Genomic DNA, 71,344 nt, shown 5'->3' with positions numbered 1-71,344 from the left:
ATCAAATTATTAAACCCTACAATTAGGATCTATAACATGTCATATTATATTTAAAAATCAAAAAATAAAAGCTTTGGTATTGATCAAATCAATACCCTAGATCTAAAACAGTTTTAGATCTAAAATCTAGATCACATCTAGATAAGAGAAGAGATCAGATCTCTTACCTTTATACGGGTCGAGAACTCCGCAGTTGATTTTTTTTATTATCTTTAAAGCCGCACATGCGTCCGACCTCTACAGATGATCCATACGAAGCTGCAACAAAATCGAAGGTTCGTCGAACGAAGATCCGCTCGAAGTGCTAGTTTCTGCAGATCCCTTCGGATGGTTAATCTAAAAAATATTCTTCGAATCTCTTGGACATTTCAAGAGATGAAGAATATGAGAAGAAATGAGGGAGAAGTCAAACCCTTTGACCTCCCTAAAATCAAAAATAAAGTATAATAGAAAAGATTCTAAGAGAAGACAGTTCTACTCTTTCACGTCATCAACGATTGATGTCCTGAGAACATCTCTATGCTAGGACATAAGGAGACCTTCTTTTCTAGATATTTTTCAAACTTTTAGATCTTATGATATCTGATTTTTTGCATAAAAAAATCTCATGATTGATGGAGAAGAAGGGTTCTATTGGGTATAAAATACCCACAGCCGGAACCCTCAACGGAATCGACATCAACTGCAGCTCCGCCCGGACTCCTACGGGAGCCGGGCTCCACCGCCGACAGCAAGTGCAGCTCCGCCCGGACTCCTACGGGAGCCGGGCTCCACCGCCGACAGCAAGGACAGCTCCGCCTGGACTCCTACGGGAGCCGGGCTCCACCACCGACAGCAAGTGCAGCTCCGCCCGGACTCCTACGGGAGTCGGACTCCACCGCCGACAGCAAGTGCAGCTCCGCCCGGACTCCTACGGGAGCCGGGCTCCACCACCGACAGCAAGTGCAGCTCCGCCCAGACTCCTACGGGAGCCGGGCTCCACCGCCGACAGCAACTGCAGCTCCGCCCGGACTCCAACGGGAGCCAGGCTCCACCGCCGACAGCAAGTGCAGCTCCGCCCGGACTCCTACGGGAGCCGGGCTCCACCACCGACAGCAAGTGCAGCTCCGCCCGGACTCCTACGGAAGCCGGACTCCACCGCCGACAGCAAGTGCAGCTCCGTCCGGACTCCTACGGTAGCCGGGCTCCACCGCCGACAGCAAGTGCAGCTCCGCCCGGACTCCTACGGGAGCTGGGCTCCACCTCCGACATCAATTGCTGGTAAGCTCCGACCGGACTCCTACGGGAGCCGGACTTCACCTCTAACTTTGGTTGCAGCACAGCTCCGCCCGGACTCCTACGGGAGCCGGGCTCCGTCCTCGACATCAACTGCAACGCAGCTCCGCCCGGACTCCTACGGGAGACGGGCTCTGCCTCCGACATCAATTGCGGGTAAGCTCCGACCGGACTCCTACAGGAGCCGGACTTCACCTCTAACTTTGGTTGCAGCACAGCTCCGCCCGGACTCCTACGGGAGCCGGGCTCCGTCCTCGACATCAACTGCAACGCAGCTCCGTCCGGACTCCTACGGGAGCCGGGCTCCGCCTCCGACATCAATTGCGGGTAAGATCCGACCGGACTCCTACGGGAGCCGGACTTCACCTTTGACTTTGGTTGCAGCACAGCTCCGTCCGGACTCCTACGGGAGCCGGACTCCGCCTCCGACATCAGCACAGCTCCGCCCGGACTCCTACGGGAGCCGGGCTCCGCCTCCAGCACCGACATCAGCACAGCTCCGCCCGGACTCCTATGGGAGCCGGGCTCCGCCTCCAGCACCGACATCAGCACAGCTCCGATCGGGCTCTTAAGGGAGTCGGGCTACGTCCTCGACGCCAACGACTGCAGCCGCAAGCAGACTTCGCCCGAACTCCTACGAGAGCCGAGCTCCGCCCCCAACGTCAGCTCCGAGGGGGTTCCGCCCGGACTCCCCCAGAAGTCGGGCTCCACCCACGACCCTGCTCCACTTCCTGTGGCGGACTCCGCGCAGTTCCATCATTCCCAGACAGGCCGCAGTAGCCATCGCCGCCCTGCTCCACTTCTTGTGGCAGATTCCGCACAGCTCCACTATCCTCTGGCAGGCCACAGTGGCGGCCACGAACCTGCTCCACCTCCTGCGATGGATACCATGCGATTCTCCTATCCGCTGACAACGAACGCTGCTCCACCCCTCATAACAGATTCCACGTGGCGGGCCGAGGTGATGGCCACGTGTCCACTCCACTATCTTCCGCAATCAATTCCCCTGACCATGGGCGGCCCACTACCAGGCGGTTACAAACATCGCCATCAATCCGTTGCCTCCCCCGTCTATAAAAGGGGATCCAGATACGTTATTCTTTAAGCTCATTTTCTCTACCTCAAAACTCTGCTAAATTCTCCGTTCGAGCACTCCATTCTTGTTGAGGCAGAGAACTGACTTGAGCGTCGGAGGGTCTTGCCGGAGCAACCCCACCTCCGGTTTAGACTTCCCTTGCAGGTCCCGGCGGCGACCGCGGCTTCTCCGACTCCAGCTTCTCCGGCGCAAGCGGATTTTTGCACCAACAGGATTGACGCTAGAAAAAGGGCACGTGTCTTCGCAGCACCCTTGTTCTTAATGGAGTGTTCAACGGAGCCACCTCCGACCATCTCTCCGTCATCCATTCCTAATCCTCCCCCGCGAGATCGACACACGATGCCTCCGCGCAGGGCGTCCACCCGACGGTCCACAGCCTCCGCGGCCAGATCTCAGGCTCCGGCCTCCCCTCCCGTTTCTCAGCCTCCTCCCCCTCCGGCGACGGCGGTCGGTGCGGAGCAATTTGACTTGCTGGCGTAGCAGGTCAAAGGCCTCGTCGAAGCCGTACAGGCAATGCAGCAGCAGCCGCCGCAGGCGTCGGCGCATCCGGAGGAGGCATCTCCGGAATGCCAGAACCCGGCGGTGGGGCGGGCCACCTGGGCCAGCCGCCCCATCCTTCCTGGGAAGGCGAATCCGAGGGTAGAGAGCCCTCAATCGGACCACGACTCCACTCCTGGGAGATCCCTGCCTCCGTTCTGCCAAAGGACCCTCGAGACTCGGAGTCGAGAGGACTTCCTGGACCGGAGGCTCCAGGAGATGAACCGGCGGATCGAAGAACTCTGCCACATGCCTCCCGCTTATGGTGAGGATATCTGCACTGACCCTCCCTTCTCCCAAATGATTATGCAGGAACCGATCCCGTCGAATTTCAAGCTCTCCCAGTTTGAAAGCTACGACGGGACGTCGGACCCGGTGGATCATCTGGAGGCCTTCCGAACGATGATGCTGCTTCACAGTGCTCCCGACGCCATCTTGTGCCGGGCTTTTCCGTCTACATTGAAGGGAGCGGCAAGGAACTGGTACTCGACTTTGAAGCCGGATACTATATTCTCCTTCGATCAAATGAGCCACCAATTCGTGGCCCATTTTGTCAGCAGCCGGCGTCCCCGGAAAGGTTCGGAGTCCCTCATCAACATCAAGCCGAGGGAAGGGGAGTCCATACGGGCCTACGTCAACCGCTTCAACATCGCGGCGTTGGAGGTCCGGAACCTGGACCAGTCAGTTGCCATGGCCGCCCTGAAGGGTGGCCTTCAGAAGAATGACCTCTTGTACTCCCTAGAGAAGAAGTACCCCAGGGATTTTGCTGATCTACTGGCTCGGGTTGAAGGATACCCCCGAGCGAAAGAGGCCTTCAAAATGAAGGATGAAGAGACTGCGAGGGAGCATCAGGCGGGAGATCCTAGTAAGCCCGCAGTCGAGAAGAGGCCAAAGGAAGCCCGGCCTCGCTCCCGATCCCCTCCTGGACATAAGCGCGCCCATACTCCCCCCAGGGTGCACAGGCAGAGAAGCCCGGACAACAGGTTTCGACGGGGTTCCCCGCCAGGAAAGTTCCGCAACTACGCCCCCCTCAACGCCTCGAAGGCCCAGGTACTGATGGAGGTCAGGGAGCTGCTCCCTAGGTCGGAGAGGATGCGCACGCACCCCGGGAAGCGCAACCCCAACAAGTTCTGCCTCTACCACCGCGACCACGGCCACGACACCGAAGAATGCATCCAGCTCCAGGACGAGATCGAGGAGCTCATCCGGCGAGGTCGACTCGACAGATTCATCCGCCGCAGGCCTGAGGGTAGAGGAGACCGGCCAAGAGCCCTCTCGCCGCCCGAACTGCAGAAAAGGGAGGAGCAGCCCGGGGACCGGCCTCCTATCGGGACCATTGACTCCATCGTCGGAGGGCCTCAAGAAGGAGCGGGAATACTGTAAATGTATCGCTTACTATTTCACTTTGAATCTACCTTTCTTTTTAGCTAACATGCTCCTCCCACCTAGCGTGGATGTATTGTGACCGGATATGATTCCTCCAAAAACACGGCCATGTCAGGAACAGGAGGAGAACCTCATCCTGACATGAGCAAGGTCAAAGGTCCGGTTCTTTTAGACCGGATGGGGGGAGAGGCCTCACAACGCCCTAATGTGCCCCCACAGCCTTGTTAGGGACAGGAGGAAAACCTCACCCTAACATGAGCAAAGTCAAAGGCCCGGTTCTTTTAGACCGGATGGGGGGAGAGGCCTTACAACGCCCTAATGTGCCCCCACAGTCCTGTTAGGGACAGGAGGAGAACCTCGCCCTAACTTGAGCAAAGTCAAAGGCCCGGTTCTTTTAGACCGGATGGGGGGAGAGGCCTTGCAACACCCTAATGTGCCCCCACAGCCATGTCAGGAACAGGAGGAGAACCTCGTCCTGACATGAGCAAAGTTGAAGGCCCGGTTCTTTTAGACCGGAGGGGGGAGCGGCCTTACAGCGCCCTAACGCGCCCCCACAGGCCAGGCTGATAACGAGAACCTCGCGCCGGCTCAAGCAAAATGGAAGATCCGGACTCCTACGGGAGCCGGGTTCCGCCGCCAAGGAAAGCTTCGCCCGGACTCCTACGGGAGCCGGTTCCGCCGCCAAGGAAAGCTTCCCCCGGACTCCTACGGGAGCCGGGTTCCGCCGCCAAGGTAAACTTCACCCGGACTCCTACGGGAGCCGGGTTCTGCCGCCCAGGAAAGCTTCACCCGGACTCCTACGGGAGCCGGGTTCCGCCGCCAAGGAAAGCTTCGCCCGGACTCCTACGGGAGCCGGGTTCCGCCGCCAAGGAAAGCTTCGCCCGGACTCCTACGGGAGCCGGGTTCCACCGCCAAGGAAAGCTTCACCCGGACTCCTACGGGAGCCGGGTTCCGCCGCCAAGGAAAGCTTCGCCCGGACTCCTACGGGAGCCGGGTTCCACCGCCAGGGAAGCTTCGCCCGGACTCCTACGGGAGCCGGGTTCCGCCGCCAGGGAAGCTTCGCCCGGACTCCTACGGGAGCCGGGTTCCGCCGCCAAGGAAAGCTTCACCCGGACTCCTACGGGAGCCGGGTTCCGCCGCCAAGGAAAGCTTCGCCCGGACTCCTACGGGAGCCGGGTTCCGCCGCCAGGGAAGCTTCGCCCGGGCTCCTACGGGAGCCGGGCTCCGCCGCCAGGAAAGACTTCGCCCGGGCTCCTAAGAAAGCCGGGCTCCATCCGCTACTTCGCCAGCAAGGGTTAAAGATGGTGGCGAGGCTTGGCCACAAGACGAGATCAGATGGAAGGGAAGAGCCCCTTCCCACGACGACCTCTAAGCCAAACAGGCCAAACGACGAGAAAGGGTCAACGAACGACAATATCGGTGCTACGCACGGACAAGGTAACACAAAGTGCTTTTTTTCATTTCCGATATATGTACTGCAGGGCCAGGACGGCCAGAGAAAGAAAGACAAAACGACAAGAAGAAAAAAGGGGCAGCTATAAAAAGGGGGTGACTACAAAAGAACTCTAAGGAGGTTCTGCTCCCTCTAACCTAGGGTGATCACCTCTATCCCTCAACCAGGACTGCCTCAGGCTCTCCACCGTTTCCTCTAGTCCTTCCTTCTTTTGCAGCATATCCTGGAGCACCTGACGAAGTCGTCGGCTCTTAGCCTCCGCTTCCCGATGCCACTTCTGCAAAACTTCGGACTCCGCCTCTGCGTCCGCGACGGCCTTCCGCTCAAGCCCCAGTTGGATTTTTACTTGTTGAAGCTCGGTTGTCTTCTCCCCAAGGGAGACAGAAATTCCTTCGACAGTGCCTCTTAGGGCTTGGAGCTCTTCAGTATCTTGGGCGTTAGCAAGCTGCGCCCTAGTAACCAACTGCCTCTGGAGACGAACAACCTCGTCCGCCGCCCGACGGAATCTCCCTTTGTACTCTTCTACCTGCCGGCGCCAGCTGGCCCGCTGCACATCGTGGCTCATCTCAGCATCTTGAAGCTGCTTCTGGAGGTCGGAGACCTTTTGTGACCATATCTGCTCACCCTGCGCTGTGAGCCGGGATGAGTTCCCTTCCAGCTGGCCGATCCTCCTCTTCGCAGCTGACAGCTCCACCTTAAGGGCGCTGATCCTGGCTTCTTGAGCCCAAGTTCGGTCGCTGGCGCTCTTCTTACATTCCTCGAGCTCCTTTGCGAAGTTCGCCTTCCTCCGGCTGTAGTCCATGATTGCCTTCACTTGCAGACTCCTGAAGTGGGCGGCCTCAGCGGCGGCCTCCGAATAGCATTTCTTCGCCTGATGGAGCTCGCCCTCCGACTTCTTCAACTTCTTCGTCAGGTGGAGGACCTCCTTTTTCAGTCGTTGGATAGTTGACTTCAGCGGGACCCCCAGGGGCAAGGGGAGTGCTTCGGCGGGGCGCTGCCATCGGAAGATGCAAACATCAAAGATCGACTCATTACAAGAAGAAAGGCAGAAAAGGAAAAGCAGGGGGAAGAAAAGACCATCCACGATAAGAAATTCAACTTTATTGATTAATTTTGAAGACAAGCGGAAAGGAAATATGGCGACAAAAGAAAGATACAAGATCGGAGGTCTCAGACCTCGGGGGCAGGGGGTGGAGAGCTCGGTGCGGGGGGTGCGACTGCGATAGCGACGGACGAAGGGGCGGCCTCATCGTCAGACTCCTCCAAAAAGCCGAGATCAAGGTCGGGGTATCTGCTGGCCACCCTCTCTCGGCAGAGCTCGAATCCCTTGGTGAACGCCTCCAGGCCGAACTGGACGTTCAGCTCCCTCATCTCCGCGGAGGCCTTGAACTCCTCCACCGCAAGGGTCCTGGCCTCCGAGACCAGAACCGGAGTTTGCTCGGCCAGATGGGCGACCTCGGCCTCCGCCTTCCTCGCCGACTCCTCCAAGCCTCGTCTCTCCTCCTCCCGGGCTTGTCTCTCCTCTTCCCGGTCTTGCCTCTCTCTCTCCAGGGCCTCCCGGAGGGCGGCCACCTCGGCCGTCTTCGCTTGAAGACGGGCAACCTCGTCCTAACAGCGCTCCTCCGCCCGAAGAAGGTCCCTTCTCATGCGGCCCGACGCCTCGACATAGGCGAAGAGCTGGTGCTCGATCTGCAAGGACGGATAGAGAATTACAACAAAGACCGAGCAACCATGCAAATAAACATCCACTTACCTCAAGAAAGGACCCCAAAGTGTCCCAGGCCCGCTGCTCGGGATCGGCGCGGTCGATCCTCTCCACGACATCGGACAGAATGCAGCCGTCGAGTAGCCGCCTGATCAAAACCTTGTCGTTGAAGGGGTTCTCCGATCCCCCCTCAGAGCAGACGGACTCGTCTGCAACGGCTCGGTGGCTGCTCATCCTGCGGGCCACCGATTTTCTCCTCTTCCCCGCGGCAGGCGCCTCCGTGGGGCGAACCTCCGGAATAGGGATCCTGGTCGGCGGGCTCCTTGAGGGAGCCCGGGGGGCCGCTGGCTCGGCATCCGAAGGAATGTCGATGGCCGGGGTCGCCTGGACGGGCGCAGCCAAGCTCGTCTCCTCCACCCTGGCCCTCTTCGTTAAATCGGAGGTCATCGCGCCCTTCCTCTTCTGAGCTCTCATAGCCTTGGCGAGCATCCGCGTGGCTTCGGCGTCCATTGCTAAAAAAAAAAAAAAATACACAAAACGGGAAAAGAAAAGATGAAAAAAGAAGAAAAGGAGAAAAGAAGAAGAAGAAGCAACACCGATCAGTCCAGAGTCAAAAAAAAAAGAAAAAAAAAAAAAGAAAAAAAGAAGGAGAGAAAGAAAGAGGAAGAAAAGAGAGGGAAGGAAAAAAATAAAGAGAAGAAGAAGAAGGCAAGAAAAGAAAGATAAATACTTGCTGGATCCTGAGGGCTCAGGCCGATGTTGAAGAGAAGCTGCTCCCTCAGAAGGTTAGGAAGGGAAGGAGCGGGATAACTCAGAAGCTTCTGGGCAACCTGGAGGTCGTCCTCTCCCAGGCTGGGAGCCCGGCGGATGGAATCCCTCAGAGACCCCCAAGGGGGCAGACCTAGTTCCAGGGTCGGGCAGTAGACAAAGAGAAATTTTTCCTTCCAGTTGTGAATCGAAGAAAGGGCGCCCTTCAGCAACCCCTTCTTACCGAACTGTGGGGAGAAGTACCACCAGTCCTTCGCTGAAGGATGGCGTTTAAAGGTGTAGAAATGTCTGAACAAGGAGAGGGATGGCTGAACCTCGGCTATATGGCAGAGAGAGAGAAACCCTATCAAAAATCTAAAGGAATTCGGGGCGACAGAGGCGAGAGAAATGTCTAAGAAGCGAAAGAAGGCGGCAACAAAGACTGGAAGCGGAAGCCGGAGTCCGGTGCGAAATGCCTCCTGGTACAAACAAAAGCGACCAGGAGGGGAGCGCTGGCCCGGTCGGAGGGGCCAGGAAGCTCCAGGTCGTACTCCGAAGGAATCCCGTACCGAGCCCTTATCAGAAGGAGTTCGTCCGGAGTCGACGAACATGGAATGGCGCCCGACGTGAAAACCGGACGAGGTCCTGCCCCGAACGCGGGTTCGTCCACAGAAACAGGGGCCTGGGGGTTCGAAGCAGAAGAACTCCCAGAACTTACAGGGGCAGAAGAATCGGAAGACATTTTGGGGGGAGAACCTAAAGGACCCTAGAAAGGCAAACTGAGGAGGGAACGAGACGCCGAAGGTCAACTCAGAAGAAGACACGAAAGAAATGAAAAGAAGAGAGGCCCCTAGGCGGTGAGAAGAAGGTTGGCACTAACCTATCTTGCTCTGGGGACCCGGAGAGCGAGAAACGGAAGGCGCCTACGGCTCGAGAGGGCGTTCGCTAGAGCAGACTCTCGGGGAGATGACAGACGCCAGCAAAAAATCAGAAATGGAGTGGGACGCCTGAAAGGGGGAGGATGGGTTTAAATAGACCCTGGAATCCGGCGCCATAATGATCTCGAATCCCCCCAGGCCAGTCCGCGTCCGACGCGTGTCCCACTCCCCGTGGCAGACGGCTAAAGGCGGCTGGCGGTTGGCAGGGTCATAATTGCGCTGTACCTAGGCCAGCGTACCCGTGGGGTCTTCGAAGTATCCCCTCGTACCGCCCCAATTCGAAAAGACTCCGGCACGCGCTCATTTAATGCCAAAATATCTGGGAGCGGCAGGGCGCGGGATTCGAAGGGACGGTTCCGGCTGTACCTCTGTGTACCTCCTTCGTTTGAAATTCAAAACTCGAATGTAGGGGGACTGGTGTTGGGTATAAAATACCCACAGTCGGAACCCTCAATGGAATCGACATCAACTGCAGCTCCGCCCGGACTCCTACGGGAGCCGGGCTCCACGCCGACAGCAAGTGCAGCTCCGTCCGGACTCCTACGGGAGCCGGGCTCCACCGCCGACAGCAAGGGCAGCTCCGCCCGGACTCCTACGGGAGCCGGGCTCCACCGCCGACAGCAAGTGCAGCTCCGCCCGGACTCCTACGGGAGCCGGGCTCCACCGCCGACAGCAAGTGCAGCTCCGCCCGGACTCCTACGGGAGCCGGGCTCCACCGCCGACAGCAAGTGCAGCTCCGTCCGGACTTCTATGGGAGCCGGGCTCCACCGCCGACAGCAACTGCAGCTCCGCCCGGACTCCTACGGGAGCCGGGCTCCACCGCCGACAGCAAGTGCAGCTCCGCCCGGACTCCTACGGGAGCCGGGCTCCACCGCCGACAGCAAGTGCAGCTCCGCCCGGACTCCTACGGGAGCCGGGCTCCACCGCCGACAGCAAGTGTAGCTCCGTCCGGACTCCTACGGGAGCTGGGCTCCACCGCCGACAGCAAGTACAGCTCCGCCCGGACTCCTACGGGAGCCGGGCTCCGCCTCCGACATCAATTGCTGGTAAGCTCCGACCGGACTCCTACGGGAGCCGGACTTCACCTATAACTTTGGTTGCAGCACAGCTCTGTCCGGACTCCTACGGGAGCCGGGCTCCGTCCTCGACATCAACTGCAACGCAGCTCCGCCCGGACTCCTACGGGAGTCGGGCTCCGCCTCCGACATCAATTGCGGGTAAGCTTCGGCCGGACTCCTACGGGAGCCGGACTTCACCTCTAACTTTGGTTGCAGCACAGCTCCGCCCGGACTCCTACGGGAGCCTGGCTCCGTCCTCGACATCAACTGCAACGCAGCTCCGCCCAAACTCCTACGGGAGCCGGGCTCCACCTCCGACATCAATTGCGGGTAAGCTCCGACCGGACTCTTACGGGAGCCGGACTTCACCTCTGACTTTGGTTGCAGCACAGCTCCGCCCGGACTCCTACGGGAGCCGGACTCCACCTCCGACATCAGCACAGCTCCGCCCGGACTCCTACGGGAGCCGGGCTCCGCCTCCAGCACCGACATCAGCACAGCTCCGCCCGGACTCCTATGGGAGCCGGGCTCCGCCTCCAGCACCGACATCAGCACAGCTCCGATCGGGCTCTTAAGGGAGTCGGGCTACGTCCTCGACGCCAACGACTGCAGCCGCAAGCAGACTTCGCCCGAACTCCTACGAGAGCCGAGCTCCGCCCCCAACGTCAGCTCCGAGGGGGTTCCGCCCGGACTCCCCCAGAAGTTGGGCTCCACCCACGACCCTGCTCCACTTCCTGTGGCGGACTCCGCGCAGTTCCATCATTCCCAGACAGGCCGCAGTAGCCATCGCCGCCCTGCTCCACTTCTTGTGGCAGATTCCGCACAGCTCCACTATCCTCTGGCAGGCCACAGTGGCGGCCAAGAACCTGCTTCACCTCCTGCGATGGATACCATGCGATTCTCCTATCCGCTGACAACGAACGCTGCTCCACCCCTCATAACAGATTCCACGTGGCGGGCCGAGGTGATGGCCACGTGTCCACTCCACTATCTTCCACAATCAATTCCCCTGACCATGGGCGGCCCACTACCAGGCGGTTACAAACGTCGCCATCAATCCGTTGCCTCCCCCGCCTATAAAAGGGGGATCCAGATACGTTATTCTTTAAGCTCATTTTCTCTATCTCAAAACTCTGCTAAATTCTCCGTTCGAGCACTCCATTCTTGTTGAGGCAGAGAACTGACTTGAGCGTCGGAGGGTCTTGCCGGAGCAACCCCACCTCCGGTTTAGACTTCCCTTGCAGGTCCCGGCGGCGACCGCGGCTTCCCCGACTCCAGCTTCTCCGACGCAAGCGGATTTTTGCACCAACAGGTTCTAAAATAAATCTAAAGAGAAGACCTTCTTTTCTTCTTCTTCTCTCATCAGAACATGATTAGATCATGTCCAAAAATTAGATCATCATGCCCTAACTAATTGGAGCATAAATTCACCATGCCATCCCTCTTTCTCTCTTAGATTTTTATCACATAAAAATATAAAAATAAAGAGAGAATAATCTGAAAAGAAAATAATAAGAGAAAATAATCTTCTCTCTTACCTTTTGTTTCTACAAGACATCAACTTTTGATCTCTTGATAGAAGACTCTTCTCCAAGGATATTGACGCCTCAAACCACCCAGCTATCCTCTTTCTCCTCTGCTATTTCTATCAGAAAACCACTAATTTTAGACTCCCTAATAATATCATATGGGCGGCACCAATATAAGAGGTAGACTAGGTTAAGAGACCTAGTCCAACAAGGAGTCCATGGGGCGTCCAACTCTTAGACGCCCCTTGCCTTATCCTTTTTGTGGAAAGCATGATCAGATGCACAAAAGGGGCGATAAAAAGATAGGATAAGGATGGAGGAAGTTGGCGCATGAGAGGAGAGAGGAGTTCTTGTGAAGAGGGACTCTTTCAAAAAAGAAATGAACCTAAACCACTTTCCATAATGAACCAAATCACTTTTCATAATGAACCAAATCAAATTTGATTCAAATTTTTAGAATAAGTGGTGTGAGATATCATTCCTTAGATGTAGATATCATAGAAAAAATATCTGAAAATAAATATGTGGCGTGGGCTTTCTTAGTTGGCGCAAGGGAGAAGATGGAATCTTAGTCTAACTAGGATTCTTATGTAGACTAGGTTAAACTCTTTGAACCCAATCCAAATTAATTGCAACCTAATTAATGGTGATCCTAGTCCAACTAAGAGTCTAATTAAATCAAATTAAATTATATTTAATTCTGATTTAAATTTTAACTTAATTAAGAATTAGGTACATACAAGTCCTAGTCGAACAGGGACTTGTTCTCTCTTGCAATTGGCTTATCCAATAAACCAATTAGACTTAATCTAATTAAATCTAAATTAATTCTAATTGAATCAAACTCAATTAAACTTGATCTCAGCCTAATTGCTCAATCAAATTGAGCCAATTAGCAATCCAAATGCTAATCGATCCTCCTGCAATACTTGCATTAGGTCAAACATCAATCACATTGATCGTTTAACCTTAAAACGATTCTCGATCATCGATTAACCATCTGATTAGGTTACAACATCTTATGTGTGTGATCTTATAGGTTCGAACTTAAGTCAGTAGCACAGAAACCAATTTCTGTACCAGTCGAAGTAACTATTTAGCAATGGTTTCCGACGTCCAGATAGGTCGAATGTATACAAAGCAACATTCTAAGAATCCTGACCCATGGTTACCATATAATTCATCCTTTTGATCAATAATGCTTAAGATGACTTTGAGTATGCTGTCAATACTCATATAAGTCATCTCTATTGTGTCTCAAAATTTTGCAAATCTCATGACTCCTTACGAGGATTACTCAAGCCTAGGTTTTGCTAAATTGAAACACAGCGAGATATTCTCTTCCTGAAATTAATCAGGAGTGGTCAATCCCATCTTAACTCACACACCAACTTCACAAGTACTTGACTGTACCCAAAAATCTTTCGAACCTATATTAAAAATACAGACAATCCGGCACCAAAGCACAGTGAGTTGCTTGCAAGTCACCGTGATGATCTCAGATCGAAGGGACATTTATACCCATTGGCCTTAGCTAACTACTCTTGACAGTAGAGTGTTACATTGGTCACGTTCAATGCAGATATACTCTTACATCTCATCTGGCTGCCATATCAGTATTTTCACACCACTTGGTTACGAGGACAACCAACACATATGGTATATAGTGACCTACACTTGATAAGTTATTGTCCTTGTTAATAACTTATCATTTGGTCATGAACAATTTAAGAACTATCTGATAAATTTTCCTTTATCGATTGATTGTGGTTCTAAGGACTTCATCATAATTTAGGAGTTCATTTATGGAAGATAGAACTTTTATAATAAATTTATCAAATAACTATTATTATTAGATAATTCATATACTAATTCCAATTATCTACCACTTAGATGATTGGCTTTATGGCATATTTTTCAATAATTGATATTATTGAACTAAAATATTTGTGTGGAAAGAAAAATTCAATATATGCAATATAAATATTGCTTGTATGCTAGAAGACACCAGGGGAGCCAAAGCATTAACAAATTAATCATGTCCAGGGTTTCTCATGAATATTATTTAAAAAAATCTTTGTATGGTGAAAAAATTCATATTATAAAAAAGAAACACCAAGATGCGTTGCATATATCACTTGTGTGGGAACAATATTGTGGTGTTTGGTATTTTATCAATATCAGGATGTGCCAAAAACATTTGCATACTAATCATAATTTATTTTAAAGAGTTTAGATCCTCTATGGTGCATATTTTGCATATGGAAAATCATACATGTTTGGATAGCCATCACATTACTCATCTTATAAATAAAGAGCATCATATCAGGGATCAAACATGCGAAGTAAAGATGGTGCAAAAACCGCCTATTTTGGATATGAGTGGCATAGTAGCTATTCAGGCATGCGTAATTCTTTGTGATGCTAAACATACGTTATAAAGGTTCTGAACTCTAATTTCATTATCAAGTATAGAGGAATTATTATGTACAAATGCTCATTGTCATTATATTCCAAGTGAATCAATGTAATGAATGGTCTATGTTGTTAATAATCTAATATAACTAAGTGTGTTACTAGACATCACAATTTACCTTGCATGCCATAGTAATGCATGCTACCAAACTATGCATAGCAAACCAAACGTCCAGTTTAGTCTGACATCTCCTTTTTTTCATATATATATATGTGTGTGTGTGTATACTAATTCCCATATTGTTTTTATCCTATTTTCATCCTATTTTAGGAGGGTTGACTCCAATTGGAATTTGATATTGCCTAAATTTGTCTTGCCTATCATGGGCAAACAGGCGGCATAGTGAGATGCAAATTTTAATGGAGCTCTTATTCTATGGTTGATCCAGGTAAAGAAAGCTAAATAGTAGTCTCCTACTTGAACTTTGAAGAGTCCAAATTCGATGGAATATGAAATTTTCAACGAAGTGACTAGTCGGAGCCAATCCAATGAACTTCTTTGCTTCTTCCTCTCCTTGTCTGCAAGTTTATCAGATTTGAGTGCCCTCGACAATGATATCATCATTGCAGTGGCACCTCCATGCCCAGCTCCTCCACCCCTCAGTGGAGCCTTCTCTTTGCATGGGAGACACATCACGAGAGACCATGATGCGAATCTATGGAGACTGCCCCTTTTAAGTTCATGCGACCCAAATACCATGCGCAAGGGACATCCAATTGTGCACCGTGCCTATTGAACCCATCACTGTCACACGACGCCTTCACCTTCACCAGCATGTCATCATCGTCAGGCCCCGCTTTCCTCATCTTTATGAGCATTGCCCACTCCATCACCACCATCCCGACCATCTGTGGCCCTCGATTTCTCTTCTTTGTTTGTGGTAGATTGCAACTTGCATTGCCATCCTTTGTCAGGCCATTCCATTATCGTCGATTCTTCATTGTCCTATCTCGATCCGATCAAAGCCAAGCGTCTGTCAACATTTGCCACCAAGGTTCATTATTCTGATCTCAGTCAGTCGCTTCCCACTATCTCTATTATAAGGAATAACAGCCTCTAGACCTCCTCTCACTATGGTGCTGTGAGCAGTCATTCCCTCCGTTATCGAGAAACCTCCATTATCATCTTTTCACTCTTTGGTTCCACCACCCCTTAGCTAGAATCTTGCCACCACATGCTAGGGCTTGGATCCAAGCCCTTGCAAGAAAGAAGAAGGATAGCATATCGAATTGGCCTATCCTAAATGGATCCGAAAGAAGAAATTGATGTGAATCTAATTAATGTAAAAACCCTAGTCAGTGCCACATCATCCACTGCTTTGTCAATGGAAAGACATGTCAGCACCATGTCCGTCGGTCACTACCGCAGCCATGTCAACTACCCCATCTATATCACACAAAGCCACATTATCAGAGACCGCAACCCCCAAGTCATCAAGGTTGCCAATTCAACATGGTTCCGCAGGGTTGACCAGATCAGTTTAAATCAGTCTAATGTCTTTGAGTGCTCAAGTCATCCATTTTCGAACCAATTCTAGACGAATTCAAACCGATTTCCTATATCCTCACGTGTGCTCTTTCTGATTTTGATCTCTATTTGCTCTAATTCTATGCCTATAATTTGTTTTTATGCATCTTATTCTATAGTTCATCATTGCATATTTGTGATTATGAATCAATTTGATACCTCTCTATTTTTTTACCACTTTGGATGGAATTAGCACATCAACTAGCTCAACATACAAAACTACAAAATTTGCCGAGCTGCATGATTTGAGATTCGAAACTCGAGTAGGGACAACAAGGTAATGATAGCCGGATCAAACTGTAGAGTATCTCACAAGCTTCTAATTGATATGCGCACACAAACCATAGATGAATTAATTATTTATGATGCGACCACTTTGAATGGTTTTAAGTGTCTGAGATCTGACTGTTATAGCTCATAGCCTCTCTAGAATTTAAGCCTTCAACCATCGAGTAAACCACATATGGAGTTCTTTTTCTAAATAAGTTAAAATTTAAATTATTTATATAAATAATTTAAATTTTAACTTATTTATCAATTTGATGCAAATACGAATGATGTTTTATCATGATCACGTCATCCCTCATTTTCCATGTAGACGCCGTCCAAAAAAAAAAGAAGAAAATGCCATTTAAAATGGTATTTTCTAATTTTTTTGCAAAAAAAATAAAAAAAATGGGAAAAAAATAAAATTTAAAATTTATAAATAAGAATTTATAAATAAATAAAAATTTATAAATAAATAAAAATTTTAATTTTGAATGAATTTTAAAATATAAAAATTTAAATTTTTAATTCAAATAAAAAAGATGATTTTAAATTATTTTTTTCTTTTCAAATTAATTTTTTTAATTTTAATTCAAATAAAAAACATCATTTCAAATTCTTCTCCATTTCAAATTAATTTAAAAAAAAAAGATGTTCAAAAACATAAAAAAATAAAAAAGTACCATAAAAAAGTCAAAAATTTAAAAAAAAAGAAAAAATAAAAATTATAATTTGAAATTTAAAAGAAATAAAATTTTTAATTTTAATTAAAATAAAAAATATCATTTTAAATTACTTTCCAAATTTTAAATTAATTTATTTAAAAAATATTCCAAACAAATAAAAAAATACACTAAAAAAATTTCATAAAAATAAAAAAATAAAAAATAAAAAATTTATAATTATAATTTTAAATTAAAAAAAATTAAATTTTTTATTTGAATTCAATTTTGATAAAAAAATGCCATAAAAAAGTAAAAAAAGAGAAAAAATGTAAAAAAAATTATAAATTAATTTTTTTTTAAAAAAAATAAGAATTTTAACTTTAATTCAAATAAAAAATATCATTTCAAATTACTTTCTCTATTTCAAATTATTTTTTTAAAAAAATATTTGAACAAAAGAAAAAAATTGGTATAAAAAAATAAAAAATATCATAAAAAAAGAGAAAAGAATATAATTAAAAAAAATAAGAATTATAATTTTAATTCAAAAATAAAATTTATAATTTTGAATTTTAAGAAATAAAAATTTTAATTATAATTTAAATAAAAAACATCATTTCAAATAACTAAATTAATTTAAATTTAATTTTTTAAAAAATATTCTACATAAAGAAAAAAATACCAAAAAATGGGAGAAAATTAAAATTATAATTTAAAATTATAAAAATTTTAATTTGAATTCCAAAAAAATACCATAAAAGAAGTGAATAAAAGGAAAAAAAATAAAAATTGTAATTATAAATTTAAAAAAAAAATAACTTTAATTCAAATAAAAAATTATCATTCAAATTACTATCCTCATTTTTAATTAATTTTATTTATTAAAAAATCACATAAAAATAATTAAAGAAATTAAAAGAAATTTAAAAAACCATTAAAAAAAAGGAAAAGAGAAAAAAAAAGGAGATAACGCCAAAGGAAATGATGTTTTCTCCCTCTTCTCCCGCTTTTTCCTTCTTCCTCTTCTCCCTCTTCTCCGACAATCTCCCGCATTTTCTTTTCTCCAGCGACACGGTGGCGAGCTCCCGACGGTGGTGAACTACCTTCTCTCTCTTTCCTCTTCCTCTCTCTCTCCTTCTTCTCTCCCTCTTCCTCTCTCTCTCTCCCTCTTTTTCGTTGGCCGCCGGCATCAGAGGGCCGGCGGTGGGCCGCGCGCCCCAACGACGGGCCCCGACCCTCCCCTTCTCTTGGCCGGCCCCCTCCTCTCCTTCTTCCTCTCTCTCTCTCTTCCTCTTTCTCTCCCTTTTTTTCCTCGATTGTATGCAGATGGACGTTGGTCTTATTACTGTTTTGCTTGAGAGATGGCGTCCAGAGACACATTTCATCTTCCATTTGGTGAGGCGACCATCACTTTACAGGATGTTAGCATCTTTACTGGACTATCAGTTGATGGCGATCCAGTTACCGAAGTTGATCCCATGCTTACCATTCCAGAGTGACAGGCTTTATACTTGCGATTGCTAGGGTTTGAGCCCGACGTACATTTTTTCGATCATTCACGACTCAAGATTGAGTGTTTAGATGATCGTTATCGATATTTTCATATTACAGATGATGCACCAGAGGAGATGGTGTAGTAGTATGTTAGGGGTCAGGTACTACGGTTGTTAGGTGGTGTCCTGTTATCCGATACTTCATTGAATAAGATGAAGTTGATGTTTTTGTCATTATTAGAGGATTTAGACTTCGCTCGTAGACTCAGTTGGGGCAGTACAGTACTAGCTTGCCTATACAGAGCTATGTGTCGGGATTCTTATGCTGATCAGAGCGTGATTGGTGGTTATCTTGTATTATTACAAGTATATGAATTATAAATTTTTATTTTTAATATTCATATTTCACATTGGGTATATCATGTATGATTTTTTTAAAATTTACAGATTTGGGTATGGGAGCGTATGCCGACTATCAGTCCATTACGATACCAGTTGCTCGAGATGCCATCAAAGCAGCATGATTTTGATGTTCCATTCAGACTAGATGGACCATTGAGATATAGATATAAAAATATTATTTTTATTATTTGAAACTTATTATTTTAAATTCGATAAAATTTATTTAACATGAGTAGATTGTGAAACAGATGGAGCGTTGCATTCAATGTTCATCACGTATCGACGAGAGTGGCACAGGTTTATAGGTGCCAGTTGGATACATTAGTTAATATATATAGACGGATAAATTTTAAATTTTTTACAAATATCATTTTACAGTTGTCATAATCTATTAAAATTTTAGCTTACTAATTTTTTTTTATTTTAACTCTATCAGTTTTGTTGGGAGCCATATACAGATGAGATATTGGCTATATTGCCGCAGATATATACAGTTGGACATGACATAAGGACTGCTAGGATGCCACTTATTTATTTTGATGTGGTAGAGTGGCATCTTTTCGATCGTGTCCTGCGGCAGTTTGGTCAGATTCAGGGCATCTCAGAGCAGTTTGATACTAGCCAGGGACTTCATCGTATTGATCGACGAGGTAGAGCTCATATTGACTGGCGTATTAGATATGCAACGTATATCGATATTTTGGATGCACGTCGAGATTACATTGTTCATGATGATCCCATTTTGAGAGGTCATTCATATACCGATGACTACATGGCTTGATGTTTTAGTATTACAGTGCGAATCATTGGACAGTCTCGGTATGCAGTTCCCAGATACGAGGACGAGAGTTCTACTGTGCGTCTTTTAGTAAGACTACAAAAATTAGTTTATGTTGTTTGTGTTATTTTTTGTTTTATATTTTACAGTATATTGACTGTTTTATTTTTATTTTGTAGACTGATTCTATGTCGGATCTTGTGTTGGATGCTCATCGTGCTTTATTTACAACTGATGAGGACGAACGGATTCGGATACTGCATGAGATAGAGAGAACAAGTTCTGGAATATTGGTGGTGATTGGTGTTGATACATATAACTGTGCGCCTTGGTATGGAGCAGCCGATGCGCCAGATATGAGATATACGCCATCACCATATATTCCACATATGCCATCACCGCATATTTCGCAGATGTCATCATTAGATGCTGCACAGATACCACCGCCTTTTGATCCACAGATGGCAGCATCTTCTTCTTTCTACATCCCCCAGATGATATCATCGGGTACCAGTTGGCCACATGAGTATGATACTTTCTTTTCAGGCCCATCCGTATATTTAGATGAGAGGATTGAGCGGGTCATTCAGTCCGTAGATGATCCGACAGCATCAGTTATTTCTGAGCAGTATGACCAGTAGACCTCCTCCACTGATATAAGGGAGGAGCCATCACAGCAGGAGCAGGAGCAGGAGCAGCCGACGAGGATCTTCCTGAGAAGGTCCAAACGACCACGGACACCACGACGTCCTTGTGGGACTTAGTCTTTTTTAGATTTATACATAGTATTTTTGTAATATTTATTGTACTAATTTTTGCACGCTTGACATTTTTATTCTATTTAATATTATTAAATATTAATTTTATTTTATATTATTTAATTTCAAGTGATCGGATATTATGCTTTGTGGATATGGATACATATACTCGAATGTGTCTCAGAACATTAGGAGGGAAAAAGTTATGCTAAAAGGGCTATAGAAATTATAGCGTAAAGTTATGCTAAAGTTATTTCAAGTGAGAGATATTTTCTCATTTTTTTCTCATTTTTTACTTCTTTGTTTGAAATATTTTTTAAAAAAAATAATTTAAAATAAAAAAAATAATTGAAAATGATATTTTTTATTTCAAATAAAATTAAAAATTTTATTTTTTTAAATTAAAATTTTTAATTTTAATTTTTTAATTTTTTAAAATATTTTACTATTTTATGCTATTTTTTAAATTTTTTATTTTTTTTACATATTTTTTTAAAAAAATTAATTTGAAATGTGGAAAGTAATTTGAAATGATAGTTTTTATTTAAATTAAAATTAAAATTAAAATTTTTAATTCTTTATATTCAAAATTAATTTTTTTTTTCATTTTTTCTATGGTATTCTTTATTTTTTAAATTTTTTAAGATTTTTTTAGATATTTTATTAAAAAAATTAATTTTGAATGAAGAAAATAATTTAAAATTATTTTTTATTTTAATTAAAATTTGAAATTTTATTTTATGAAAAGGAGATTGTAATTTGAAATGATGATTTTTATTTGAATTAAAATTAAAATTTTTATTTTCTTAAAATTTTGAATTAAAATTTTTATTTTTTTATTTTTTTATGATATTTTTATTTTTTTACAATAATTTTTTTTCATATATTTTTTTAAAAAGATAATTTGAAATAAAAAATTAATTTTTATTTTTATCAAAATCATAATTTTTATTTTTTAAAAAATTTAAATTTAAAATTTTAATTTTTTGATTATTTTTTATTTTTTTAAATTTAAAAATATCAAATAATATGGTGTTTTTAAAAATACCAATTAAAATGATGTTTTTAAAAATGCCATATCGAATGGTGTTTTTAATTTTTTTTTTTTTATATGATCTACATGAAAAATGGGGGTGGATGATGTGAACGATAAAATACCATTCAAAATGATGTTTTATTATTTTTACATCAAATTAATAAATAAATTAAAATTTATATTATTTATATAAATAATTTTTTTTATTATTATTTTGGAAAAGCACTCCGGGTATCTGGACCTTTGAGTACTCCTGGCCGACGAAGATGTAAGTTATGGATCTCTATTGTCTTGGGAGCTAACCCTTCGGGTACTTTCAGCTAGTGAAGCTGTGATCGATGATTTCCTGACGTCATAGGAGATAAACCTCCATTTACTTCTAGCCAGCAAAGCTATGATCTATAGATCCTGGCATCATGGGAGTTAAACCTAGATGTACTTTAGTCCTTTGGCCAGTGAGTCTGTGACCTACATGCCTACACTCATAGAGAATTGAAGTCCTCCACCTTAATCTAATAGCATCGAGCATGAGGCTAAGACCCCAACGATCTGCAGAAAGAAGTCCCTTACCTCAGTCTCAGGAAAAGCTAACCACATATCAAGCCGATTGGAAGTTAGCACGCCGACCTCAATATTAACAGGACAATCTTGGATACTCGAGTGAAAAAGGCAAACACAAATGTAATAAGGTGCGGGCAAAATCAACAAGCTTGACCTCAATGGTCATGAGCAAAACCTTCTGACGAATGGGAGACAAGCACCTAGTGGCCAATCTCATGTAATTCTAGCTCCCAACCCAATTTGAGAGGACTACAATCTGAGCAAGCTGACCTCTAGCATCTCTTTGCATGATTGTAAGTGCTTAATTTTCTACATACCGAGGGATCTGGATTCGTCTAGGCAAGACGAGCCGATCTTTTATAGGTGAAAGAGGTAATTTCCAGGAGGCCAACCTAAAGTAGGGAGAAGAGCTGGCCTCATATAGGTCAAAGAGATGACTTTGTATAGGTTGCAGGGTTGATCTTAATATATCTCAGCACAAGAAGCCGACTGTCAAAACAAAAAGGGATCAATGATGTAGACTAGCCAAGGTTTGCACGTCCACCCGCGCTCTTCTCATCTCCCGATGATTAGATTAGATTTTGGGCATCGCCAAGTAACTTGTCCCTCTTTCTGCATGGTAAACTGAAGTGAGCTCCAACATCTAAACCAAGATGCCACCATGATAGGATTAACAACCATTGCTAGATTCCCTCCATACGTGATGTTATGCATCTTTTAAATTAATCATGACCACTATTTTGATGACATCTCGCATCTTACTCTCATGGCATTTATGTACGCATTTGACTCAGAATTATTTAATACATTATGGAACACATGGTTCCATGGTGCTTTAGCCGTCTGGATACTATAGTAAGACTTGATGCCTCACTAATTATATTTAATCACGGCCTTATCCTCAAGGTGCGTTTGGTTAGCTATTAAAAAATATTTTTTTTTTATTTTTATTTTAAAAAATAAAAAATAAAAAATAATATTTAATAATATTATGAAAAATAAAAAATTAAAATTAAAATAATTAAAATAATTATTTTATATGTAAAGTAAAAAAAATTATTTTTTTATTTTTTTACTTCTCACGTCTAAAATGCCAAATCAAAAAATAAAGAGCCTGAACCTTTCTCTCTCGTCGAGCTCTTCACCTCTCCATCCCCTTTTTCTTCCCTTTTCGAATCTTTCTCTCTTGTCGAATTCTTCATCTGTCGTCCTTAAACGTTACTTTTTGCTTTATAACAACATAATTATCAAACATATTTTTTATTTTTTTATTTTTATTTAATAATAAATATAAAAATATAAAAATATTTTTAAAAATAAAAAATAAAAAAATATAACCAAATACATTCTTAATTTTTGGGTATTATAAATGAAGCATTGTCTAAATGAAAAAACAATAACCGACGTCTCAACAGAAGGTACCCTCCGGATGGTCGGGAAAGTTTGACTAAACACAATAAGAAAAATCAGGAATTTCTTATTCCGCCCCTTAAACAATGGGTAATGGCTGCTGGCTTTCGCCTTGCACGGAGATGCAAGTTTAATTGGTGCCCAGAAACTAAACGCGTGTGGAGTGAAATGCTAAGATATTTTCATAAATTTTTTTAAATAATTTTTGTAATAAAATATTATTATTAAATATAATTATTCGTAAATTATTTTCGAAACTACTGTTTCACCACTATTAATTTCTGTTAAAATCATGAGTTGGACTCATGATTTCAAGTCCACGTAACCATCTGACGTGGACTAAAAAAATTTGAAATCATGAGATCAACTCACGACTTCAGTCGATTTCACTGAAGTCAAAGACTGAACCTACGATTTTTTTTTCATCGTTTCTCCTTCCCCCTCTTTTTTTTTTTTTTGCTTTTCTCACGCACGCTGCCCTTCATTTTTTCTGCTTTGCTCTCCTGAGGAGCACGGACAGAGCAGCGTGGGTGATCGCCGGTGCTCCATAGAGCCGCGGGGACTTAGGTTCGTCAGGGCCGGAGGAGGAAAGAAGAGGAGATGACAGTAGGAAGGGGTCGTGGAGGGTGCGGGGTGCGGTCGTTTGGGGTGAGAGAGGCATCCGGCATCGGGGAGGGGAGATAAGGGGGGTTAGTGGCGTCGGAGCCGAAGGAGGAGAGGGGAGGAGGTTTGGTGGTCACGCGGAGCAGGATGCGGCACGGACGGCGATGGGATGGGGTTGCGGCAGGGGTGGCACAGACTGTCGCAGCCTGGACCTCACATGATGGAGGAGTTGGGAGGAGGCGGCAGGAGGAAGGAAGGGAAGAAAAAAAAGAAAAAAAAATTAGGAAGGGAGAAAAAAAATATTATTATTTTATTATTAATAATAATAATTTAAAATATAATTTTTAAATAATAATAAAGTAGTATTTTAAAAATTAGAAAAAAGTAATATCTTAAAAATAAAAGTAGGAGAGGGATAAGCGATGAAAATAATATTTTTTTAAAAATATTATTTAAAAAAAATAATAATTTTTTAAAAAATATTAATTTATTATTATTTAAAAATAAATATATATATTATTTTTTAATTTTAAAAATATACTAATGATGAAGTATGTCATATTTCGTTCTCCTCGCCCCTCCCTTCAAATTTCTATCTCCCTCGGTTGGGTGGGGAGGGGGAGGGGGAGGAGGACGGAACCAAGTCCTTCCATCCTCTATCTATGCTCGTCCCAATTGTTAGTACTTCTTCACTCACTCGATTCTGCCATTCACTCCTTGCTCGTCTACAGTGACCCCGCCACCATCCTCCAGCTGAGGAAGATAGAAAAACCCGTGGATCCTCCACTTATACATTATCTTTTTTATATAATATTTTATTATTAATAAAATAATAATATTTTATCATTATTACTAGAATAATAATTTATTATTAATCAAATAATAATATTTTTATTATTAATTTAAAAAATAATTATTTTTAAATAATAATATTTTAAATTTTTAAAATTAATAATAAAAATATTATTTTTGAAATAATATTTAAAAAATGATATTATTATTATTATTATTATAAAATTAATATTTTTTTCTTCTGCTTCAAATTATTATTAATAATAAAATAATAATATTTTTCCTTTTTTCTTTTCCTTTTCAATTTTTTTTCAAATTATTATTTTTTGATTAATAATAAAATATTATTATTTGATTAATATCTTTCAATAAAAGTACCCTAATCTACGAGTGATTCCCTTTCTACCATTCTTACCAAGCGAAGATAAAGAAGACAAGGTCTTGGGACTATTCTAATCAATTACTACTGTTTGAATGCTCTCCCAACCAGAAAGCTTTTTTTTTTTTAAATTTCCCAAGTGAAGAAAGGATTCTTTTCCTGCTATGGAACCCCACCATCTTTTATCTTATCCCAACGAATTTTATTATTTTAATAATAATAATAATATATTATATAAAAAGTGTAATGTATAAGCGAATGATTCATTGACTTTTCTATCTCTCTTAGTCGGAGGAGAGGCGGTAGAGGGGGTACCATAAACGAGCGAGGGGCAGACGATGGAATTATGTGAGTGAGGGATATTAATAATTGGCACGAGCACGGATAGAAAGCAGAGGGGGCGGAGGATAGAAGAGCTTGGTTCTATCCCCCACCCCCATCCCCACAAACCAAGAGAGATAGAAATTCGAAGGGAGGGACGGAGAGAACGAAATATGACATACTTCATCATTAGTATATTTTTAAAATTAAAAAAATAAAATATTATTATTTTTAATATAATAATAAATTAATATTTTTTAAATATTATTATTATTTTTATAATATTATTATTTTTTTAAAAAAATTTTTTTAAAAAATATTGTTTGCGTCTCTTGTCCCTCCTCTATTTTTATTTTTTAAGATTTTTTTTTTAATTTTTAAAATACTACTTTATTATTATTTAAAAATAATATTTTAAATTAATAATAATAATAATATAATAATATTTTTTTCTTTTTTTTCTCCCTCTCCAAGTTTTTTTTTTCCTCCTTTCCTTCCTCCCGTCGCCTCCCCCCAACCCCCTCGTCGCATGAGGCCCAGGCCGCGGCCGTTCGCGCTGCCCCCACTATGGCTTCGTCCCACTGCCATCTGTGCCATACTCACCGTTCGCGCCGCACTCAGCTTCATACGATCACCAAACCTCCTTCTCTTTTCTCCCTCCGGCTCCGACGTCATGAACCCCCCTTCCCTCTCCTCCTTCGGCTCTGGCGCCACCAACCTCCTCACCTCCCCTCCCCGACCCCGAGAGCCTCCAGTACCTCCCATACTCTGTGCGATCAGCCCTCGCATCCTTTACGATCCCATCTCGCTGCCGTCCCCTCTCTTTCTCTCCTCTGGCCCCTACGAATCCGAGCTTTCGCAGCTCTACGCGAGCATCGACGATCACCCGCACTTCTCTGTCCTTGTTCTTTGGCAGAGCAGAGCGAAAAAAAAAAAAATGAAGGGCGGCCACGCACGAAAAAAAAAAAAAGAAAAAAGGGAGAAAAAAAAATGATGTAAAAAAAAAAAAAAAATCATGGGCTCAGCTCATGATTTCATATCTTTTTTTGCTCTATGTTAGGTGGTCATGTGGACTTGAAATTATGGGTTTGATCCAGATTTTCAGCTGAGGTGATGGTGAGGCGGTAGTTTCGAAAATAGTTTCCGCATCACTGTTTTTTCGAAATATTTTATTAAAAAAATATATATTTTTAAAAAAAATTATTTTCACGGATATGATTCATGCGGTCCATCGGAAACGAATTCATCACGTTAGATCTGAGATAATGCTCATGAATTTCCCAATTCTCAAGTTAAGTAATTTTATAGAACGATGTCACTTTTCCAATAGCTCACCTAAGAATTGGCTTAGATAATCCCCGCCAAATTTTTCGTGTGTTTTATCCCAAGAATCTGAGACTCTGCCGCCCTTGGAATTCGAAACATGATACCTTTATACGAGCACATCTTTCAAAGATTCGAAGTACGCTTTGGTCATTTCGGTCTCAGACACCCGCTAGTACGATACTCGTCGAGGCAAGGTTATTTTTTGGAACGGGATTCTCTGCGACAAGATTATTTGACCACCATAATCTTCCTCGTTGCTTTCTATCAGCATCGTCGATACATGCCTTCCGGCTCCCAAACTTGTGAGAGCACAGTAACCGTATGATCGGACATGGACGACCGGATGGTTTTCTCTCGGCAATAGGAACTGCCGATCCGAGCTCGTTCTCGTTCCCCCGAGTATTTAAGAGTTAAGGCGCCGAGCCATGGGGAACATCCGCTCCGCCCGATCCGTGGTCCCCATCACTGGGATCGTCGGACACCTACTCACGTAATAAAATGACGAAATTACCCTCTATTCCAAGGTGCCATCTTACCTGTCAGGGTGGACTCTCATGTCATTTCTGTAAAGGACGTGGGCAATCAAGAAAACCTCGTTCCTCGGAACCGACTGACGGTGACTGACCTGGTTAAAGCTGACAGCTTTGTCACCCTAAATTACCAAAATGCCCTCGATTGCATTACGCACCGCTTTGCGAGCCGGATAGGTAGGTCAAGCTTCGTCACCGTACGAGTTAGATCAGACGGCTGATAATGCGTACGGTGACCGTCTGATCAAGATCAGAGGGCGACGATCGAGCTAGGCGGATGAAGGATAGATTGGTCATTCAGCTAAGAGAGAAGATGATTGCGGTTCCTCTCAGACAGATTAAAATGATCACAATGTCCTCGCGTATGACAGCCCCGGGACGAGAGTTGGAGCTCACTCCGAGGGGTGCCCACGGAAGCAATGGCAAAATATATCGGGGAAAAAAAAAAAAAAAGGAAAAAAAAATCAAGGTGATTTCGAAATTTTGGGAGAAAACGAGGGGCTTTTCCTGCGGATGTCCCGGTGCATTACGTAGTTGGCAGCCGAATCGATGCCAATAAAAGTTTCTTTCTGACAGAATTTAATTTATTAAAAACGAAAGCACAGAAAAAAGCTCCGTGCAAGTCTTACATACAGCCATCACTGTGTATATACATTTTCTTTGATGAAGCCCGCCCAATCTGCTGCAATGTTATCCGTGGCTCTGGACCACCGATTTAAACTGTGGTGTTTAATTTCTCGCAGCCGCCCGCTAGACCAGCGGCGGATGCTAGCTTCTAGTCCCCTACCTATATTTCCGTATTTTGTGTCTACCGTGTCTGTGGAACCCTGTCGCACAGAAATCTCCGTGCGGACGCAAGATCTACCATTGAAATTGTCATCTCGATCAAATCCAATTAAACACGCGGAGCAGTCCGTTTCTCACGGCGGCAGCCGTCGAGGGACGATGCGGCTCTTTCGACGGAAAATTATTGTATTCATCATGTGGAAGCGAATCAGGGTAAATCCCAAAATATGTGTACGGTGGAGGGCGCGTAATCGGAAATCGATGAAATACAAGGGGTCGCGTGGCGTGTTATCCACCATGGGATTTACACGGTTCAATTGCACGTAGTGCATACAGTACGGAGGCTCTATCGACCGGATGGGCTATACACGCGCATAGAAATTTTATGGCAGCCCGCGGAAGATTAAAAAGGTTGGGTCGATAACGTTACTCCTATTTTTGTGGTGGTAGTCCCACGCACAAGCCAGGGAAATTCCAGGCACTCGTCGTTATCGTAACAGTATCTTGTACATGCTGGCAACAGGTACGTTTCCGAGTGCAGTTCAAAGTGTGAAGAAATAATTTTATATTTTATTTATCTTATTTCAAGATTTTTACCCTAGTATAAATAGGGAAAGGCTTCAGCTGCTGTCTGTCAAGTTTTATGACTTGTTGCGCGTCTCCGTTCCGTTTCCTTCTTTTTATCTTCTTTTCGACGGGTCGGGGAGGGTTTTTGGGAACGGAAATTTCGGAATAAGAGGAGAAGGAATCAAGCTGCGGTCGGAGTGGTGAGAAGAAGGAAAAGGAGGAAGAAAGGTGAGGTTCGTGCTTTTTTGATGGAATACGATTCGAGGAGGCCGAAGAAAAATTGATTGGGGATTCTCTGACGTCTCTTGTTCGGCGATTAGGGGTTTCGAAAGAGGGGGGCGGGGGAAGAGGATTTAGTCGGTTGGATTGGTCGGAATCATGTCGCAGAATAACTGGGAAGCGGATAAAATGTGAGCTTTTTACGCGTTGCTTTTTTGAAATCTCTGTTTCGCTGTGGATTTTTGTGGCGTTTTGTATATCTAGTGTTCAAGATTGTTCGTTATCTAGTTTTCGTGTCTCCTTCGCCGTTCTCTGACTGAGCTTTTCTTGCGTATTTGGTAGCGGTTATGGTAGGGTTGCCTGCTAGGGTTTCGATGGGTTTGAGCTGCGCGGGCTGATTTTGTTGCAGGATTTCGCCATTCTTTTCCGATTTTTTAATATTTTTACTTTTTCTGTTTCAAGAACTGATTTTTTGAGAGTTTCAGTGTCTTTTCTTGCTCGGGGTTAGCCGTTAGGGTTTAGGGCATTTGATTCTGTTTTATCCAAATACTTTATTGTTTTATACACATCTTTTTGTTGTTCCTTGTAATTTTTTTTTTGTCCTTTTTTTTTCTTGGTTTAGAATCAATTTTGCGGATTGTCCTTATTGGATTCTTGCATTCCTTCCATCTTGGACTGCAAGTTCCGAAGTTTTTCTTTGGTGGACTTGTTGCAGCTTTCGCATCAAGCAACTGGGAATTTAAAATATTGTTTCTTTATTTCTGCTACATCATTCTGTTGATGTTCTTGTTAGGTTTTTTTGCCATCTTCCTCTGTACTTTTTGTTTGTTGTTTACTCTGTTCCTGGAGGTTTTTGCTCAAGAAATAAGTTCTTTCTTTCTGTTTTTCTGCGCACTTGGCATGTTTCTCTCCTTGTATTAGATATTCTTTACTCTTTAGCTGATACTATAATCTTCCATGGAATGTTCAAAACAGGCTGGATGTTTATATTTATGATTATTTAGTGAAGAGAAATCTGCAAGCAACAGCAAAGGCCTTCCAAGCTGAAGGGAAGGTATCTTCTGATCCCGTTGGTAAGTTGCAGTGGAATTTTGGGAAGCCATGGGGGTTATTAGTACTTTCTTTGTACTTGGAGTTTCTTTTATTAAATTGATGTTATTTTGAATGCCGTGACTACCTAATTTTTCAGCAATTGATGCTCCTGGTGGTTTTCTCTTCGAGTGGTGGTCTGTTTTTTGGGATATATTCATTGCAAGGACAAATGAAAAGCATTCTGATGTCGCTGCATCTTACATAGAGGCAAGGTTTTGTGGCCTTTTATTATTATTATTTTTGGTTAAAAAAGCTACTTTACTCTTCATTCTCGTTTATTATTATTATTATTATTTTTTTGTTGGGCTTTGTGTTTGTGGTGGGGGGGGGGGCGCGGCGGCGCGCAAGGTCGTGCAGATGTATGCTGTAAGTTGTTTGTTGCTTATCTAGGGAAGAAGTTACATGAAGTGTTTTTTCATAACATGTTGCCTGTCTTCTTCACCTGATTATTGCTAAAATCGAACTAACTTTTGTCACGTACACTTTCTAATTTATGACAGTAATGCCTTTCAGGCAGTCTCTTTATTCATCTAACTGATCAGATATTCATGCTGTATTTAACCTTGTAGAATCACTGAATTGGTTTCATTACACCAGAATGGAGTTTCAAAATATTTATAAGTGCATCATCTTTCATTGATTTCATTCTAGGCATGTAGGCAGCAATACCTCATCATCTCTCTGTTTGGGTTTCCTTTTGCAATTTCTACTGAATGCTGTCTTCTGTAATAGTTTACCTAGTAGCATGTACTGCTATGAGTTTTTTCACGTTGCAGTAAGTCATGTTTTTTATTCCAAGTCAGATGTATAATAGATGATAATTCTCTGGTTCATATGCTTGTGATCGCATGGCTGCTTCATGTCTTCTTTTCTGTATTTTTATTCACATCGAAAGGAAAATTGGGTATTGCAATGTAATGCGTTTTATAAATGATACTGTTAAAAAATGTTCTCTGCCTTGCGAAGATCGATATTTCTCAGGCGTGCTGACTATGCATGTCGTAGGCCTTCTTTTATAGCTAATGTTTGATCTGGTAGTTTTGGCCTACTATATTTTGGACATTAACATCCATAATCCTTTGCAATGGCAGACTCAACATGCTAAAGCAAGAGAGCAGCAGCAGCCCCTGCCTCAACAGCAGCAGCAGCAGCAGCAGCAGCAGCAGCAACAACATCAACATATTCAAATGCAACAACTTCTGTTACAGAGGCAGCAGCAGCAGCAGCAGCAGCAGCAACAGCAGCAGCAGCAGCAACAGCAGCAGCAGCAACAGCAGCAGCAGCAGCAGCAGCAGCGTAGAGAGGGAGCTCATCTTCTAAATGGCACTGCAAATGGGCTTGTTGGCAGTGATTCGTTAATTCGGCAGAGTCCTGGAACTGCTAATGCATTGGCAACAAAAATGTATGAGGAACGATTGAAGTTGCCACTCCAAAGGGATCCTATGGATGAAGCATCCATGAAGGTGTTCCTCTGGGCTGACATGTATCGTTTAGTCTTTCTTTTTTTTTTTTTCTTAAATAGTATTTACTTTCTTATCAATCTTTTGTCATCTGGGCAATTAAACTGCAGCAAAGATTTGGTGAAAATGTGGGTCAGCTAGTGGATCCAAGCCATGCGTCCATGTTAAAATCAGCTGCAACATCTGGACAACCTTCAGGGTATGGGTCCTAAAACCTGAATGACATTCAATGATTTAATTAGTTTAAACTTATTGCATTCAATGTTATCTTCTCCACCGGTGGTGGTAGTAAAATATATATATGCATTTATATTAGTGCATTTGCACAGATTTGAGAGATGGGTGAAATGTCTCAAACAACTATTCTAGATCTGCCATCTGATCATGTTTTCATCTCAGGCAAGTTTTGCATGGTTCATCTGGAGGCTTATCGGGGACTCTGCAGCAGGTTCAGGCTAGAAACCAACAACTTCCTGGATCAACACAGGTTAGTTCCTAGTTTGATGTGATTACTGTTTTTTTGTTTGTGTTGCGGCTGGTGTGACTGAATATGAGACAGGATATCAAGACTGAGATGAATCCAATTTTGAACCCGAGAGCTGCAGGTCCTGATGGATCACTAATTGGAATTCCAGGTAGTAGCCGTTCAAATTCTGAACTCTTTAGTTCATTTTAATTTGTTTATGGAACTGAAATTTGTATAACAATGTTTCTGTACTATACCTGTGTCTTATCCTAAAATATTTTCATGAATTGTGTAATCTTTTCGGTACTTCATTTCAATTAATTTTTAGCAGGTTGTTTGCTTGCTGGTTTTATCCTGTAATTGTGCTTTTGTGTGTTCTCTGTCATATTTCATTTGTTCCTTGAAGCTACAGTTCTGTTGTCATTTAACTGTTCCAGTTCAGGGCGATGATGTATAAGTCAGTGTCAGTTGTGTTATTTATGACTTGGGTGTGATATATCATTCAGTTGCGGTTGTAAACGATGGTTTAACCTTTATTCACTATAATTTATTTCAAGTGTTTTAAAGGCTGATTCACATTATTGTTCTTAGGCTATGTAAATTAATAGTAATTGCACTCATCGCAGGATCTAATCAAGCTGGGAACAATTTGACTTTGAAAGGATGGCCTCTCACAGTAAGTTTCATCTTCATGATATGTAAATTGTAAATTTCGGAATTTCATTTGTTTTTTTTTCTTATGTCCTGTATATCCTCTCCTCTTTGTGAACTCTATAATCCATGCGTAGCTACATTAGAGTCTCCTAGATAGTGTCGTACTACATCCCATTGTCATCTTTCCACATCGTCATTTATCTTATTCTAATGTCACTATAAACTTGTTAATTTATGCCCCTTTATTTTTCCCCTTAAATATTAGTTGAAGGTGATGAAAGTAATGTCTTTTTGGTAGCTCTTGACTTCTTGACCATCAATCGATGAATGTGTTTTGTTTCTTATTTAACATCAATCAATGCTGCATTCCATATGCCCACTAACTTCTATTGCCTTGTTCTCTAGAGTTTGCTGTGGTAAAACAAATTTGGCCCTTTCTCTAGCTGAATATGTGAACATATATTCCCAAGCAGTCTATGGCGCAGGGTTCTCTATTGCATTTTTTTCAATCATGACAAGTTGAATCCTTTATGTGGCCTGCTTTTATGGGAATCTGCATTCACAATACCATTTATGTAAAATTTTTAGTTGTTTGTACTGCATGGTAATCATTATGGATAATCATTGCCTTTTCATTCTGTTTTCCTTGTTGGCTTACAGTTTGCTGCTTTTCCTTGATCTTCAAATTCTTTGATATTACGTACCAAAATTTCAACCCTTGCGCATGAAAGATTCACATATCCTTAAAGCACAATTTTCTTACCACCATGTTTATTATTTTTTTATTTTTGTATATGGGCACTTGTAGCACCTCATTGATTGCTTCTATAGTATATTCACACATTATTTTGAAAAATGCAAGTAGTGTTGCTTCTGGGTTTCAGTCAACCCCCCGCGCCCAAAAAAAAAAAGTGAGCTCTGAAGTCTTAAAAAAAAAAAAGTGAGCTCTGAAGTCTTTATGTAGGTATCTTTGATTATATATCATTTTACTCCCTCGAGCTTAGTGTGAGCTCTGAGGTGCCTCTGTATGCACCTTTGGTTATATATCATTACTACCTGAAGGTTAGGTGCCTTTGGTTTCTCCTATAGACGCATCTCTTTCACAGTGCATCTAGAACCACTAACTTCTATTTGGTGGAAAGACTTGTCCATTACATCCCTTTTTTTCTTATAAGTTGGTACCCATTTATTAAAGTGATTTAGATATCTATTGCCTTGCTAAAGATGAAGATGCTATTGTTGAGTTTTATGCCATCTCAAATTCAACTTTCACTTCTGATTTTTGCACGAACATGTTATTATGAGTTTATGCCATCTCAAATTCGACTACCACTTCTGATTAATGCATCCCAAACCCTCCGCATGCATGCAGACTTTCATGTTGTTCTTAACATTGTCCTCTGTTTTTTTTTTCCCTTTCTTACTCTTTCCAGGGACTTGACCAGCTCCGTTCAGGAATTCTGCAACAACAAAAATCATTTATGCAGTCCCCGCAACCATTTCATCAACTTCAGTTTCTAAGTCCCCACCAACAACAGTTACTTCTTCAGGCACAGCAAAATTTGACATCCCCATCAGCTGGAGATGTTGACACCAGAAGGCTACGAATGCTTCTGAACAATAGAAGCATGCTTCTTGGGAAGGATGGTCAGTCAAACAATGTTGGTGATGTTATTCCGAATGTTGGATCTCCAATGCAAACTTCATGCTCTGTTATGCCTCGTGCAGATACAGATATGCTAATCAAGGTGCACCTCTAATCCTTGCTAATGTTGGTGCTTTTACTTGTTGAAAGCTTTATATTATTGCGTATTTTGTGGAGAGGAGACGTATAATTATGAAACAGTCAATTATCTGCAGATATGATGAGTAAGATGTTTTAACCAGAATCTGAACTTTATTGTTGAAGCAAGATTTATTTTTATTTTTATTTATTTATTTATTTATTTTGCTGCAACTTGTTGCTACAACAACACAAACTTTTCAATCGTCCCATGAATATATTTGTCAACCGTGATTATGTTGATGTTCCATTCCCCTGTTAGGCAATCCAGACTGGTTTTGTCCTGGAAAAGTTGGTTTCTGTCACTCTTCTGTGTCATTGGCCACAAGTTTAATTGTGGACCAGGATCTGGTTAAATCTGCAGTATGCCGTTGTGGTACTTTTTGTTGTTTTGTGATTTTTGTGACTGACAGAGCATGGTGATAATGGCTCTGAATGAAGCTGTTCCCTTTAAGGGTCCATTTGGTTTGTGTGTGTGTCAAATTACGGGGTAATCAGGTGATTCATGGGAATCATTTATTGGGGAAAATGATTGCAAAGAAAAATAATTTTTTTCTACATTTGATTGGTAGAAAAATTACTTCGGAAAGTGACACTGGAAAAAGATTATCATGTTTGGTTGGAGGTAATCCTCTATAGAAATATGATGAAATTTATGAATATACCCTTCAATATAAAATAATTTTTTAATACGAAGATAATGTTATCATCTCCAATTAGTTTTTATATAACGACTATAGTCACATAGGCCTTTGCACAATATCATCTCCATCTTAATTTTTTTGAAAAAAACTCTTTATTGAATGAATTTGAAAAGATATCAGAACAAATTTAATGATTACATACATAGGTTTATTGGGGATATTTTTGTCAAGTATCGATTATCATCACTCTGAAATTTATCAAATACCAATCCACCCATGGTATTTGTTTTATCTTCTTTCCGGAAGATATGGGGCCTACCAATTTTTTTACCATCTCTCTTTCATTTTTCATACCAAACATGGTAATTTGACATGGGATTCATTTTCCCATGTTAGATTACCCCCAACCAAAGTAGACCCTAACTAGGACCCACCCACCAACTAAAAGGGCATCCCGGTGCTTGAAGCTCCTGCCACCGCAGGGAGAGGAGAGGGTAGTATGGACACAGCCATATCCCATGTGCAGTTTTGTTTGTGTGTTTCGAACCTATGATACCTAGGTTCCAATGGAGCAACTTTACTAGTGTGCCAAGGCCTGCCCTCTTACCCACCTGCCAACCCACCCACCAACTGGTAAAACTTCTAAACCATGAACTAAGACTCACTGGAATTTAATTTGCTGGAGATTTGATTCTCCTTTGTTCTCATTTCTTTCTATATATTTTGTTGGTTTCTGTTGTTATAAAAATGAAAATAAAAGCTGCCATTCCTAATGGTTGTATCACTGCATATTGTTTGTTCTGAAGAAAATGCCACAAATCTATGTTTTGTGTTATGATGTCTGTCTTCATAGTCTTCTGCCATCTTATCTTCTTATTTTTGTTTAGTAGAAAATAGCTCAGCTACAGCAGCAGCAGCAGCAGCAGCAACAACAAAGTAATAGCCAACAGCAGCAGCTTCAACAGCATGCTATTTCAAGTCAGCAGTCACAAAATTCAAATCACCTTCTTCCTCAACAAGAAAAGCTCAGTACAGGCAATGTAACAGTGGATGGAAGCATGTCAAGCTCCTTTAGAGGAACTGATCAGGTCCATCTTTTATCTTTTGTGTTGACTCAGTAATGATATATCAAATATGGCCTGCAGATGTTGCCAATGTTTTCTTACCATTACCAATGGTGTCATCATAGTCTAAGAAGTGTAAAAATTCGAGGCATTTCCTATTTTTTGCTAGTCTTTCAGATAAAACATTATATTGTATGTTTGGGATGCTTGTCTCAGTCGTCGCCTGAGTTAGCATTTAGGGGTGCATTTACTGTAATTACGGTCATAGTCTACCATCCTTCTCCTTTGGTTTATGTAAGAGACTAGTGGCCTCAGCTGTGGGTTAATGACATTCTGCATGTTGTTGATTTCTTTTGGTGATAATGAACCTGATTGAGTGTTAAATAAATGCACATGCACCATTTAGGCTATCTCACATTACAGATGCTTCTTTTAATCATCTCCTATAGCTTTTCTTACCATGGTTATATATAATTGTGATCAAGGACTAAGTCCTGGTGGGATGTCCTGTGGGACATAGGGATGGGGTAGGTGTTGGGACCGGATTGTCCCACTATTGTCCCAGCATCCTGATCGGTATGTTTGGGGACATCTCATCCCAAGTGTCAGGACGTGGTGGGGCAGCGACATGGTGGGGTGGCAGCATGTCTTATTTCATGGGAAAGCCGACCCTCCCTTGGTGGGATTTAAAACCTTGATTGTAATAATTTATTTGTTGCCTATATTGGAAGACAATTTTTTATTTGGAGAATATATAAGTTATTTGAACCTTTCCTCAATCTTAAATTATCCATAAACCCAATCTTATGCAATTACTCCGACCCAGCATAGCCAAAACCTAGCAATGACCCAAATTTGAGACCCCAACCTGAGGTCAGGTTGTATTGGGTTTGAATTGGATATGGCCCTTTTTGGATACTCGTTAGGGGTTGGGTAATTGGTGATTATCTAGTTAGCTGGACGAAAACAAGGAAAGAAATTGGCATGTTAAATTTATCTGGCCAGTACCTTAAAAGTCACGTAACTGGTCATCTTTTGGATGTACTGGGTCAGTGTGCGCAGATGCTTATTTTACATGTATGCATGCACGCACGCACGCATGCACAGACATAAATAGTCAACTTTTTTAGGAAATTTCGATAAGAAATACTTAAAAAATGGATGTTATTTTAAGAATCGCAGGCTAAAATGCTACTGAATAGCTCTTGTTTTTCTGTGTCTTTTCTTTCCAGAATCAATGAAAAAAGCATCAACGTCCACACGCGCGCACGTGCGCCTGCACACACATATTGGCAGCAATAAAATCATTTGAGCTGGTCAACTTTTTTAGGAAATTTGGGTAAAAAATACTTAGAAAATGGATGTTATTTTAAGAATCACAGGCTAATATGCTACTGAATAACTCTTGTTTTTCTCTGTCTTTTCTTTCCAGAATCAATGGGCAAAACATCTATAAAATCATCTGAGCTGATCAACTTTTTTAGGAAATTTGGATAAGAAATACTTAAAAAATGGATGTTATTTTAAGAATCGCAGGCTAATGTGCTACTGAATGACTCTTGTTTTTCTCTGTCTTTTCTTTCCAGAATCAATGGAAAAAACAACTATTTCTAAGTTGTACCTCTTGTTTATAGATTAATTTGGATTTGTTTGGATTACATGCTTATTGAGGTTTCAAGTACATGATCTTTTTATGAATGTCAGGCTTCAAAGACTCAAGGTGGGCGCAAGCGAAAGCAGCCTGTCTCATCCTCAGGTCCTGCCAACAGTTCAGGGACTGCAAACACTGCTGGACCTTCTCCAAGCTCAGCACCCTCAACACCATCTACTCACACACCAGGAGATGTAATGTCAATGCCACAATTGCAACATAATGGTGGGTCATCTAAGCCATTGATTGTGTTTGGCTCTGAGGGAACTGGAACTCTAACATCACCATCAAACCAGCTAGTAAGCACCTTGGAACTTGTTTGTAAATTAGTGAAAGTTAACATCTTTACCAGCAGAGACCCTCATTAGCACTTCATTTTGGCAGTGGGATGATAAAGATATTGAATTGCAGGCTGACATGGACCGCTTTGTGGAGGATGGATCTTTGGATGATAATGTTGAGTCTTTTTTATCTCATGATGATGCAGATCCGAGAGATACAGTTGGTCGCTGTATGGACATCAGCAAAGGTTCTGCCTGTTTTTTTTTATTGTTAAAAGATTCACACTCTGCTCTGCTACTATAAAAAGAAAAAATGGGTGGTATAAATGTAGCTGTTTTGTGTGTTTATCTTCTCTGGTTCACATTGTATTTAATGTCATTAAAGCTGCACTGTCAGGGTTTACATTTGCTGAGATTAGATCAGCCCGAGCAAGTACAAATAAAGTTGTCTGTTGCCACTTCTCCTCTGATGGAAAACTGCTTGCAACTGGAGGCCATGATAAGAAGGTCAGAGCGAAACAGAGGATACTTCGTTTCAGTAAAAAGTTTGACATTTTGGTGGGAATTTCATCTGGTATTAATATAAAATTGATGGATTGGCAATATCTTTGAATGCTTTTTTAATGCAGGCTGTTTTGTGGTACACTGAAACTCTAAAGCCAAAATCTACATTGGAAGAACACTCCTTGCTGATTACTGATGTTCGATTTAGCCCAAGCATGCCTCGTCTGGCTACATCATCTTTTGATAAAACCGTTAGGGTCTGGGATGCTGATAACGTAAGTAGCATGTGCCCTTGTTTTTTCATGCTTATTTGTAAAATTACTTGAAACTCTCTTTGTTTAGCAATATATTTGTTCGACTTAAGAAATTACTCAAACATTTTCTTAATTATTTATGCTTAGTTTTATTACTTGTTGTTTGTTACATATTTCGTTGCTCCATGTAAACATTGCTCCCCACTTATCATTGAGAAGAAATTCCACCTGTTCTGTCTTATGAAGTATCGTCAAGATATACTTGGAATGGTTAAGACTCCATAAAACATCCATTCTTTCGGTAAATGTGTTTCTATTACAGCTGGTGTTTCAGTTGTCGAATGATGTTAGACTACAGTTATCCACATATTACTACAGTACTCATTGTTTCTTGAATTCTCTTGTTTGGTATGTGCCAAAGCCATTTAGGAGCTTTGTTTCTTGGTTAGGATTAAAGCTTACTCCTTTTTATGAGAACCATAGCTTACTGAAATGAGACGGAGCATGTAAGGCTATTTTAGACAACCAATAAGATTTACGAAAGGAAGTTAGATATGGCACATTTTCTTGCTTAAGCCTTTGATGGGTACACTTGAAAGAAAACAATTTATGGAAGACCTTTGTCAGCTTGGAGAAGCACATAATAAATATGGGAGGTACTTTGTTGGGGTTATGGGAAGAAGTGTGTACATGATGGTACATTGAGCTTGTTGAGATGTATAATGGAATAGAGACAAGCATTATAAGTAGTAGTTGTGGGACAAGTGAAGTTGTTCGAGGAGGATTCTCAAGCTTGATGTGGACTAGTTTGGCCACTACGGGCAGAGCTAGATAGGATCTAGGAGCAAGATCCACCATATCAGGAAGCCGAAACGCATGTGAAATTTCAGGAGTTCATAACTTGATCATACAATGTTTGATTGGGGGATCCTTTTTTGAGATGGGGTATCTTTTTGAGATCTACAACTTTGGGCAAATTCTCTAGGGGATTAAATTGGGTCGAAATTCCATCTTTTGGGCTCGAAAATAGGTTGGTCATCCTGCAATTTTTTCTTTCAGGAAAGATTTGGGTGGAATGTTATCATGGAGAATTAGATGGAGTGATAAAATATAGTTGATGCAGAAGTCGAGATTGACCTCTTCTAGGATCTTATTATTTTTTTGGATTTTTTTATATTAATCATTTTTTTAGATATATAATCCTATTCTAATTAGAAAGAGGAATCCGATCTGCATTGTTCAAGGATGGACGTTCTTCTAGAAACTAGGAAGAATTCTACTCAGATTAGGCAAGCAAGGATCTCACTAATATTATAAATTGGGGCTATGTATATTAGTTTGTGGTTTGGAGAATCAATAAAAGAAAATAGGATTAGTCCCTACTTTTGAAATTTTTCTTCTATTTTTTTTAACAAGATTCGAGTTGAGCAGGTTGAGTGAAATCTTCTTCCCTGTTGGATCAAGTTTATATAGGAGCGTCGGTCCTCTACATCTATGAAGGCCTTAGTTCATGGTCCAGATGTGCATGCAATACAAGCAATTGGAAGGTCTATTCATGTTTCAATCACATCGAAGAACAAATGCAAGTATGGCTGCTTGTTCATTCTCGATGGATGATTAGATGAAGGGACATCTTACACAATTAGAGGAGATTGTCCAACTCTCCAAAGCGGTGATACTTTTAATGCAAGTATGAAGCATCAATTTGTGTTGTGAAATTCTCGTACATTCAGAGATGAAGATTCTTCATCCAGTGTGAAGGATGAGCAATCAAGAAGAATGCAAAATCTCTCTTGAACTGTTTAAAATTGAAGCTGGAATTGAGGTCCCTATACATCACGGGATTGTTGATGTAGAGAAGCTAGATAATTGGCTAAATCGGTTAGAGACTTATCATCTTTGGATGCTCCAGTGTTTAGAAGGTAGCTTTTGCTTGTTTCATGTCTTTAGACTCTCATTTGGTGGAATTCGTGCATGAGGAACACATTTAAGGACCCATTCTAATGTTTCTACTTTAATGTGAAGCAAATTCAAGGGTCTAATCAAGCAGTTTTATCCAATTGGCTACAAGGAGGATCAAGGTTTTCCATACAGGTACCGACGATCGTTTCGATCGATCGGCGGTATGATACGATTCCGTACCGTACCGAATTGAGGCGAATCGACGAAGGAATCCGGAGCCAAATCGGGAGAAGAAAGAGAGAGAGGGAGGAAGAAAGAAAAAAAGGGAGGGGAAGGAGCTGGTGGGGCTGTCGGACGGCCTTCTGCTGGCCGTCGGAGGGCGCGCAGTCCACATGCGCGGCACTGCGGTTATGAAATAGGGGCGATGCCCCTATTTTATGAATTTTTTTTAAAAATCGGGTTTTAAGCGAAGCAGGTCGATTTTTTTTTTTTAAAAAAATTATGAAGTCGGTAATCCAAAAAAAATGGAAACAGGCTGTCGCCTGTTTTGAAGAAGAATAGGGCGAAGCCATGGAGGGTCTCCCCCCGCTCGATCGCCCTCAGGCCTTCGGCATCAGCTCGTTGGCCACCGGGGGCCTCATAACGGAGGCATCGTCCGTTCGGTATGTTGGCCGTCCCCCCCCATCGAGCTCTCTCTCTTTCTCGCTTTTTCAAGTGCCCTATCGGGTGATAACAGGGCTTGAAAGTCCTTCGGCGGTCGCAGTGGGCCATCGCCGGCCTTCGACGACTCCCGCCTCCCTCCCTCTCTCTCTCTTACTTTTCCTCTCTTTTCCTTCTGGTACTGTCAGTATACCGTTTGAATCGATCGAACCATGCCGGTTTTCTGTCGGTCTGGTATAGTACGGAGTGTACCGGCTGGTTCGGCACAATACAGAAAATCCTGGAGGATCAATGGACCAAGTAGCAGTACCTGTATAGAAGTATGATCTGTTTGTCTAGGACTATACCATCGAGTTCCATGAGCAAGCAATCTCATCCAAAATCCCCATCGACGATGATGCGCTCTTTATGAAGTATGTTGGAGTTCTTCATGAGAGCATTCGAAAAGAGTTGAAGCTCTTCAAAGTTGAAGACATTAGCAGAGCTAGCGTGTAGGCCATGGAGATTAAGGAGAAAAATCGGTCTAGAGAACGCAAGAAGGGCAACAAGTTTAGAAAAAAGTGGCGAAAATTGAGATGAGGAAGGGGAGCAAATCTGAAATTACATTAACATGACTTAGAAAATTTATTAGGATCACTGCAACCTTCTCAGGCATACCAAAGAGAAGTGTTGTAAGCTATATTTCAAGTTGAAGCTGAAGTGGAAAAAGCCGAAGGATGATGATTCTAAGAAAAGAAAGATAGTTGTCAATGTTGTAGAGGTTGAGGAACTACTTAAACTTAAGCAAGCATATTCTAAACAAAGCTTGATGGTGAGGAAATTTGAGACAACATTTGAGGCAAACCTAGATGCATGAGAGATTCTTCTGTTTGAAGATCCAAGCGAAGTATTGCATTATCGAAGCCATTGTAGATCCTGGAAGTCAGAAGAATCTCATCTATGAAAATCTGGTTCAGAAGCTAGGGTTGTAGTCTAAGTCTAATTTATATTTTTGTCCAATTGGTTGGATTCAGAAAGTTGTTGAGTTGAAGATCTCCAAGATGTGTATCTTCAAATTTTCCATCACTGAGAGAGAGATTAATGATGCAACTTGTGAAATAGTTGCTTTAGATGTTTGTCAGGTTATCTATGAGAGTTTGTACGTTGTTGAGATGTAGTCTTCTATAGATGGTAGAGGAAATAGTCTTGTAAAATTCATGGTCAATGCCTCCAAAACACGAGAAAATGTAGATCTTGCGGTTATCCAAGCAGAGCGACTTGTTAATACTTGCAGCAAGATCGGGATAATAGTACGAGAAGTCGATGCTACTCAAAAGGCTAAGCTCTTATCCCTTGGTTCCACTGACTGACCAATTGAGATGGAGATCATGTTGTTGTAGTCATCGACAATGAGGAAGGCAATGAGCATCCCTACCATGTAGTCCAGATGTGGGAAACCATCTTCGAGCAAAGTCAGGTTGTTTAACTAGTACGTAGGGAAGCATGCCTTTTTTGCATTGTAGTTCTAGGAGGATCCTTAGACTCGACGAAATCCGGTTTGGCCTCTATTCAAAGCTGGACAGGGTCCAGGAGCAAGATCCGTCACATCTAGAAGCTGAATCATGTATCAAAATTCAGGAGATCATAATTTGGTTATATGATACTTGGTTGAGATGATCTTTTTTTTTTCCCCCCCGAGGGGGGGGGAGGTGGAATTGGAGGTCTTTTTGAGATTTACAAGTTTGGGCCAACCTCCTAGGGGTTTAAATTGGGCCAATATTTCATCATTTGGGCTTCAAAACGGGTTTGTCAACTTGAAACTTTGCTGTGGAAAGGATTTTGATAGGATGTTATCTTTCAATCCGTGAAGAATTAGATGGAGCGATAGAAGAAAAAGTTGATGTAAAAGTTAAGATTGATGTCCTATATGATCTTATTATTTTTTTCATGATTTTTTATATAAATCATATTTTTTTTAGACTTCTAGTCCTATTCGAATTAGGAAGAGGAATTTGACCCAAATTGTTAAGGACGGATGCCCTTCTAGAAATGAGAGAGTTCTTCTAGAAATTAGGAAGAGGAATCCTATTCAAATTGTGCAACTGAGGACCTCATTAGTATTGTAAATAAGGGCTATGCACATCAGTTTATGTGGTATAGAGAATCAATGAAACTAAAGGAGACTTAAGCTCTATTTTCAAAATTCTTTTCTTTTAATTTTCTTTTGCTAGATTTGAGTTGAGTGGGTTGAGGAAAATCTTCTTTCCCCCGATTGGATTAGAAGTTTGTCATACCAAATCCAACAGTTACTATCAAGTTATTGTCTCTTGTCATGGTTAAACGTCTTTTGTATTCGAGGAGGTGACCATGGCTTTTGTTGCTTATATGTGATCTATTGACAAGATGAGCAGTTGTTTGAATGGAAAGCTGGAAAATTAAGGAAAATATTAAAGATAATTGGCTAAAGCAGTTTAGTGTATAAGACAAAGTTTGGTATATAAATTCATTTCTAATGCTAATAAAAATGAGCTTAGATAACAAACCATTGTCAATTTATGATTTAGAAAAAGGATAATTGGATTGATATTAAATAGAATTAAATCCAAGTACCTCAAACAGGAGGTGCATTTGTATTGTTATGTAATTGATGCAAGTCTTGGTGTTGTGAGTGAAAATTTAAACAACCAGGATAATGTTAATCACATACATGGATGTTTCAAAAATGATGGGCACTAAAGAAGCTCCACGCAAACATATTGTAGGATAACATAGGTATATGGGAAAGCTAGGTAAGATCGAGAAGTATTGAATATATTGGAGGAGGTTAGGATTTGCACTAATTGAGGACCAAATGAGGAGAAAAGTGAGAAAAAGGATTTGGTAGAGCTTGCAAAGACTCTGTAGATAGCCAAGAATAATTAGCAAAGAAGATTTGTCGAGCTAACTCTAGTTAGACAAAAAAAAGAAGCAAGCAATTTTATTTGCATGCTAGCTACTTCTTACTTAACTGCAAGTTCTATTTGAAATTCAAATGGAAGTAGATGGAGTATCATAGTGTTCTTTCTATTATAGATAATGAAGTAAAAAATAAATTAGATAAAATATGTATAGCCAGTTTTAGGTTTTCAATTTGGACGAATCTTTTATATGTAAGGTGGCTTGTCAAACCAAGAATGAAAACTGGAAATGATGTTATTTCACCAGTCTTTCATGTGGAACACCTATTGAGTTGAAAAGTTCTTAGGTCTGGGTTTTATTTATAGTGTATGTGGAGGCTAGGGTTGTAAAAGGATGGGACTTCCTGGTGTGCTTGCTGTCTGGGCTGCATGTTGAGCGAATTTGGTCAGAAGGCATTTGAGATGGAGAAGACAGGATGTAAAAACTTATAACCACACTTGACAAATTGAAGATAGCTATGAGATTATGATTTAGATTGTATGGGGAAAAGATGTGGACTTCATGGCCTGTCAACAGCTTTCTGCACAAGAATCTAGTATCTGGGGATAGGATCTGATTTAAGAGGCAAAAAACAAGATGTCTTAAATAGGATTGACAGTTCAATTAGCAGGCATTAAAGAGGCCAAAATTAGAGGATAACTTCTTGACTTACCTTAGATACTACAAGATTGATGTTTTTAGAGTGGATAGGAAAAGGTGCATAAATTTCTGTTTGTATGCAGAACTCTGGAGGAAAATAAATAAATAAATATATGTATGTGTGTGTGTGTGTGTAAAAGTCTGGTCAAAGATCTGATATTTTAGTGATTGAGAAGCTTATATTTGGCTTGTAAGGAGTATATCTTCAGGATTACTGGCTGGCTTCAGTGGTAAAGCACAGGAGTCCAACCTTAAATATTTAGTCATGAATATGGAGAAACTGATTATTGTTTTGCAGATGTCCATACACTCTACTACATTTTTTTCTAATTCCCAAGTTATTTATGATATCGCATACTCAAAGATGTTTAATGTTGCAAGTCCCTTTTCAAGGCTGACGTACCAAATGCCGTACCCCGGGATGTGTTTACTGGTAAAGCACAAATAAGTTTACAGGAAGTTTGCAGTTTTGATTCCACCATACAAGAACCACTTTAGGCCCTGTTTGGTACTTTCCCCCCTTTTTTAAACAGAAACATGGAATCTGATGTATAAAACATCTTGCTGGTTATCCTATTTCTCGTTCTTTTTTAAAACAACTTTCGTTATTTCTGGGAAAAGTTGATGTGCAAAATTTTCGCATCCACTTTTTCCAAACCCTTTACTTGACCTTTTCATGGTCTCTGCTTGACCTCCCCATGTTTGCCTCGAGCATGCCTCTTCCGTCAAGCACATTGGCCTCTTTTGCTTAGTGAATGGCCAGATCGAGTCCGCCATCGACCTCCTCCGTGGACACGTCTCCTCTCCCTTGCCTTCTCCTCTCACTCTGCCTTCCCCTACGGCTTTGATGATCTCCTCACTGGCGACGACGACGTCAATACCTACCGGCCTTGCTGCCATCTGGGCAGCCATGGCTGCTACACTCTCCCATGTCATCCAAACCTGCTCTATACTCAAGACCCTTGGTAAGTGCCCCGACCATGAGGCCAACGACAACACTTGAGCTCCGTGCTGGCTCTTCCCGATGCTGCCTCTTGGCTTAACATGGTCAAGTGGCTCTTCTCACTGTAAAAATTTTAAAATAATGAGAGAGTGAACCAAACTTGTTTTGTGTGACTCGAAATCTCAAAAAGGAAATGGAAATAGAATTCATGTTTCCAAGTTTTTATAAAAAGAAAAGTGATAATGATGTCAAATGCAGCCTTTAATTGATGAGATGGGTTTTACGAAAATCACTTTCATTTTACCTGCTAACAATTTTTTCGGCATGTTATCTCACCATCTAACATGCTTGTGAATCTTCAATCTTCAGTTTCAAACTATAATATTTACATTTCCTGAAGAATCTCCTTGGTGTACAATTCATTAAAATCCTGATGAGTCATCCCCAAGGTTGCATGGATTTAACAATTTTGACCATAGAACAGGGGAAACCAGTTGTGTTTTGGGATATTTTACACAAGGAAACTTCTAATTTGTGCACATATCTGGATAATGCACATTACCTTTTCTCTTATCAGCTTGTGTTGTTTGTTTGCATTAAACTTTTTGGGCAAATTAGTTAACTAATGGAATGAATGTACAGCCAGGCTATTCACTTCGTACTTTTATGGGCCATTCTGCATCGGTTATGTCGCTGGACTTCCACCCAAATAAAGAAGATCTCATATGCTCTTGTGATGGTGATGGAGAAATACGTTATTGGAGCATCAATAATGGTAGCTGTGCTAGAGTTTTTAAGGTCTGAAATAATGTGATAAGTTCCACGCTTAATTTCTTTCACAAAATTGTATTTTTGTTGCAATGTTTTGATTTTTTTTTTCATGAAAAATTTCAATTATTTGACAATTTTGAATTGTTTCATGTGCTTGCAGGGTGGAACAGCCCAAATGCGATTTCAACCTCGTCAGGGAAGGTATCTTGCAGCCGCTGCTGACAATGCTATTTCCATACTAGATGTAGAGACACAGGTTTGCAGGAATTTGCTAAAGGTTAGTTGTGGATCTTTTCGTATTAATTTTAAAATGCTTGAAGCAGGAAGAGGAAGAATCACTTCAAATTTGTCTGGAAAAAAATTCTGTTTCATGAAATCGCGTATCCAATGTCCCTATTTTTGTTGGAATTGATATTCTAATCTATTTTCAAATCAACCATTTTGCTGTGTGAAAATTGGTTTTTCATTCTCAACATCACCCATAGTTTCCACTTAATACTGTGGTAGCTTTGATTTTTCTTTTTTGGAGTCCTAGTTATGAATTAATCATTTTGTTTACCAATCTACCCAAAGGTCCATCCTTTGCACAATTTGGAAATCTCCATAATTTATTCTTGATAACATATGGAAACATGATTCTTTAACCTTGACAACATTCGGAGATCTTCATAATTTAGTCATAATAATATCTGCAAAACCATCATTTGTGATGACCAGAATTCCAGTCCCAAGAACAGTAATTCTTAGTTTTGGGGAAAGTAGGGGTCAAGAATCGCATTGTTGATTTATTTGTTCTTTCTGCCAGAATTCTCACAATTTCCATGCAAAACCACATCCATTCAATTTATTCTTCCCAGAAAGAATTCTAACAGTTTCCATGCAAAATCACATCCATTCAATTTATGCTTCCTAACCTTCAAACATGCCTGATATGCCCATGAACATGTTTGCATGGTAGAATCCATACATTGGTGTAATACAACCTGAACGATATCTACTTGTTCCGTTTCTTTGGATTATATGTAAACTCACATGGTAAATTTTTTGCGGTATACAGTTATGTAGTTGCCTTTTGATGAGCTGTTATTGTTATACTTTGCCAACATCTTTGCTTGGAAGGAAAGGTGAAGGCAAAAACGGTGCATTGTTGTACTTTTTAGCAAGTTTCTCATAACTAAATTTCTTGAAATTGTTGCTAGATATCACAAAATAACTACTTTATTTCTGGAGTTAACCAATTAGGAATTAGCTAACACAAGCTGTTGCTTTATTTGTATTCTTATCCTTAGATGTATGACTGTATTCCATATGATTATATGTGATTATCAATGTTTAACTTCGCATAAGCGGTACTCCAATTTGTATGTGAACTTGATGGATGCCTATAACATTTGTGACTATGGACTGTTATGTTCTGAATATTTTCAGCATGGGTAATGTGGTTGTTGATGCTTTCTTTATGCATTACACTTGATTTCTTTAGACATGGAACCGTTAGTTTTTAATATGACATCATTGCCAAACTATAGGGACATAGGAAACATGTTGATTCTGTGTGCTGGAATCCTTCGGGTGAGCTTCTGGCTTCTGTTAGTGAAGACTCGGTCAAGGTGTGGTCACTTGGTTCAGGGAGTGAAGGTGAATGTGTGCATGAGATGAGCTGTAACGGGAGCAAGTTCCATTCATGTGTTTTCCACCCCGCTTATCCATCTTTGCTTGTCATTGGCTGTTACCAGGTAAGTCCTCTACTTGGGTATTTATTTCCACTTGATTTCCACGTGTTTTCTGTCAATTTTCTTAACTTTAAACAGACGGGCACACTGGTTTGATTTTGTTTAAACCAGGTAAATATCTGTGAAGCATTGTGATAATGCTTGTTTGGTGTTTGTGGACTACACACAAGTACTTTTTGTGTACATTATTGTTTATTCAAGGTTTGTTTTGGCTCATGATTTAAGACTATAATTGTCTAATGAGATGATAGTCTGGATGCCGAAGTGTTTTTTGGAAATAATTTGATGGATTCTAGAATTAAAAATCCACTTTACTTGAATTTATGCAAATTGCTCACTTTTTGGTTTTCTGAGAGAGAGGATCAATTTTGGACTTTACTGGACTATTATTGTTTGTTGCATTGACTGCAATAACAATATTCCTAAATGTCCATCAAGCTGCATCAGGGAGGATTTGGCAAGTTATGAGAGGTATTGGGTTGACTTGCCTTGCTAAGCTATTCAATGACATTTTGAAAACCAAAGAGGATGACATTTTGGAGAAGTATTGTGATACGCGTTTATCAAAAGTAGGATGAGTTTCAAAATTGCTCTAATTATAAGGGAATTAAATTTGGGCCTCTTTATTTAGTTATGGGAAAATGTATCTGAACAAAAATTAAAAAAAAAAAAATTCATAGAACCAATTCGGATATATGCCTAAAGGTTAGGAATAGAGACTATCTTCTTGCTTGGTCAATTGATAGACAAATATAGGGAAGAGGGTAAAGTCTATATAGTCTTTATTGACTTGGATAAACCTTATGATAGTGTACCAAAAAGAATATTAGGTGGCCTTCAAGAAGGAAGGGTATCATAAGCTGTACATTGAAATCATAGAATGTATTTCTGGTGACATCAGGACTGCACCAGGGATTGGCACTATACCAACGTCTCTTGAAACCGATTATGGATCAATTTATCGCTAATATTTTGGAAGATGTGCCTTAGTGTATGCTGTTTGCAGATGTAGTTTTAGTTGGTGAGAAGTACATCAAATTCTAAATTAGATTTTGTGGAGAACACTTCAAGAAAAAAAAAAATAAAGACTATGAAATTGCAATTTTAGTGAAAAGAAGAGATGAAAATGAGTATCCAATAAGATGGAGCGTCAAGAGACATTCCAAAGTGATTGGTTTCATAATTTGGGATATGTTAGCCAAAACAATGTAGTGATAGGGGAAGATATATGAACATGATTAGAGCTGGTTGGATGAAGTGTAGAGGTGCTTTTTATTATGTGGTGAACGCATAACTTGGTGGCTACAAACAAATTTCATAGAATGACAACAAGGTTTGCCATGTTGGATCGATCCATATGTTGTAATAAAGAAGGTTTGATAAACAAATTTAGGATAGCAAAAACGAGAATGTTAGGATGTGTGACAAAAATGAGAAGGATAGATTGAGGATTGTGTGTCTTAGAGAAGCTGTTGGAGTTGCTAGAGAATTGATTGAATAGGTACACATGTCCAACAAAATTCCGTGGGAAACACAAGGGCAATTGGATGGAGGTTGAGAAAAAGATATGGAAAAGCTTGATATTGCATTAGAGGTGGTCCCAAACAGAAATACTTGTTTAATGAGATTCCATAAAACCAACCGTCAATAGATGGTGCTAGGTTTGGTGGTTGTGTATTATGATCTTACATGTTCTCAAATAATAACCCTGGCCATGGGAAGCAATATCACAACTGTGTTCTAGAATAATGGAATCTATGATGGGCAACTTATGTATATCAGTGTAATAGGTTAGAGACTGGTTATGATAAGATGGCCCTGTTGAGGTTGTCCTTGCTTGTCTCAGCCAAATTAATATCATAAATAAAGTTTGAATTGTAAAATGAAGTTACAACTGATGTTTCATGTAGCAAGTTAGCTGTATAACTCAATTCACTTATCCTAACAGTAGGATTAGATGCGACAAGCATAGCAAAAGTGGTCCACCAAGCACTTTTTTCATGTTTGTCTCAGATCTGATGCCAGTCTGAATTGCGGAATGAAGCAACTTAAGAGATGTATAACTCAATTTAGTATTCATCATGAGATGACTAATATGATTGGTGTTCCAGAGAAAATGAAAAAGAAATAAGACGGTTTATTCCCCTTCCCCAAAGCTTCAGATGCTCCTGGTCCTGTCATATTAAGCGAACATATTATTTCGTACTTTTTATTGTGTGAACTATGACGAAATTTGATGGGTCCCTGACCATTTTATCTCTGCAATTATGGACGCTGCAGTCATTGGAGCTGTGGGACATGCCTGAGAACAAGACTATGACTCTTCCGGCACACGATGGTCTGATTGCAGCATTGGCAGTATCAAATGTAACCGGATTGGTGGCATCAGCAAGTCATGACAAGTTCGTCAAACTCTGGAAGTAACCTATTTTAAGCCACAGGACTCCGAGCAATGTCTACTTTTCCCTGGTGCTTGTTCTTGATTGTCTTGCGGTCCAGATGGGAGCGGAATGTTTGCAGCCCTTGGTGACTATGATATCTTTCCAGGATTTCTAACACCCGGTTTAGTCCATTGTTGCATTATAAATACTTCGCATGTTATGAACCATGTGAGTGATGGCTGGTGCTGCTGCAGCTGCTGCTTTTAGCTGCTATGTTTTGCTTGCGGGTAGATCTGATTGATACTCATACATGTTTATTAACACAGGAAGTGCGTTGCACTGACTCCAACTTTTGTACATACCTTATAAAATATATGCATCCGTTTATAGCATCATCTTGTGGCCTACTTTATAATTCTATGGGCTTGAAACCTCAATGTGTGTGATGGCTGTGCAAGTCTTTTACGCAATGAAGTAGCAATACGAAGGGAGTGGCCTGATCACTATAAATGGTTGTGTTCAGGACCCAGAAAAATTTCATGGCTTCTCGAACTTGCCGAGTACATCTCATGCGAGCCCCTTGAGGTACAAGGCTTGCATCTGTTCAAATAAGGTAGAGGACATTGTGAGTACATCTCATGCGAGCCCCTTGAGGTACGAGGCTTGCATCTGTTCAAATGAGGTAGAGGACATTGTGAGTGTTTGGTTTTTGATTGGAATCAGAAGGAAATGGAATGGAAAATAGGATAGTTATATTTTTTGATTTGTGATTGGAGCAGGAATCAGAATGGAAATTTGAATTTTAAGGGGGGAGTGGGGATTGGATTTTAGGAGGGCTAGATTATTTCCATTTCATTTTGAGATTGGAATTGGATTCTTTTTAATCAAATGGTTGGATGAGAGTTTTTCATTTTCATCTTGGACCCTTAAATTTTTCCAATCAGTCATCTCCTGGTGTCTAGGCGAAGTAAGAAGTTCAAGGGCACGGGCGACAGACGGCGGGTATGCATGAAGGTGAGGAAGAGCGGGAATGTAGCTTTGCTTTGTTTGGCCATGCGGATGGTCAATCGAAAGTCTGGCGCAATTCGATCCGTTTTCTAGTTGCAGGCTGAGTTGAGATAGAAGTTTGCTTCGCTCGATGACAATAAGCAGGGTGGTGCATGACACTATCTACCATCGACTGAAGAGGGGATTAATCGTGTGGATGATGAGACTGACCATGGTTGTCCGCCCTCCATGTTGATGTCTCTACACCATGGCCAAGGGCTCATTCGGCAAGGTGCGAAGCGGTTCTACCGACCCAGGACACGTTAGCACCCCTTAGGGCAAGGCAATCATGTGATGATGTAATCTATCGAGATCACATAAGCAGAGAATGGTAGCGGGATTATATCAGATTATTTAATAAATTTAAATAATCTAACTGAAAATTTTTAAACAAGAGAAGTGAGTAAAACTTGAGAAGATCAAAAGTTGGCAATAGATCATTTCCACGGAGTTAAAATATGGGCACGGATCTTCTGCTATGCACGTGATGCATTACTCGCACACGACATGCATCGCACAATCTACCATGCATGCGCGCTGTGCATCGCACCATTCGGTGCACAGTAGAGGATCCGTGCTTTTAAAATATAAGGGCTGTCCAATTCACAGGCATCTTTTGCTTAGGTGTTCTTGAGGTTTAGAACAAATGCCTTTCTAGCATCTCGCACATCAGGATACATAGCCTCTAGGGTATCTCTCATTTCTCTTCTCTTCTGCGAGGATTGAAAATTCTATATTTTATATATTCATACGATAGAGTCTTTATATTTTTAAAATAGTATAATAAAAAAAATACTTCAAATCATTGCTAATTAGATTTGGATTTGTCTGAATAATCAAGCAGAATGAGATATCATATTATTCAAGAAACTCTTGAGCATCTACAACGCACTAAAATGTCTTTATTGACCATGGCAATCTCTCATATTCGATTAGAGAATAACTTAAAAACTAATAACGATAGAATACTGAACCAACTTGTGATGGTGGATAACTTTTAATGGAATCTGCACCAGTCATTATCATTCAATTCAGCTGGATAAAGACTATTTTGGTGGTATTGATCGTTTTGTCTTTTTGCATGAAAGCAGGCCACCTGTTATATATGTTGCCGCAGATTTGGCCTGAGCATTATTTTGCATTGTCCGAGGATGAGCTTCATTTGGAGGCAGGAGGGCAGCTAGCTTTGGGAGGCGAGTAGCCAGTGGCCCTTGGCCGGAGACCTTTTTGAACGCGGTTCGTCAGAGCATATTTGGGAGGACGTCCTTAACCTTAGATCTAGTTTTCTAAAAACAGTTTGATCTTCAAAGAAGGGACGGTGCTCGCTAACCGAATGCCAGAGGGAGCTACCTACTTAGCTGCAAAGTATAGTCAGTTTGATATTATGGCCCATCTCTTAATATTTTTAATATTTGAGACTCCCATACTGTTTTCGTAGTAATTCGGAGGATTATTTTTAATTTTTGAGAATCTTCTTCTTCGAGATTTGTCAAGATAAATTTTGATGGCAGTGTCGGAAATGATCGAGACGGTGTAGATTTTATCATCCGGAGCCTATATTGTAGGTTGCTAGTAGAGGGGAAGGGACTCTTTTTTTTGAACCTTCAGTCTCGCGAGCTAAGCTTCATATTGCTTGAACGGGTGTTATTTATACCAGACAAAAATTACGGATAGATATAATTTTTATTGAGGAAGATTTTACTATCGTCATTGATCGGATCCGGAACAATATGAAGCAGCTGTAAATCCATCTGCTGATCTGTGACATCTAGACTGCTCTTTATTTTTCTGCCACGGTGTCAGTTCGATATGTCTACTGAGAGGTGAATAACATGACAGATTGGGTTGCAACTCATGTGATGGAGTATTTTGAAGATAGGGTGAGACTTATCCGACCATCTTGAAGAATCTTTTGTATTTAAGATTGTATAGATCGTTTTCGTACCATACAGATGTGGTTGTTCATTTGTATCAAAAAAAAAAAAAAAAAAAAACACTCAGCCTGAGTAGCCGACTGACTCGAGCCCCATGCTTCATGCCACGGCAGATGATTTTTCCACGCCACGGATGTTGATTGATACGTGACGGTGACGATCCACGGGTGCCTTGGCTTGGCCGTCTCCTTTCCTACTTGGAATAGTGCGTCTATACATGTAATGGTGATGTCTACCCAGCAACTGTGCAAAGCTAAGTGAGGGACACCAAAGCTCGTCCCTTTCTCGTCTCGCAGTTCCTGAGAAAGAGGAGAGAGAGGGAGAGGATGGGCGCGGAGAACCCGCGAGAGCTCCCCAAGATCGACTTCTCCGGCGTGGACCCGGCCAGCGCAGGCACCGAGAGATGGAACTCGGTTCGAGCCCTGGTGATAGAGGCCATGGAGTCCCACGGTTGCTTCGAGGCCATCTACCCCCAGGTCACCCCGGAGCTCCGGGAGTCCCTCTTCCGGAATGCCGTGAAGGAGCTCTTCGCCCTCCCCATCAACATCAAGCACCGCAACATCCATCACAAGCCCTTCCACGGCTACCTCGGCGAGATTCCCGCGCTCGACTACTACGAGAGTCTAGCCATCGTAAACGCGCCGCTCCCGCATGCCACCCAGAGCTTCGCCAATCTCCTGTGGCCCGAGACTGGAAACCCCACCTTCTGGTACTCCACTACTTGACCGTGATCGATCTCTCTCTCTCTCTCTCTCTCGCACCCTTTTAATCAATCCGTACAAATTTCTCGTTTGTATACATACTGATGAGATTCTGTTCCTGGCCGTGGTTTGGAGGCGGCAGTGAGACGGTGCTGTCGTTCTCGCAGAAGGTGGCGGAGTTGGAGGGGATGGCGCGGAGGATGCTGATGGAGGGGCTGGGGGTGGACAAGTACTACGAGGATCTAACAAATTCCATCTGGTATTTGCTCCGGCTTGCCGAGTACCGGTGTCCGGCGCAGGGGGAGGAGAAGAAGCTGGGGTATGTGCCTCACCGGGACACGAATACCATGAGCGTAGTGTGCCAGCTCCAGAAGGATGGCCTGGAGGTCCAGGCCAAGGATGGGGAATGGACTCTGGCCTCGCCCTCCCCCATCTCCTTCATCGTCATGGCCGGCAACGGTTTTCGGGTATGTTTGATGTAATTCCCTTCCCCTACCTCCCACCCATGCGAACGATCCATCCATCTCTGAATTGTTAATAATTAATTAATTGCCACAACACCATGATCCATTTGGTTAGCGTTAGGGATATCTACATAGCAAAAAAGTCCATTCCCATTCACATGTGCTTCTCCAAAGGGTTAAATTAAAGTTCGGTCCGGTTATTTAATTTGCACGCCGAAAATCACTACCATGGCTTGATTCGTTGGGCTAGAAATTTAATTCAACTCACAGCCATCTCCACTTAATTTTGTCTCACTGACCATTTTTTATGGACGGGTCCGGCGGTCGAGAACGTTGATTATTTATTTTATTTCCAAACATGTGCTCACCATGGAAGGCTTTAGATCAGATGACCGCCTTAGTGAGCGATGCTCACATGTTACTTTTCAATCTAGCATCTTAGACTTTTCCAATCGACGCTGTCAATAGCGGTGGGACCACGCTGATGCTGCACCAAATGACAACGTGTACGTCTCACGACTAGCTGTCAAGAGAAAGAAGACGAAGGACTGCCCCATTAACCACTGAATTTTGTCAAATGATATTAAATAGTGATAGGTCCGCCCTTTTTTTTTTTTTTTTTTTTTTTTTTTTTGTGGTGGGGGGGGGGTGTTTAAGTGTGATAGGTCCTATTCATTAAAAACTAGTGATTAATTGATTGCTCCATTTAACACCCTAATATCTTTCCTGTTTTGCTATAATTTCTAAAGAGATGCCCAGTCAGATGACCATATTGGACGGCTAAGATCTTCCAGCATCTAAACAGGGCTTTAGGGTTTTGTCTGGATGCCTGGGTAATGAATCCTCGGAAGAATTATCTATTTGTAGAGAGCGGGAACAAGTAGTAACTGATCATGGGATAGGCAAAAAATTTTCATTTATGAAGGTTTCAATCTTAGAAGGATATGACTTCCATAAGCATGTTTTAAGTCGAATGCATATTTTTGTGGGATTTGAGATTCTGAATCTCTTGGATTTTGTCCAACAATTATATTTCCAATCATTCTCTTTCTCAGGTTTCTGTTGTGGGTAGAATTTCTTCACATATATAATATATTCCAGACATCCAAACGTGCACTAAATGTATCATGTACCACCATGCCATGACAGTTGGTGGTGTGAATTTCACATAGACTAGGGAGGATAGGTCCAACAGTGCATTACTTAGTATTACTTCATCCAAAAATCATTAATCAAAATAGGTACTAAAAATTATGTGTTGGGGTGGATATCTGATCAAGACACTATCTCTCAGAATCTTTTCAGTACCACATGATACAGTAAAAAAAATAAAATAAAATAAAATAAAAATAATCAAAATACGTGGATCAACCACAAAATGGCTCGTCTTCATGGGACATGCAAATTTCACTATGAAAAAAAAATTTTACAAGAGGAGATCTCATCCTCAATCTTTGTACACCCAATCTCTCTCACCTGAAATTCTCCTCACAAAAGCTCTCTCTCTTGGAAGACCCCTCTGAACCCATGAAGCGACCGGCATCCGCTGTCCAGAAGCCTCCTGCTCCTTTTTCAGCGACCTCACGCCTCCCTCTTCTTCTCTCGGGTTGGTTTCCTCGCGAACACAGCCCTCACGGATTTTCGTGAGGTAAAACCAAGCCGCCACCCCATTGTTTCACCGATCAGTCCTAGCTTAAACCTGATTAGAGAGGGATTAAGAGTCCTAAACAAAGCTAAATAATCCTCTGGACCGTCGGATCAAGATCGGGAGCCATCCACGCCGTCCGATCGCATTTCGGTCTACGAAATAGTGCAGTGGATCGCGAGAAATGCATGAGAAATGCCCATGCGATCCACAGGCTCAGCCGTGGACCGCCCGGTCCACGGTGGATCGGGGTATAGGGCCCAAGCAAGGCACTTGGGCCTAGGCCGGTCCGCACCCGCACGTGGGCCCGTGCATGGGCTGGGCTGCGCGCCCGCCTGGGTCGTGCGTTGGCCCTGCCTGGGATGCGCTCCGCCACCTGCGGCCGCACCGCCGCCGCCGGCCGCCGACCGTCCTCCACCGCCTCAGGTCTCGTGTCGACTTCAAAAGCTCGTATCTCCTCCATCCGAGCTCCGTTTGGGGTGATCTTGATCTTGTTGAACTTCATTTTTCGTCATGAACCTCGCTGTGGGCTCAATGTGGGCTGAATCTCGAGGCATCAAATCCTAACAATTTCTATTTCGACTCGATATTCAGCCTCCTTCAAACTCCAAGAGCTTCTGGATCTTCTCGCTCCCATGCTCTGGGGCAATCGCCTGCTGATCATGGATGGACAAACATGGGAGTCGAGCCAGGCCGCTCGATCTTATCTCCGTCGTATGCTGTGCTCCTCCTGACCTGAGACCTACACGGGACATCGTCCTGCGGCAATAGGAATTTCACCTTGCGATGTCGCCTCTCGTCCTTTCGAGTCTCCTGTCTTGTGCTCGATTCACCTCTCGGAGCTCCATCTTGATTTGGGCTCCACTTGGCTCCCAAAGCTCCACCTCGTACTGAGCTCCCCGTCAGATAATAATGTCCTTTGCTCCTATTCTTTTCCTCCAGCACAATCCTATCACCGCGTAGCTCCCTCAAGATTCCTCCACCAGCTATCGTCCTGCAGCCTCTCGAATCCAGTCTGCTAAGTGAGATAAGATTCTGTCTGAAATCGGATATGTATCAAACCTTTCCCAATCTCCTCACTGCACTGTCATGTGTCCTCCAGCTGACCATTCCAATGCCTCTAATCGAGCAGCTCGATCCATCCGACAGATATACAGTGCTCTCATTATTCTCCAGGGAGTCAAATTGCTTCTCTCTGCAACATACATGATAGGGGCATGCAGAATTTAATATCCACTACTGGAAAGAAGTAGATACCTCGTCAGATATCTCCAGGACATCTCCATATGAATCGCTGCCGGCCGTCGCTACAGCAGCCACTGTCCGATTTTTGAGTTGAGGGCAATCTCTGGCTAGATGCCCCAACTCCTCACATTGGTAACACCTGGTTTTGCTTAAGTCCCCCCTGGACTTGGACCGGCCTCGTTGCGATCTCCTGTCGCTTCGTCTACCGTCTCCTGCTCCTCTAGAAGCCACCAAAGCTGAGTTACCGTCACCTGAGCTCGAAGCTGGATTCTCCCTCTTGAGAATCTCGTTCTGGAATATCGTCGTGGTGACCTCGTCCATCTTGATAGTGCTCTTCCCCACTAGAAGAGCAGTCACCAAGGACTCGTACGAAGGAGGAAGCGACGCCAGCAAAACCAGCGCCCTGGTTTTTTCCTTAACATTCTCACCAATGTTGAGAAGGTCGGTGAGGATCTTCTGGAAGTGGCTTAAATATTCCTGCACGCTCTGTCCCTCAGCCATCCGCAGCTGGTAAAATTGCCTCCAGAGAAAAAGAGTGTTGGTGAGAGACTTCGCCATGTACAACTCCTCGAGCTTCGACCACAGCACCGTCGGAGAAGTCTCGCTTAGCACATGGATCACCACCTCATCCGCCAGATATATATGGATGATACTCACCGCCTGCATCTGTAGTCATTTTCAATCCCACACTTTTATAGTGGTTGGCTTCTCATCGCATAAGAGAACATTGATCAACCCTTCACCCTTGCCTACCACAAGAAAAAATTGCTCTTACCATCAAACTTGTTGATCTCCATCTTGATTGATCCTGTCTTCTCCATTTTCAGTCTTGCTCACCACCGCTGTAATCTGTGTCCTTGTACCGCCTTGCTCTGATACCACTTGTTGGGGTGGATGTCTGGTCAGGACACCACCTCCCGGACCTTTTCAGTACCACGCGATGCAGCAGGAAGAAAGAAGAAATAAACAAAAACAATCAAAATACGTGGATCAGCCACAAAAAATCTCGCCTCCACGGGGCATGCAAACTTCACTATGAAAAAGAAATTTTACAAGAGGGGATCTCACTCTCAACTCTTGTACACCCAATTCTTTCTCACATGAAGTTCTCCTCACAAAAGCTCTCACTCTTGGAAGACCCCCCTGAAGCGACCGACATCTGCTGTCCAGGAGCCTCCTGCTCTTTATCTCTCAACGACCTCGCACCTCTCTCTTCTTCTTTCGGATTGGTTTCCGCGCAAACACAGCCCTCACGGATTTCCGTGAGGTAAAACCAAGCCGCCACCCCATTGTTTCATCGATCAGCCCTATTTAAAGGGCTTAAACCTAATTAAAGAGGGATTAGGAGTTTTAAACAAAGCCAAATAATCTCCTGGACCGTCGGATCAAGATCGGGAGCTACCTATACCGTCCGATTATGCTTCGGTCTACGAAATAGTACCGTGGACTGCAAGAAATGCGTGAGAAACGTCCATGCGGTCCACAGGCCCAACCGTGGATCGTCCGGTCCACGGTGGACCGGGGTACAGGGCCCAGGCAAGGCGCCTGGGCCTGGGCCGGCCTGCGCGCGCGGGCCTAGGCCGCGTGCTTGGGTCGCGCATCCCGCACGTTGGCCTCGCCTAGATCGTGCTCTGCTGCCTGCGGCCGCGCTGCCGTCGGCCGTCCTCCACCGTCTCGGATCTCGTGCCGACTTCAAAAGCTCGTATCTCCTCCATCCGAGTTCTGTTTGGGATGATCTTAGTCTCGTTGGACTTTATTTTTGGCCGCAAACTTCGTTGTGGGCTCAATATGGACTGAATCTCGAGACGTCAAATCCTAACATTATGTTTGCCATACACGACACTTGCGATTGATTAAATCAAAAAATGAAGTATTTGATGGATGGCTTTGTCAACACCTTCAATAGTCCATATATATTATATATAAAACAATTCACGACAGTCACTCAATTGTATATCTTCCATTATTCACATTCCTTCGTTACATGGCAGAATTCACAACGGGAGCAATGAGAATACAGCGCACCAGCTTTGAGTGATTTTTTTGAGTTATTAAAGCATTTTTTTAGCATTAGTATTTTTGAAGAATTATATTGAGCTAATTGCAGACCATGTCTTTTATCTTACATCATCATAATGCATGCATGTGGTATCGATCCACAGACCTAAAACAAAAAAAAAGCCAAGTTGAAAGCCCAAGAAATCGAATGATCACTTTTGCACAATTAATGTTATGATTAGTCCTGGGATAATAATATATATGTTATGCTTGTTTGAGCTAGGCATGGACCAACGACCGAGTGGGCGCGGCCTTGCATCGCATCCTGGTGGGAGGCGGTGTGACGAGATACTCCGTCGTTCTTTTCTCGGTTCCAAAGGGAGATTTCCGGGTCGAAGCCCCACCGGAGCTGGTGGATGAGGACCACCCTCGTCTCTTTGAGCCCTACTACGATGATGAATTCGTGCGCTTCTGTGTCTCGGAGGAGGGTACGAAAACGATGGATACGCTGGCTGCTTACACTGAGCTTGTCAAAGCAAGAAAGGCTGAGGCCTAAGAGTTCCTTCTCATGTAATGGAGAACCAGGTGGAGATAGATATATGCTTCTGCTGCTGCCTCCTTGGACAACCTATATGGTTTCTGTGTGCTGCTGGTGTATTATTATGACGCCCTACTGGGTGTATTCTATGTGTATTTGTGTGATATGGGGAATGATTTAGCCCCAGTTACGATTGCAATTAGAATCGGTCCCCCTGGTGATTACATATGCTGAAATATATATATACGTGGGAATGTTGCATAGTTCTGCAGAGTATACCCTGTTCTTTTGCTTTTAAAAAATAAAGAAGGTAAGAAGAAAAGTGTTTTTATTGTTTTTTTCCCAAGGGGTAAAACAAGAATATGCCCTGTTCCTTTTTACTGATTGGGCAAAAAGCTGGAACGCCGTTGCCGGGGATCGAACCCGGGTCGCCCGCGTGACAGGCGGGAATACTCACCACTATACTACAACGACTTTGGTGCTTTGGGCGGTTGATCACCACCTCATATTTCTTTATGAAACAAAATCTCAACTCTTCAACTAACGTCCATCTTACGGTGCACGTATGCTCTGTCTGCCCTTGTTACCCTAAGCTATGTACACAAGTGTTGCAGGGAGCATATGCGTAGCTTCTTGTGATGTTATGACCATCTTTTCTTATATTTTACAATAGAATCCAGCAAGTATGGTGCATGGTTATTTTATTAATAAATAAACTAATAAATGTTATAGGCATTATGCAGATTGAGATGCATGCCATAGAAAGTCATCTCGTTTTTAGGTAATGAGAGAAACATGAGGTGGAAAATATGGTATTGGTAAAGACGCGAGGACACTTGGATGACTAGATTTGTCTCATGGATGGACACATTATTGATTTGTTGAAATTAGCATCATACGATAGAATAGACAAAGTAATAACTCACATCAAACATATGTAATTATTTGAGAACCATGTTTGCGTTTTTCTTTGTCCCATCTGATGCAACTACATATGATTTGGAGTAGTCTTCTGGGACTTCGACCCACCCACATGCCAAGTTTCTTCTCTGACGAAGATGAGAAGTTAATTTAGTGTTTGCATCAAGGTGCATATTGGCACCACAATAGCATGGACCACAATCCGACAGTTCCGCTGAATTATGGCACCCATGGTTTGATTAGCGAGTCCAACAAAAAAATTTTCTTATGGGCAGCAGAAAATTCTTTGTGCATCATCCACGGTGTACAAAATTTGATGTGGAATGCATCACTTCATCTTATTAGATCACATGATCACTGCTTTTCAATACGTATTTAATGTCCATTTAACATCTGCAGTTCTATTTTTTCATTTAAAATTTTGAATGATAAAAATATTTTTTTTTTCTAAAAAAATTATAACATCCTGTTATGATATTATGACATTCTGCATTAAAATTATGACTTTTTGTACAGAATGATATAATTTTTTCACAGAATATTATAAAGAGGGAAGGATATTTTCGTCACAAGATGTTAAAATTTTAAATAAAAAACTAAAATTATGAATATTAAATATATATTAAAAAATAATGATTATGTGGTATAATAGAATGAAATGGTGTGCTTTTTTTTTTTTTTTATAATGCAAGTGGTGCACAAAGAATTTCTCTTTGTGGGCATAGCATCCATGACCGAACAGACGGAAACATCAAATGGGCCGGATCCGGATTTCAAACCACGCTGATACAAAAAGCGGGAGATGTCCGCGCCTGCGGCGAGCGTAATCGTCCGGTTTTGGAAATCCCAGCCCTCGACCGGTGGACCGAGCGAACTCCCGGCCGAGACACACGTTAGCCATGTCCCGGGCGGCGCTCACGTCGGCTGGCCGCCGACATCTCCTCCCACCTCCTAAACCTCGCCTCCTTTCTCACTCCCCTCTGCCCGAATTAGGGTTAGGGTTTTCAGGAAGCAGCCCGAAGCCGAGCCCTCCGCCTCTCCGGCCCTCCGATGACGCCGACGCCCTCGCCCGCCTACTTATCCACCACCACAACCCCTTCCACCCTCTGGAGTCCCCCCTCCAGCTCGTGGGCATCCAACTCTCCGGCGACCTCGTCCTCCAGACCCTCCTTCGCCTCCGCCACGCCTCCAAGGTCGCACTCAGCTTCTTCGTCTGGGCCCGCGACCACGCCCACCACGTCCACGGCGCCGACGCCTACGACCTCATGATCGATACGCTGGGGAAGGTCCGCCAGTTCGACGTCGCGTGGCAGCTCATCATCGAGATGGACCAGAGCGGCGGCGCGGGGCCTACCCCCCGGACCTTCGCCATCCTCGTCCGCCGCTACATCGCCGCCGGCATGACGCGCCAGGCCGTCCGGGCCTTCGACGACATGGAGGCCTTCATCGGCCGGGAGCCCGGCGTCGACGACTTCAAGATGCTCCTCGACACCCTCTGCAAGTACGGCTATCCCAAGGTCTCTACTTCTTTCTACCCCCTTCTCTTTTGATTTTGATTGCTATCGTGATCGATTGAGATACAAATGAGTGCTTTGGAGCTTTGACTTCAAGAAATTTGCTAGATAATCGGTCATTTTGGTGCTGCTGCTTCTTTACGTTGGAGAATTATGATTTTGTCTGCAGGCTTAAGATAAAGCTGTAGGATTTGAAATTTTCTGATTGAGACATCGGGTGTCCTGGAATTTCTCTGATCTGTTTATTTTCTTTTACGAATTTTCTCATACACTGGTTGTTATCTTGGTTTTGGTCGGGAAAAAAAAAACTTTTGAGCATTGATGATTCGTTTAATTATCATGGTTTTGTTAGTACGTCTATTTCCTGCCTAGAAATTACGAGATCCCTGATTATGAGCAGTTGGCCTCACAAATCCTTCAGTCCGCGTCATCTATAATCTTTTCTTTTTCCTTCTTTATATAAATTTGTTTACTTTTTACCGATTTTTTTCTGCCAAGTCAATTTTTTTAAGATATACCCCAGTGACTGCAGTGCTAAGCAATGTGGGTTGCAAGGTCCAGCCTCAACAAGTACTGAAATGTTTCACCATTGCTGTTTCTAATACCTTCATTGTCATACATGTATTTAACAATTTAAATAGCCGTTCAATACATCTATTAATGCTCACCAATTCTCCTCCTGTAGTACTTTATCATATACTTTCACCAAGCCAATGTGATCAAAGTGAACAGTCTTTCATATTGTGAATTCTTTCACTTCTATCTTAACATCTTATCTTAAATTGTTGGAGCCATAAGATAGCATCTTGTCGTGACAACAGATAGTGGTATTAATGCCATCTTTTTCGTAAATGTTGTTGCCACAGTGATCCAAGAGATGACTCTCTCTCTGTCCCCCCCTCCCTCTCCCTCTCCCTCTCCCTCTCCCTCTCCTCCCTCTATTGTATTTGGAAATACGTACAACTACCTCTGCCCAATTAACTCCAGTTACTGGCTTTGTGTCAATGGTTACAGGTAGCAACAGAGATATTTAATAAAAGAAAATTCAAATATGAACCAGATGAGAAGACATACACAATTTTGATTTATGGATGGTGTAAGGTAAACCGACATGAAATGGCCCAGAAGTTCTTAAAGGAGATGGTGGATCGTGGGTTAGAACCCAATGTGGTTACATATAATGTTCTGTTGAATGGGATCTGTAGGAAGGCAAGCTTGCATCCGGACAATCGGTTTGATAGAACGATCCATGCAGCTGAAGGCCTTTTAGAGGAGATGCAAAGGAAAGGGATTGAACCTGATGTCACGAGCTACTCAATCATCCTTCATGTTTACAGCCGAGCGCACAAACCAGAATTATCACTTTGTATGTTGCGCTCGATGAAAGAGAAAGGCATTTGTCCCACCGTGGCACCATACACTTCGGTAATCAAGTGTCTCGCTTCCTGTGGGAGATTGGAGGATGCTGAAGATTTGCTTAATGAGATGGCAAGCAATGGCGTATGCCCATGCCCAGCTACATATAATTGCTTCTTCAAGGAGTATCATGGGAGGAAAGATGTGGATGGTGCAGTAAAGTTGTACAAGAAAATGAAGGGAATGGGTTCCCTGAGCACACCTGATATTCACACATTCAACATATTAATTGAAATGTTTTCAAAGCTAAACCAGATGGAGCTAGTCAAGGAATTATGGAATGATATGGTCGAGAGCAGTGTAGGGCCAGACTTGGATTCGTATACTTTGTTGATTCATGGGTTATGTGAGAAACAAAAATGGAGGGAGGCATGTCAGTTCTTCATGGAGATGATAGAGAAAGGGTTCCTTCCACATAAGGTGACATTTGAGACATTGTACAGTGGATTGATACAATCAGATATGCTGCGAACTTGGAGAAGACTGAAGAACAAGGTTGAGGAGGAATCACTGAAATTTGGTTCTGAATTCCAACATTATCATTTTAAACCTTATAAGAGGTGATTCTCTTTTTTGAGTTCAATCAAGTGATTAAGAGCTGGTATGGGTTGCCTTTGAAGAATACCATGCCTGTCTGTGGCCTGTGCAGAATCTACTTGAAGAATCAACTGATGATTAAGTGTTATTGAGCATATAGAGAATTTTTTCTGGAATGCAGGAGGCTGTCATACGTGCATATTATCCAAAGGTAGGCTTAGTCCCTGTGCAGGTGAAACCTAGCAAAGAAATGGAGAAATTTTACAATAATAGTAGTGGTCATGATAGCTGAAGCCACAAAACTATCTACTACAGAATTATTCACCAGAGTAGAGGAGAGGTGACGCTTGCATTGGTACATTTCATTGGTACAAGGTGGTATAGTGACAGGATACCTGTCTGTGATCCTGTTTAATTAAATGTTGCAGCAATAAATTTAACTTTGTTGTTGTATTCTTGTCACTCTGAGTGATATCTACACAATTTTGAACAACTTCCTTATTGAGATCTCTGATTATGGTTGCACATGACCATACCATTTTAATTGGTTCTCCAACTCTTTGACCTTAATGCATACAACTCTTGTGCCTCCTGCAATATACATGAGTCTGACCCAAGTTTTCCTATTTTCACTGCACAAGCATGTCAAAATTCTCATCTCTGTCATATTCAGCTTGTTTATGGTGACCCATATTTATCCTAACAATTAGAGCCATAAAAAATTACAGGGATAATATTATTGCACAAGCCTATTACATAGTTCCTGATAACACCTTTCCAAGTAATCCCCAGTCTCTGATTCTAGTAGAAATTTGTTATTGGTTATTAGCCGTGTGCCTGTGTGCTTAAGGCTAAAAATTGGTGTAAACTCGGTGGAAACAAAAACTTGTTAATGACAAATTTAACACTTCAATGAATCTTCAATACAAGGTAATTTTTTCATTATATTCTGCAGTTCATTTTCTTTGTTAACGATTTAATGAATTATCTTTCATTATATTCTTCAGTTTGTATTCTTCAGCGTAAACTATTTAATTTTTCATTTAATAAAATAAAATAAATACTACTTTTTCTCTCAAGTGAATAGTTCAACATAAATTCAAATATACTAGTTGCATAAAAGAATGCAACGTATCAGTTTCTTATTGTTTGATCTCGAGTTTGATATCACAGGCTGACAACAGAGCTCTATATATTGATTTGATGATCAGGAATATCTAAAATTTTATACAATGTCAGTGAGTTCTTGAAGCTCAACAAATTCAACCTAAAACTGGATATAGAAAAATTAGTTGTATATAGGGAAGATATGGTTTTTCATATCATGAGCAATTGCCTTTTGCAGCCCTGTTACAGCTAGATGCATAAGTTTAATTCATGGGTTTATACAATAGACCTTTTCTTTGTGGTAAAGAATTTACTACGCGCTTTTGGATTATGAAAGCATGAATGGTACAGCTAATCTAAAACTGCATCTCTTTAGGTTTGGGATGTATTCCTGGTGCAGGAAGCACTGTCTTTGTGGTCTGTCATTCTAAATTTGCTGTATGCTTATTATGGTGATGCACAGGCATATACACAACCATTAGAATTTGGCACATGAAATGCATACGAAACTTTGATTTGCTGCTTCTAGAGGTGGTTCTTGTTAACAAGTTTGTTCTGAAATAAAAGTTCAATTTCATATTCATCACATTTTTTTTTTCTTTATGAAATTGCTTGATTTGATTTGGAAGAGAAAAATCATCTTATGATATGCCTTGAATTGGATTCTTGCCAAAAATCATCAAACCTCTTGGCCTTATTAGTTTGACTGTGACTCAGGTCGCACTTTGGGTCATTTGCTTGGTTCAAGGCAAGGCTCTTGTGTGGTGGACTTGGTTGTGAAACATGGATTACACATGTTTGTTTGGGTTTATGTTGGATTAGATTTTGATTTGTACTGGATTTTGTTTAGTTTTGTATTTGGTTTGGACTGGTTTTGATTTGGTTTGACTTTAGTATAATAGTTCATTCATATAATGATATTTTCTGATTTTCTCCTTGCTTTTTCTATTTTTAGGACAACATAAATAGCACAACTGGTTTTATACCAGAGTTAATCGAGGATATTCCAAAGGGAGTCCACTGCTCACCATTTCTTTTCTCATGTAATCCGTGTTTTGCTGGCAGCATATATGATTAAGCTACTGAAGAAAGAAAAACGAATGCCCAACCAGTAGACAGCAGCCAATATCAGGACTACTAAGCGCGTGGAGATCCTTTGTCTAAGAAATATACGTCAAACAAGCCTTGCTTTGCAGTTCTAGCTTGATTACTGGGATACAACTGAAATGAAAAGCGCAAGGTAGCTGATACCACCGTGTAGGAAAAGATCTTCACCCAATCTTGATCGTGATATCTCAATAGCATGTATCCTACTTCCTTCTGCAAATGCCAAAACAATTTTTCTTGACAGCCATGGGTTTGTCAGTGCAAGTGGAAGTTGACATTGTTTTCTCATGCAAGTACAACAAGAAGCTGCTATCTTGGTAGGTACAAACATAATTTGAAAACAAGAAATGACACCATCACCCTGGGCTTGCCTAAAACAAACTATATAGGGAGGGAAGCCATTCTTTGACGACCAATTTGATGGTGCAGCGGAAGACGCAAGCAGAGTTGTGAAGCTGACTGGAAATGAAAACTTAATAATGATGATGTTTGTGGTTGTTGGTTTGGTGTATCCACACAATTAAAATGAAGATTGTTGATGGTTCTTTCTCTCAAATGATTTCTACTTTATAGTAGGAGAAAGGCAATTGAAATATCTCATGGTATGCATATTACTTTAACTCTTAGAGCTGCTTGCATGTTAAGCACAAGTCTGAGCATATGTCAATAACAGTTGGCTCTTCTACTTGATAAATGTACTGAACATTTCTTGTTATAAAAACTGTGACAAGCACAAGTCATGAAAGATAGTCTTTTGCTGTTCAATTATCTCAGTTCTAAAGATAAAAACTTGTTTCTTTTTGTGCTTGCACAAATTGACGTTTTGTTTCATTGCTGGCATGTGTAAACGTTACGTGTTTGGTTTCAAAAGTTTTTGAATGTGCACTCACTTTTGACGCCTACTCATTTTCATGGTGCTGTAGGTTCATGTTTGTTTCAATTACATATCATGCTTTGAACATATTGCAACGTCCATATGGTGGATCATGGTCATCATTACCTATTATTTCACTCTCCTACGACCGTGTGTTCTGACTTATGTTATTAATTGGGACTGAAGCAGAGACTATTGGCACAATGTCATTGACTTATCTCTGTTCACCTTTTCTCTGTTTTTTTATACATATTTTAGTGTAATTATTTCTACGTAGCCATTCTATATTTATCTTTTCTGTTAAATGACTGGTCATTTTCCAGGATGTTTGAACACTTACGTTCATAGGTGCTTCATTAGATAGTGCTACTGGACCATGTATCAGCACAGGTTGCTCTTGTGACTCTCAGCATGTTTGCATTGTGCGTTTCAAAGTTAGCATTTTGGTGGCAGTATGCTGGGGCACCTCAATTTTTTGGCCTTCCACTCTGCCTCTAAGTTACCTATGTTGCAGAATAGCTATTGAAAGGGGATCTCACATTCTTAAATGCAATGAATTTCTAAAAATGTATGTTGCACTTGAAGTTTAGTGAATTACATATATTTTTGCTGTTTTACTCTTTGTTTGATATAATTTTGATTTTTTCGGTCTTGAGGTTATTAGTCTTTATGCTAACCTGCATGTTAAAATTCCTGCGTGAATGAAAGGCATTTGAGTATTTGATTCTTCACAGGGTCTTTCGAGAAATTACTGGCCGCTATTTTCATGTTATGGAAGAGCACAGAGCACCACTATCCTCTTTGTTGAGTGGCGAGTTTGCAATCTCAAGGAATTTTGTGGCAGCAGTAGCGTGCATGTCTTCTTTCTTGGCTAATAGCTTTGCAGGTCAATGGTCAGCTTCTTATCCCAGCCATGAAAATTTACCTCACGATTAAGTGCTCCGGAGGGCAGAATTTTATGCAAAATCAAAAATATGGTGTCCAAATTAAAAATTCACACACATGATTGTGATTTATACAACTAAAACACTTAGAAACCAAAAATTATATATTTTAGTAGCTCTGATCTATGCACCATGTGGATATAAAAATGGATCATTTTTATTGTATTATTATGCTAAAATATGTGATAATTTGAATTCAAAACCATTTTATAATTCATAATCTAAATGTAATAAAACATATGTAGATTAAAAGTCAATAAATTTTAATGCTCAGATCATGGTAAAACATAGTTTCATATTATTTTAACTTGCACTAACTTAATGCATGGATTAGATGTTACCCAAAGATGTGATTTTTTTGATTTCTAAGTACATTTAATGATAGAGATCATGATCAATGGCACAAATCATTAATTTGATTGGTTTATTGTTAATTTTGGACTTGAGAGAAGTTGATATCTCTCCTCTCAAGAGGAGCAAAATTGATCTTATAATCTTGATAAAAACTTTTGACACTTCAGGTTGGTCTCCTATAACATCTTTTTTTTTTTTTTTTTTGATACAAGTGGGTGGTCACACCATTTTGGTGTGAGCAGAGTTTATAAAGTCAGAATACAAAAAATTTCGTAGGAATGGTGGGCACGTCTCATCCTATCTTCAGATCTAGTCTCCGAAATATTACATAATAGAAGATACCATCCAATCTATCGTACTGTTTATCTTCTGAAAAACATTCTTGACGGACACTTGATTGAAAGATGAAGGGCAGTCCAAATGTCACAAAGAAGTGGTAGGCCTCCAGTTACTTCGTGTTGTTCCAGATTTAGCTGACAATGATGGCAGAATCTTCTTTTATGAAAATTTTCTCCATCAGTAGCTTCTGTCTGATATAAATAATATCCGTTTGGACAACATAAAGATCAGTTTACGAGATAAAAGGCTCAAAAATATATGAATCTCCACCATTAGCAACTTGGCATTCAGATTTTGGATGATAAAGCTGGCATCATTCCTATCATTTCTGACACTGCCATCAAAATTAATCTTAACAAACCTCGAAGAAAGAGACTCTCAAGATATAAAAATAACCCTTCGAGCCGTTGTAGAGGCAGCATGAGAGTCCTAAGAATTGGGAGCATCAAGGGATGGGCTGGCAGCATCAAAATGGTTATACTCCGTGGCTAAATAGATGGCTCTTTTTAAGAGTGCTCGATTCATCAATTCTGCGACTCCATTCTAGTTTGGTGTGGCCGGAGCAGTATGGTGATCAAAATGTGCCCAATTCATCCTTTGGGTGACCCAATTCTGCTTTGGTGTGCCCGGAATGGTACAGTGATTGAAATGTGCGCGTGCACGAGCACAGGAATTTTGATGGCACTCTCTCCTCTTTTTGCCTCTGTTTAATAGTAACATGATTGTTTGCAATATAGTTAAATAATGATGTATCAGAATAAGAACATTTTTTCTAATCTCAAACGTTTACTTAAAACAGTGTCCATCCTTTTCAGCTCGTGATATAAAGCTAACGGCTATATTTGGCTGCAGCTCATCTTATCACTAAAGCATCACTCTTGGAAGTTTTTATTGTCGTTTACACTGAAATACATTAGATTATTGGGATGATGCTACCGGCATGACTGCTACTTCTCTTTTGGTAACAAGATGTATCATTCCTGTGCCCGAGTCTTTTCATTCTTTACAACTAGAGTACATCGTGCTATTGAAACATCACTGCTAGCATATTACTCTCTCTCTAGGGTCTGTCCAGAATCTCATGGGATTCTGTGGGCTGAGCCAACACAATAACAAAAAATATTTATAGACTCGGCTAGTCCTATAGCTATAGCTATCTTAGACAACATGTTGAGTGGGATGACCCAAATCCTATAGAGAGAAAAAAAAAAATAACTTGCTGAAATCATTCTTTTCTCCCGATGAAATTCAGGCTAGTATACTGAATATGAACATGTAGTTTAAGATAGTCGTAAACATAGATCTACTCCAGCTTATCATCAAATGCTTATTTTCTATTCCAATTCCAAGGAAAAATTGGAATGCACCAACGCCATCGCTTATCTCCCATCGTATTGAAATTTTATTTTAATTTTGTTTCCCATTCTGACATGAACCAAACACACTAAGGGACATGACCATTCCAAATTTGATTTCCATTTCGATTGCGAACTAAACATGCCCAAATGTTTTATACGAATACTCACATTTAAAGATTAAAATGTTCCTAATTGGTATTTAGCTCGCTTCCATATTTTCTTTACAATAACTGATAATTTTCATTCAATCGATTAAAACTCTGCTTCATTCCTCTTACGTCAGATGTTATAGCTTTGTTGTTATATTTGCATCATCTATTCTTGGAGTGCTAGGATAGGTTTTAGAATCCAAATTCCATATGAGTTCGGCTTGTATCTTTCACATAAAAGAATGATTGATCCTCTTTCATAATATCGATTATTATTAGACCATATTGTGTACAGGTCTAAAAACACTTTAAACTTCTTCATTTATCCTTCTGTGCAGATCTTGAAGTGATGGTCGTACAATCCAACGGTAGATTCATCCAAAAGATAGAAAATTCTTCTTCTGTGCGAAAGATACAACCCGTCTATTCAACATAGGAGCTTTTTCATGTCATTCTGCTACGTAGTATGCCAACACATTTGCACTTTTTTGGTAAAAAAAATACATTTGCATTCTACCAAGCTCTAGCCACTTAAATATAATGGACAAGCCTATCATATTTGCTTATATAGGATTTGGTGTAACATTTTGGCTGCCATCTGCATGACCACAGAGGCTTCCCAATGTTCTAATAAGTTGTTTACCATTTAAATTTCTCAGCCTTGTCGATTGATCTAATTCATGAAGTTAAACTTGGACTCATCGAGCACAGAC

At 41.6% G+C, this 71,344-nt stretch overlaps 3 protein-coding genes and 1 non-coding gene across 15 annotated transcripts; 3 read left to right on the top strand and 1 right to left on the bottom strand.

The window, feature by feature from the left end:
- Nucleotides 1–28,483: 28,483 nt before the first annotated feature.
- LOC105040675 (transcriptional corepressor LEUNIG) lies at nucleotides 28,484–50,834 on the top strand. Of its 3 annotated transcripts, none has more exons than XM_010917355.4 (18): nucleotides 28,484–28,811; nucleotides 29,596–29,693; nucleotides 29,810–29,919; nucleotides 30,804–31,175; nucleotides 31,283–31,371; nucleotides 31,572–31,659; nucleotides 31,732–31,807; nucleotides 32,265–32,314; nucleotides 33,726–34,040; nucleotides 35,610–35,807; nucleotides 37,488–37,733; nucleotides 37,819–37,963; nucleotides 38,101–38,222; nucleotides 38,345–38,494; nucleotides 46,197–46,352; nucleotides 46,486–46,602; nucleotides 47,855–48,061; nucleotides 50,339–50,834. In XM_010917355.4, the coding sequence occupies exons 1-18, from the start codon at nucleotides 28,780–28,782 to the stop codon at nucleotides 50,480–50,482; spliced, it is 2,715 nt and encodes a 904-aa protein (XP_010915657.1). In that variant the 5' UTR covers nucleotides 28,484–28,779; the 3' UTR covers nucleotides 50,483–50,834. The 3 variants fall into 3 exon arrangements, with proteins under 3 accessions (XP_010915657.1, XP_010915881.1, XP_019709597.1); XM_010917579.4 differs by having other exon boundaries at nucleotides 28,485–28,811; nucleotides 37,846–37,963; nucleotides 38,113–38,222; XM_019854038.3 differs by having other exon boundaries at nucleotides 28,485–28,811; nucleotides 38,113–38,222.
- A 2,812-nt stretch (nucleotides 50,835–53,646) lies between these two features.
- Nucleotides 53,647–60,274, top strand: LOC105040605 (probable 2-oxoglutarate-dependent dioxygenase AOP1). Its single transcript, XM_010917238.3, has 3 exons — nucleotides 53,647–54,129; nucleotides 54,264–54,588; nucleotides 59,757–60,274. Exons 1-3 carry the CDS (start codon nucleotides 53,747–53,749, stop codon nucleotides 60,027–60,029), a joined length of 981 nt encoding a protein of 326 aa, XP_010915540.1. The 5' UTR covers nucleotides 53,647–53,746; the 3' UTR covers nucleotides 60,030–60,274.
- A 139-nt stretch (nucleotides 60,275–60,413) lies between these two features.
- TRNAD-GUC (transfer RNA aspartic acid (anticodon GUC)) lies at nucleotides 60,414–60,485 on the bottom strand. Its single transcript has one exon. It is a non-coding gene; the product is annotated as a tRNA-Asp (tRNA).
- A 1,187-nt stretch (nucleotides 60,486–61,672) lies between these two features.
- Nucleotides 61,673–71,129, top strand: LOC105040404 (pentatricopeptide repeat-containing protein At2g13420, mitochondrial). Of its 10 annotated transcripts, XR_012138303.1 has the most exons (7): nucleotides 61,673–62,449; nucleotides 63,461–64,422; nucleotides 64,512–64,774; nucleotides 66,572–67,215; nucleotides 67,811–68,055; nucleotides 68,222–68,380; nucleotides 70,970–71,129. XR_012138303.1 is itself a non-coding variant. In XM_073251046.1 (3 exons), exons 1-3 carry the CDS (start codon nucleotides 61,832–61,834, stop codon nucleotides 66,582–66,584), a joined length of 1,593 nt encoding a protein of 530 aa, XP_073107147.1. In that variant the 5' UTR covers nucleotides 61,673–61,831; the 3' UTR covers nucleotides 66,585–67,378. The 10 variants fall into 10 exon arrangements, 3 of the variants coding, with proteins under 3 accessions (XP_073107147.1, XP_029118619.1, XP_010915324.1); XR_012138304.1 differs by lacking the exon at nucleotides 67,811–68,055 and having other exon boundaries at nucleotides 70,970–71,122; XR_831127.4 differs by lacking the exons at nucleotides 67,811–68,055; nucleotides 68,222–68,380; nucleotides 70,970–71,129 and having other exon boundaries at nucleotides 64,512–64,610; nucleotides 66,572–67,378.
- Nucleotides 71,130–71,344: the final 215 nt, after the last annotated feature.

This window comes from Elaeis guineensis, chromosome 2 (genome assembly GCF_000442705.2).
Source record: "Elaeis guineensis isolate ETL-2024a chromosome 2, EG11, whole genome shotgun sequence".
NCBI classification, from domain to species: domain Eukaryota; kingdom Viridiplantae; phylum Streptophyta; class Magnoliopsida; order Arecales; family Arecaceae; genus Elaeis; species Elaeis guineensis.
This window is presented reverse-complemented; position numbering and strand designations above follow the sequence as displayed.

Coding starts and splice junctions, on each gene's coding strand:
- LOC105040404 (XM_029262786.2), top strand. CDS start 61,832: ATGTCCCGGGCGGCGCTCACGTCGGCTGGCCGCCGACATCTCCTCCCA. Junction 62,450..63,460: donor GCAAGTACGGCTATCCCAAG/GTCTCTACTTCT, acceptor CAATGGTTACAG/GTAGCAACAGAGATATTTAA. Junction 64,423..64,511: donor CATTTTAAACCTTATAAGAG/GTGATTCTCTTT, acceptor TGGCCTGTGCAG/AATCTACTTGAAGAATCAAC.
- LOC105040605 (XM_010917238.3), top strand. CDS start 53,747: ATGGGCGCGGAGAACCCGCGAGAGCTCCCCAAGATCGACTTCTCCGGC. Junction 54,130..54,263: donor ACTGGAAACCCCACCTTCTG/GTACTCCACTAC, acceptor TGGAGGCGGCAG/TGAGACGGTGCTGTCGTTCT. Junction 54,589..59,756: donor TGGCCGGCAACGGTTTTCGG/GTATGTTTGATG, acceptor TGTTTGAGCTAG/GCATGGACCAACGACCGAGT.
- LOC105040675 (XM_010917355.4), top strand. CDS start 28,780: ATGTCGCAGAATAACTGGGAAGCGGATAAAAT. Junction 31,372..31,571: donor ACATCTGGACAACCTTCAGG/GTATGGGTCCTA, acceptor TTTTCATCTCAG/GCAAGTTTTGCATGGTTCAT. Junction 31,808..32,264: donor ATCACTAATTGGAATTCCAG/GTAGTAGCCGTT, acceptor CACTCATCGCAG/GATCTAATCAAGCTGGGAAC.